This window comes from Bidens hawaiensis, unplaced genomic scaffold, assembly GCF_021521415.1.
Source record: "Bidens hawaiensis isolate Kalapana, Puna unplaced genomic scaffold, B.hawaiensis_p1.1 tig00021021_1, whole genome shotgun sequence".
Classification (NCBI taxonomy): domain Eukaryota; kingdom Viridiplantae; phylum Streptophyta; class Magnoliopsida; order Asterales; family Asteraceae; genus Bidens; species Bidens hawaiensis.
Genome location: NW_027493247.1, coordinates 81,864 through 153,952, shown reverse-complemented (window position 1 = coordinate 153,952; position 72,089 = coordinate 81,864).

Below are 72,089 nucleotides of genomic sequence, written 5' to 3'. Positions count from 1 at the left end.
CCCAGTTAAACTTTTAAAATAAATTCTCGTTAAACGTTTTCGGGTATATATATGTATATATATGTGTGTATATATATAAAATCATTCATGAATCTATATATTTTTACCATAAATAATAATAATAATAAGGAAAATTGGAAATAAATAATCCTATCTTTTGTGTATTGGTCGATAATAATCCCACCTTTAAAATTCACTATCAATGGTCCCACCTTTCAACTATTTTTGTCACAATGGTCCTTCGTTAAAAAATACTTAACGTCGTTAAGTTTTTTTCCTAGTTTCAAATCAATGTTTTAGGGCTTTTAATTGGAAGAAGGATACGAGTTGACCGATATAAAACTTATCTCGAAATGGTGATCCAAACGACGAAACAATGTTTTAATTCGGGTGCTTAAATTTCCTAAAATCAAGTCATTTGAATCACCATTTCGAGATAAGTTTTACATCAGTCGACTCATATCATTCTTCCGATCAAAAGCCCTAAAACATCAGTTTGAAACTAGGGAAAAAACATAACGGTGTTAAGTATTTTTTAACGGAGGACCAGTGAGACAAAAATAGTTAAAAGGTGGGACCGTTGATAGTGATTTTTAAAGGTGGTATTATCATCGGCCAATACACAAAAGGTGGGATTATTTATTTCCAATTTTCCTAATAATAATAACGACTTTTAAGAATACTAATTAATTTTTTTATAAATCTTGTGAGAACACTTTAATGATCTCAATATCTATTATAAACCCATTTTGCTTTCGTGTTTAGTTCGTTTATTTTTGTTTTAGATATTTATTTTGTTTATACTTTAACAATTAGGACAAATTGTTGGGACTTCTCATGGAACCGTTTAGTTCGCTTAAACCATCACCACCATCTCATTACCGTATTCCTCATTCCAAGTGAGTTTTCATAACCCTATTTTAAACCTTTATTTTTTGGGTGTAGCATATTTCCAGCTTTTATCGATTGTTATGTCCTCAAGTTTCAAACCGATTCATACTTATGTCTAACATGTTAATATTATCTATCTGATTCGTTTATGATTATCATACGTGAAATTATGTGCAATGTGTTTATCGTTTATGGTTGGTAAATCAAAAATCAAAAATCAAACATCAAACATCAAATTGGAAGGGTCCGACAGGACGTACCCGCGCCGCCTATAGGATGTCTTGGTTGAACGAAATGGTGGTTATCATTCCCCCGGTTCCGCAGCTTTGGTCGGGAGAGTGGGGCATTATTTACATACTTGCTGCACGTATGGTTTGTAGTATTGCATGAGACATATGAATCGAGAAATTTCATATTACATATATACTTTAAACTTATAAATTCTCACCAACTTAAATGTTGGCAAAATATATTATTTTCAACGTGCTACAATTTGAGTCGATGGCGTGCTAAGGACGAACATCATTAGTATACCTTAGGTTATTTAAATAAAGAACTTATTTTATTCGATGAATTGTTTATTGTTCCGTTTTACATTTATGAACAATTTGTGTATTTGTTATGCTATGAAATGAAATAAAATAGCGTTACAAGATTATGAGTGATCTGTACGTTACACCCGGGCGTATTTCGCTTAAATCCAAGGTGTTACATATTGGTATCAGAGCCATAACTATAAGATAGGTTGTTAGACGTATCAGCCTTGTATAGTTATAGTTTATTTAGGGTCCAAATTGCATGTATACCCTATGTGCTATGTGCCCAGACTTTTACGATTTTTCAATATATCGATTTTTCAACCCCCTTAAAGATGGTATGTAGTTGGAAGAGGGACCACTTGTTTTTCGAACCCTTAACACCAAGGTTTTTAAACCTAAGGATAAGCAATGTGTATAAATCCCAATCAGACGTGGGACCCAATTGTGTACCTGGAGGGTTCGAAAAAGGTGTTGGAACTTATTAGGCCAAAGAATAACACACCACACGTCATATGAACCACAACTTTAAGTTGTCATACGTGACCATTTTCCTTTGTGAATACAAAATAGTTGCACTCCTACTCTTATATTGCATACAAGTCAGGTGGTTCATATAATGTATGATTCCTATGTCTCGATTGTTTATATGTGGTTTTAATTGCAAATTTTTCAACAAGTCATGGTGATACATGAACACTTGAATTTTTTAATTTGATTTTTTATTAATATTAAGTTGTATTAGAAAAATTATGGTGATACAAGAATATTCTAATTTCAATTTACTATAGTTTTCATGTGATTTTAGTATTATGGAAAAAAATTTTATTTTATTTTATTCAAATGGTTTAAGTATTTTACTCATGGAAATCCTCACTCGATAACTCATACTCGTATTAGTCTTATGTCTTTTCAGCATGTCTACTCGTTTCCCTCGTTACCCTGCAAGAAACTCCAGCTGCAAGATGACAAATGACAACCCAGATCACTAAGTAACTGGCTGCAGTGCTCCCGGGAATGGTGGCTCAAATGCACCAAACCCTTGCTTCCTATTCGAACTTAGCTACTTTGGGTTCGAGCTCCAACTCTTATCACTATAAGACCTTCACCGATGCGAAACCTCCTAGGTTCGATTGCTTTGAAGGTGCCACCGCCCTACTGCAATGGTACCAAAGTATGGAGAGTACTTTTGTAAATGCCCTAAAATTTTCGTTATTTGGCTTAAGCGTCTACAAAGGTTTATGTAAATTGCCGAAATTTAATCTTGCATGTTAAGGGGTCTCAGGGTAATTTTTGAAAGTTATTTAAATTAGCTTTGGGAATAAGTTAGAACTTTAGTTAGTAGAGGGACTGCTATTGTAAATTTCCCAAACATGATAACCCTTAGGCTGCCCCCTTTGTGACTTGCGATTGGCCCTAAAGCAGCCACCCCACCTATTTTTTTCATTATTCCATCCTCAATCAAACCATATTCGTCTAATTCCAGGTGAGTTCTAAGCCATGGAACATCTTTTTCGTCATTAACCTGCTCCTTATACTCGTTTATTGATCCATTCTTTCGGTTTAGGTTAAACCGGAGGCTGCCCAATTAAGCTATTTCCGGTGCTGTTTTGACCAAGTTTTTTGTTCTAATAGCTTCCTAGTTATGTCACATACTTCATACTAAAATATCTTGGCCAATGGAGTTAATTTGATGGGTCAATCGTTTATAGTTCGGAAACAAGGTTTTCGGTCGTTTAAATTGTTAATTATTGCGTTCCCCGTGTTGTTTGAGGGGATTAACAACCAATTAAGATTCTGTATTGTTAATATGATCAACGGTCTGTTGAAACATTAATTTTTATTAAAATGGGGCTGAATTGGTTGGTGATTGCTCAAACGATTTGGTAGGGCGCGAATTCATGCTTAAATGGTAATTCGTGCGTTGTACAAGGGAATTTCTGACCCATTCAGCTCGTGTAGTGTCGTGTGGACTTATTTGCTGTAATAATGTTATTTTTTTTATCTATACAAGGCTGAGTTGGTTAGTAATTGCTCAAACGGTTTGGTAGAACACGAAATTCTCGCTTAATCGATAATTCGTGCGCTGTACAAGGGAATTGCCAACCTATTCATCCTGTGTAGTGTCGTGTGGACTTATAGGCTATACAAATATTAAATTTTATCTAAACAGGCCTGATTTGGTTGGCAATTACTTAAATGGCTTGATAACGAGCGAATTCGATACAATTAATGAAAACCAGTTGTGGTTCGGGAACCTTTTTGCCCCCAGTTTTAACCAAGGATGGTTTTGGTAAATTAAAGGTCTTGGGGGCTGTTGAAATAAGAATTAATATGGGTTAGACTTTGGGTCAATGAAATCATGTTAGAGCGTCCCGTAGAATAAACGAGCTGGTTCGGGTTAGTTAGCAATTGTTGTGTGCAAGGCTTTTGATTTGTGGAATTGCTTAGAGGTTCTCTAGCCCATTGGTACTTGCGTGACTCATGTCAGGTGAGTTTCATGATGCCCTTTTTAATCTTTTTACGTTTTGGGCTAGCATACACACCTTATTACGATTTTACTCGTTTAAACTTTCTCGACGATATTGCATAGTCTTACTTGTATTTGTACATTTCTGAAAGTATGTATAAGTTATATTCTATGCCTTAGGATATTTCTAGGCTCGCTTATGATCATATATTCCTGAAAGTCAGATATTACTTATAGCCTATGCTTGAGGACATTATTAGACCTTGTATTAATTCTTAACTATATATCAATTAATAATTATAGTTTACACGTGAAAACTATAGTTACCATTTGAGCATCAAAATGACTCCACTGAAGCACTCTACGACCGCAAATGTGGTTCTCCTATTAGTTGGAGCGATATCGGTGAATCCCAGCTCTCCAGACCCGAATGGTACAAGATACTAGCGACAAAATTTCTCAAATCCATATTAATCTGCTCGCTGCTAGAATTCGCCAAAAGTCTTACGTCGATAAACGACTATGATCCTTGGAATTCGAAGTCGGCTACCTTTTCCTCCTCAAGGTTTCATCTTGGAAAGGAGTAGCCCGTTTCGGCATGAAGGGTAAACTAGCGTCCCGCTTTGTTAGCCCGTTTAAGATCCTTGAACGAATCAAGATGTGGCCTATAGACTTGCACTTCCGCAAGAGCTTCAGGGCATTTATCCCATGCTTCATGTTTCGTACCTTCGAAAGTGTCAGCCGATGAGAACCTTCATATCCCTCTTAACGAAGTGCATATCAATAAAACAATGCACTTTGTTGAGGGACTGGTGGAAATAATGGATCGAATGGATAAGGAAACAAAGTGTAGCCGAATCCCTCTAGTCAGGGTTCATTGGGAATCTAAACGCGGTGTGAAATTCACTTGGGAGTGTGCAGACCAAATGAAGACTAAGTATCTGCATCTTTTTGCTACTGATGTTAATTCCTAATTTCGGGACGAAATTTCCTAAAAGTTGGGAATGCTGTGACATTTGTGAAATTTGGATTTAATGTTTTTATCGTTTTCATTACCAATTTGTAATTGAATCCGTGTATTTAATAAAACATGCTGAATTTTTATTAATTATATTATGTTTGTTTGCATTTAAAGTATCTATCATGTGCGCCTTCAGCCCCTATACTATAGTTTTGCAACTTTTGACCACCAAACCTAAGTCAAGGGACCTATTAGCAAACTTTTAAAATATTATATTTTTTCTTCTTTTGCTTCCTTCCCTCCCGTCAGCCTTTACGACTCTAAGGGTTTTGAACACTATATATACTAGTCCATAACGCAATTAGTCTGACCCACTCCATCCTCTCGTAATTCTGAATCTAAGCCTTAAGTTAATTGCAGCTAAGTATAAGTTCTTGACCTCGTTTGAATTCATCCTTTGCCGAAAACCCTAACTCATCGTTCTCTTGCATTTCGTAACCAATTCATGTAATTTCTACATGCATTCAGATCGGATTTCATAGAGGAACAAAAGCCCTCTGTCAATTTTGATTGAAAGAGGGCAAACGATAATTAATTAAGTTAGTTTGTGTAACGCCTGCCACTTTCGGTTTAATGATTTAAAACTCCCGAACCCCGGGAACCCCACAGTTGGTAATCATTAAAACACTCGTAAAACTTAATAAACTTAAAAACCGTTCTTCCATTAAAACAAACGTATCGAGTATAAATTTTGCGGAAAACATGAAAAATGAAATAAGTTCCTGAAACCCGGGAATTTTGCCCAAGAACCAAAAATAAGTATAACTTTTATAAGTTTCCTTGAAATAAAATATTCATAAACAATTCTTCCTTCCAGTATGCCCTTCACCATCCAAGTAGCTCCGTTCACGTCCGAGCGATAAGGCATCCTCTTCCAAATCCTGAAACTTACACTAACATGTACACAAAGTCAGCTTGAGCTGAGTGAGTTCAAGTTTTAAGTAAAAGATATCAGTAGTAAAAATTGTGATAGTCATACCAAAGGTTTTCTAAAAGTAAAAGGGTACATCCATCTAATCATCATTACCGAACGTAAACATCCTCATACATACATATACAAAATGTATATGTAAACATCCATTCAATAACATCCCTATATACATAACAGTATATATATATATATATATATATATATATAATCATCCACGTATAACATCAGGGTCGAGCAAACGTACAACCCAAACACGTAACATCAGTGCATGCAAACACGAAGTAGGCATACACAACATCAGTAGTCGAAACGACCATAACATCGCCAAATAGAGGCCAAGAAATAATGTATATACATATATATATATATATATATATATATATTTAACATCCCAAGGCTTACCATATACTAGCAAGCCTATATAAAATCATTTTAAAAACATTTCATCAAGTAAGAAAACATTTAGGTGTGCATGCTAGCCCAAAAGTAAAATGAGTAAAAGGGGCATCATGAACTCACCTGAGATCGATCGAATACTTGCAAAGAGCTAGAAAGTTCCTAAGGGCACAATCACAGGCAAGGGCCTGTAAATTATACATAACGCGTTACTAAACTAGACTGTAGGAACACTCTAGCCTAATGGGCCTTACAAGCCCAACACTTTGGCCCAGGGCCCAACAACTTGGCCCAAGGCCCAATACCTTGCCCAAGGCCCAACAACTTGGCCCAAGGCCCAACACTTGGCCCAAGGCCCAAAGATAGTCAAATCGGGTCGAATGCGCGTGCAATAAACCTTAAAACCATTTATTAACGAACCAGCCCCGAATGGACCAAATTCCATTTTAACTCTTTTAATTCATCATAATTATGTCACCCGAGTTGATAGGGTTGACGGTTCCTTTTTACAACACTTACTTTAACATTTAAACGTAATCGCGCACCGCCGACTCGATTGACGAAGCACTAACCACGACAGCCCCGAGCAACAAAAAATAATTTTTCCACAGCCCTTAAACCTTCCTAGGGCTGTACAAACTGAATCGGTCAGTCACCCGATCAACTAACGCATCAAACTCAACAATTTGCAATTCTACACCCGATAAACCCTAGTTTTTGAACTAAAATCGATTGACCGACCTAAACACCTCCAATGACCACGAAATTTTAATATGATGCAAATGCCATACTTGGGGATATTTCTACACCGGAAACTCTAATTTTTATTCACGGGAAGTGGGTCAATTGCACTCTAGCCGAAATCTGCCCAACGAAAAGTTTCGGCAAAATTGAGCATCAAAACGATTAGGGGTGAGCAAAAAAAGTGTAGGGGATTGTAGTACATACCTTGAACTACCTCTAGGAACTTGGAATCGATCAAAAAGTCGAAGCAATGAGGGGGTGGGGGGCTGCCTCTTGGCCGATCGCTGCAGGTGCAAGAAAGGGGGCTAGGGTTTTTTTATTAATGTTATAATATGAAATATTTTCATTCTAGCCCCTGGAATTTAATAATAATGCAACTTGGAAGAAAGGTTTAGCGATTAGGCGTACCGGGGTGACGTAAAGGCTTCTGAGAACCGTCGGATAAATCCCGAGAATTGTACCTACTCAACAATCTTTAATTCTTGAAGTCGGAATCAACGGGCGTTACATGTCAAGTATGTACAATTCTCGGGAGTTATCCGGAATTCCTCTATGACCTTCTCATCCTTCTGGTACGTCAAATTATTTAACTTTTCAACCAAGATGTTACTTCTTTAAAATTGGAGGGGCTAGAGTGTAAAATTTTTATATCATAAACAAACCCTAACCCCTCCCCTCTCTTGTGTCCGATCGGCAGCAAGCAAAGCCCCCCACCCCTCGTTTTTCTTTTGTGTAGCCAAGATTAGGGTGTAAAACTTCAATTGAAGGTTAGTCCCATGTCCCGTCAAGTCTTTTACACCTTAATTGGTCATATTAACTCGCTTATTGATCATTAAATCGCGTGTTGTAGGCTTACCGGGTGGCTCTCCATTCAAGCATTTCCGAGACTGTTTTGGTTAAGGTTTTTGCTCTATAATTTTCCTAGGTATGTCCAATGTAACATACTTTAATATCGTGTACATTGGTGTTCGTTTGATTGGTCAACTAGTTGTAGATTGAAAGTTGATATTCGGTTGTCTAGAATAACGAATTGTTGCGTTTAACGCGAGTATTGGAGTAATTAACGACCAATTCAGTTCGGGTGACCTCGGTTCGGGTTACGGGCTGTTGAAAAATTATTTTTATAAGTATTGGGGATGAATTGGTTGTCGGTTACTCAAACGAGTCGGTACAACGCGCATTCGTGTTTATTTAATAGTTGGTGCGTTGTGCTTGCGAGTTACCGACCCATTCGACTCGTGTGGCGTCGTGTGGACTTGTTGGCTGTGAATTTATCATATTGGGTCCACACAGGGCTGAGTTGGATGTTAATTGCCTAAACAACTCTTAAACGCACGTATTAGTCTCACCTAGTGCTTCCGAGGGTAAATTGGGAATTCTTTGTTCTCGGGAGTGGCTATGGGACCTTTTGGTAAATATAAGGCCCCAGGGGCTGTTTTAATCAAACGTAGTGAGGTCGAGGCTTTAGGTGACTTGAACCATGTTAGAACGCCTCGTAGGATAAATGAGTCCATTCGTGACGTTAGTACTGATTGTATGTAAACCGATAGGTGTTTGAGTTGTGGGGATACTTTAGGGTTCTCTAGCTCGTGGTGATTTCATGCCTTGTGTCAGGTGAGTTCATGATGCCCCTTTTCACTCTTTCAAGTTTTGGGCTAGCATACACACCTAAACGATTTTGCTTGATGAACCGTTTAAATTATTTTTGCATGGGCTTATTAGTATAGAATATGCCTTGGGATGATATTTATGTATGTTTGTACATATTATTATACATGTATTATTTTATGGCCAATAATTGGCGATGTTATTTAGTCGTTATCGACTAAGGATGTTTACGTATGCCTACTTTGTGTTTGCATACGTTGAATGGAATGTTACGTGTTTGGGTTGTACGTGTGCTCGACCCTGATGTTATTACTTGGATGTTATTCATATGGATGTGATTATATAGATATATATATATATAAGTATGATTACTTGTCGTTTATGATGGCCTAACCGATCATATCCCGTTTTATTTTAAACTATTGGAATGATTTATTTAGAGGTCAATTATTAAAAACTTGAACTCACTCAGCTAAAGCTGACTTTGTGTGTTTGTTAGAGTGAGTTTCAGGTTAGGAGGATGATGCATTACCGCTTGGACGTGCTCGAGGCTACTTGGATGGTGGAAGGCATACCTAGTCGGAAAGTTTTATTATTGAACATTGTTCTTTTCAAATTATTATTAAATACATTGAAATTTGGTTTTGGGCATAATTCCCGGGTTTTTGGGAACTTGTTTTAATAATTATGATTTTTCCGCTGATTTATACTCTGATTTGATTTTTGAAATGAAATGAACTGTCTTGAGTTTAAGAATTTTGTAAGTTTATTGTATGATCACCAACTGTAGGATTCCCGGGATTCGGGGTCTTACAAGTTGGTATCGGAGCCATGGTTCGAGGGATCCGAGCATCTCCGAATGCTTTGGACTCGAACCGTAAGGGAAAAGACTAGTATGCCAACTACGAGTAGCTGCACGCCAAGAGGTAACTTTCATTGTTTAGTCATTCCTTTGAATTTTAAAGTTTCCTGTATATGATTAATTGTTTAAGTGTAAATAGAATGCTAATGTGGTTAGGGGCAGGGGGTGATTAGGATGGGCAGGTAAAGTAAACGACTAATTACACATGATCAACGTCATTAGCAGTTTACCCTTTCCTTACATGTTCTAAGCGCTACTTGTACTTAACCATGCTAAAATTCTGTCTTTGTAGGGATAACTCATGGTTAATACTTGCGCGGCTAAGAGAGGTGGTCCTAGTGTTCGTGGTCATGGTCATAAGCCACGTGCCGAAGCCGAGAGCGAGATTCCTACTGCCCAGCTGGAAGAAACCCTGATTCATGAGGAGGGGGATAACCCCACCTTAGATCCTGCTATGCGCGCGGCAATCGCGGATGAGCTTTATCAGGTCCTCCATAGCGCCATTCCCGAGATCGTTGCTGAGGCTGTTAGGGCCATGGAGGAATCATTGGTTGGTGAGAGTTCGGATAAGGAAAAGAAGGGTAAGGAGACGCATGTGGAGGAGGAAGAGGTGTTTGTGCCGAGTGAGGATGAAGAGGATGTTCGTGCTATTAGTGTATCTACCCGGGGTTGTTTGTATGGAGACTTTAAGAAATGTGACCCTCCTTCTTCCGATGGTACTAAGGATGCATTGGCAGCACATCAATGGGTGAGGGAGATAGAGGCCGTTTTGAGGGTTAGTAAGTGTAAGGGGGAAGACATGGTGACTTATGCCACTGCCTCGTTCCGATCCGAGGCACTATGTTGGTGGGATAATCTGGCGCAGGCTATGGGTGATCGTTCTATTAGGAGGATGACCTGGGATGAGTTAAAGAAATTGGTTCTTGATTAGTTTTGTTCTCCACACGAATTGGATAAGATTGAATAGGATTTCTTGACCTTGGAGGCGGGCAGTATGACGCATCGGGAGTATACCACAAAGTTTAATAAGATGGCTCGTTTATGTCCCGACTTGGTTACTCCCGAAGCCAAGAGGATTAAAAAGTATGTGAAGGGTCTTCCGGTGGATATTCGTAGGGGTGTGGTGACCACCAACATGAGCTCGTTTCACTCGGTGGTTACCCTAGCGGGCACACTGTATGATCATGTCAGGACCATGAATCGGGTGAAACCTTAGAAAGGTCTTACACACCGACTCAATTACCCAAAAGGCCTGTTGAATATCCCGGTGGAATCAGGATATCCAATGAATGGGAACAAAGGTGTGTGAATAATAAACACAAAACAGTAATAAATGGTCAATCAAATCTCATTCAATAGACAAAGATTCACTGTAATAAATTCATCATTAATGGAACAGTGAACAGAATGTCTAGGGTTTTGTGTGACGGCGGCGACGATTGTACGAGAAAACAAAGAGAATATTCTTTGGAATGTTTTTCGTATTCAGTGCATGCCAGCCTGTATTCCGTCTGAAAATCCGTCTTTAAAAGGTATCCTAGGACCCCTATTTATAAACTCTGACATTCCTTCTAGAAGTTCCTAATCATTACATAATGAAATATAAAATAATACAAGTGTCGAGTCCTCGAGCAAGCTAACAATCTTGCTTGAGCAAGCTCACTATGCTAGGTATGCTCGATGACTGTGCTCGAGCATACTTTACTTAGAATATCTTCAGTGAAGATATTCCCTTCCAGTAGACTTCATTCTTCTTGACTAGTCCATGCTTTGCTCGAACCAATCCATTGCGCAAGCTCATTCTTCTTGATGTCTTCAGCTTTTCTTATTCAGCAATCTTTATCATGCTCGGATGTAAATCTTGCTCGGGAACTGAACTGTGCTCGAAGTCCTTGCTTTGATCACTTGACATCTTCTTATTGCATCCATGCTTGTCCCCATGTGCTTGATCATCCTGTGCTCATAACACTTGGTTAAAACTTGTATGATTAAGCTATTTGCTCGATTGGCAATCCATGCTCGATAGAAGAATACTCTTGCTTGTTGAAGTGTAGCTTGCTCGAAGCCTTAACACTTAGAAGAATCAACCATTTAAGGTTCTGAGGACCTTCCTCGAAGTAGTAAAACCATGCTCGATCATCTAGGCTTGCTCAAAGTCCATACTTAGCCGTTTTCTGTGGAGGTTGAGAAGATTCCAATCTTCCTTATCATAAAACTGACCAAACAATCTCCCCCTAGATTGGAACAAGCTCAGATGCACCAAAACATACCTGCATAGAGTTACACATGTATCAGACATAGAATATATCATTCAAGAACATGTCATTTCATTACATAATCAGGAATTCTGCCTCATGGGCATTACAAATTAAAGTTTTTACAAATTAAACAAAATACAAAGATAAACAGAAATAAAATCCATCATCCATTAGCTCCATTCTGTCATCTTCTTCCTCTGCTCCTTGCATCAGATCTTTCCTTTAATCTCTTGACATAGGCAGCTCTTTGTTTGATCATATCCAGTTCCACAGCATCTGAGGAGTCATTTGGAAACTTTGCATCAATTAAATCTTGAAGATCTTGAGGATGCATGAATTTGAGATCCTCATCATGTCGTATCACTGCAATGGGAATTCCAGACTCGTTTCTCAAAGTGATTGAATCATTGTGCTGATTGTACGTTATGTATGTGATCTCCCAAATTGTTGTACCGTCGAGTTTGGTTCCTTCATTACTTCCCTCATCGCCAAGCACTCTTTCAAAGTCTTCCTTTTATAATGTGAGCTGCTTGCTTGAGTCTTTTGTTTCTTGGCATCAAAGAGGGAGAGCTCTGAGGTGTGCACTTCATTTATCCGTTTGTTTCTTTTCTCCCTCTCGGCCTGGCTTCGTATCTCCCTTTACTTCTGTTGCAAAAATGGGAACCCCTTTTCTGCCTGTTCTTTAAAAATCTTCAGAGATCATTTCTTTGCTGACCAGATGGCTGACTTCTGATTTGATTGTCATATAAGGTCAATTCAGCCATCCTGGTTAGTTGTTCTCTCATGAAATTTCTCAAATCATCCCTAAAGATGATGAGATGTTCTTCCTTATCCTCAGTAATGACTCTCATGCTCTTTGATCGTCTATCGAAGAAGAGATGTGTGGGCAAATTTACATCACGTGGTGGTTCAAGTCTCACAACCTCTGACCTTTGAGTCCAGCTTGTGCTTCCTTGCTGAGTTTTCTTTTGTGCACCAAGCCCTTCTTCTCATACCATCTCTTGATAGTCTCATCATTTTGATTTATCAGTCTACCCATACCGACACCTTTCTTGTGTAAAGCAGCCATCATCTCTGCTCTTACCAAATCATCCATTTTCTTTCTTTCTTCCTGCATTTTTCTTTCTATTTCCATATACATTCTTTGCTCCCTTTTGTATATTTCTAGTAGTTGAGCATGGGGCATTCTATTGAACTCATCTTCGGACATTCCCTTGTTCATTACTAGCTCTTTTAAAGTTTGGACTCTCCTAGGGTCTTGAAACCATTCTTTTGCCTCATTTTCTTTCATTTCAGATTCAATTCTCTCTTTCTCTTTCTGCTCATTTTCTCTTTTCTCTCTTTCAAGATTTGCAGCTGTCTGTTTTCTTGCATGAGAGTCTTTAACATTTTGAACTTTCTTCTTCAGCCCCTCCATGGTGAGTTTGATCAATGACTCATATTTAAATCCATGAATTTGCAGGAATTGAATATCTTTATGTTTCTTTTTAACTGATTCATATTCCCTGTCATCATTAGTTCTTCTTCTTTTATTCTCATCTTTAATCACCTTTGCCATGTCATCTACCAGAGCCTTTTTATACAGTTTATCAATGGAGTCAAAGGATTGTAGATTTAAGAATGCAAGCTTATGCCCAGCCTTTATCAGAAATTTTCTTCTATTCTCTCTCTCCCTCTCCATCCTTCAGCTTCAGAGGCTATGACTTCATTGGATAATCTTTGAAGATGTTTCAAGTCATAGCCCAAGCTCATCAAATAGTTTCTATCTTCATTTTCCATTTCAGTCTCCTTAGACTCCTCATTGTCTTCATTCTCAACTTCCAAATCAATCACATCTTCAAGATTATGAAGAGCCTCAATCATTGGTTCTTCTACATTTGCAGATTGAGCTCTCCTTCTTTCTTCTAACTTTTCCGATCTCAATTTGTACACCATTTTCTTTACAGATTCCTGTCTTTTAGTTTTTGGTGTCTCAACTTCAGATGCAGCTTTTCTTTTCAAAGATGATTGAGTTGGAGTGGATGTGTCAGGTTGCTCTACTTCAGTTTCTGGTTCTTCAATTATGATTTCCTCATTCACTGACTCTGATTCTTCAATAACAGGTTCATCTATATGAGTCTCTTCAGGTTCTTCAGTAACTTCTTGAATAATGGGCTCAGTTGGTTCAACTTGCTCTTCAACCCTTGGTTCTCCTTCTTTACTCAAATTAATGAAGTCTTGTTTAGCCTTTCTTGCTGCCGTCACTATCTCTGGATGATGTCTCTCTGGGTTATTAAGCATGAGTGTAATATCCTTCATTATGACCAATTTAACCATAGTACTTGCTGAGACTTCAATGGTTTCATCTTCTTCATGGATAATTGGTCCCAAGCCAAGTTGTTGTTCATTGGTTATTGGTTCTTCAGGCTCGGTGATAACTGGCTCTTCAATCTGTGTAGGTTCTTGTTCAACTTCATTTTCTATTTCAACCTCTACAGATTCAGATTCAGGTATTTCGGGTTCACTTGTTGCAGGCTCTTCCTGTTTGGCTGACACAGGTTTTTCAGTTTTGTCCTATTCTTGTTCTTGATTATCAATATTCATATTATCTCTCAAGGCATCAAGTGTAGCCTTGATTGCCTCATCAGCCTCTTTCAGTTTCCTTTCATCTGCGTCTTCTTTCTCTTTCATATTAATAAGTGCTCCAATCACTTCCTGAGGGATTTCCTCTTCCTCTTCTTGTTCCAAAGACTCTAACTCTTCATTTATTAATCTCATAGCAGTCTTCACATATTCAACTTCTGCTATGTCTGGATCAATTATATCTTCTCTGTGTAATATGTCATCAGATTGAACTGTATGTTGGGGCAGGGGGTGTAGATCATCATCGGTAAGTGAAACCCCCTTTCCCTTTGCCTTTCTTTTCAAGAGTTCTTCTTCGGTTTCTTCTTCTTCTTTATTCTCCCCCTCATCCTCTGATTCTCCATCATCATAAGCTTGATTTATCAGGTTTAAGGCATTTGATGATTTAACCTCTACCATTTATTCTTCAGAACTCCCATATAGTTCACCAATGACTTTTAATCCTTCTGCAACATCAGGTTTCTCCCCCTGTTTTGGTGCATCTTAGGTCTTCTCAACCTCAAGATGTCCTTCTAGGGTTCGAATCTTCAATAATGCTTCATTCAGTGCAGCTTCCAATGACGAGTTCCTCTTAGCCAAAATGGCATTTTGCTCCTTTAACATTATGTTCTCAAACTCAAGCCTTGCATTCTCACAAACTACATCATATAGGTTAGGTCTTGATGGTGAGGTTTCTTGAATTGGCTCTGGAGCGGGTTCAAAGGATGGGATTGGTTGAGTTTGTGGGGTAGATTCAGAAGCAGGTTGATCGTGACTGGGTTGGGTTGATTGAGGTGGGGAGTAATGGAATGACTCTTGCAGTGGAGATGTAGGTGGTGTGGGCACAGAAATGTTAACAGTTGGTTCAACATCAGATGGGGCAGGTTTAGTTGTGAATGGCGAAGATGGAATATCATCAGTAGCATCATCTGATTCCACAGAGTCTGTGTCATCGTGGTAGTCTCAGGTGGTGGAGAGTTGGGTGGAGTTATCTTCTCAATGGTTGCAGCAACGTTCGAGATAACATTTGCTATAAGGACATCTTCATCCATTGGTTCTGGAGATTGAGGGACAGTACCCGCAACTGGTTTATCAATGTCTGCACGTATCTCCATCTCTGCATTACCTTCTTCATTGTCAGCCTACTCAACCAAAGGCACATTTACCGCAAATGCCTCCTATGCAGCATCATCATTACTAATCATCATGTCATTTCCACCTTCCGCACCATCATCACCATCATTACTATTTCCATCATCATTTGCACCATCACTATCTTCATCATCACTATTCCCTGGAGTCCTTGGTACATCAATAGCTTCTAATGCTGGTACGAGCAACCATGGTAGTAAATCCCATTCATCATTATCAACAAACTTACTTTTAGCATCTTTTAATCCCTTGCAAATGTTTGGATTTTGCAATCCCAACACTTCACCAGTCCGTTGAAGATCAGGCAGAACCCTGTCGATCAAAATTTGTAGAAACCTCGGATACATGAGGAATCTTTGTCCTTCTGCCTTCTCTGCATTGGAAACCAACCCTTGAAAGATAAGTCTTGAAACATTAAAGGGTTGCCTATAGAGTATTGAAACTGTGAGAGTCCCATGCTCTCTGCTTAATAAAGTCCAAGTCCCTCTCCTAGGAGATAAGGACTGGATCACATGGTGAATTAATAACCGGTAGATCAACGGAAAACTCCCCTTTTGAAACTGTCCCTCCTTCACTCCTCCCTGGTAGCCCATCGTCTCTTGAAAGACTCGCAATAGCCTCGGGACAGAGTAAGACAGCTGAGCCCCAAAGTTGTCATTTAGGTCTAGAGCAGCTCTGCTTGAGGCTCTGTTATCTCAATGTCATGATTAAGAACCGATGCCTCAATTCTTTCTCCATTGACATCGTTGACATAAGTTGTAGAAACCCAAAAATCCGAAATATGATTCCTGTAGATTGTGGGATTTTCAGTCAACGCCATCCGCTGATTAGGGTTGCTTAAAAAATTTATCATCGGCTCCAACTCGCGGTTTTCATCATCTATCTCCAATTGAGCGCACATATTATGCCGTTTTTTGAATTTAAACGCCATCAGTTCTGCAAAAATAAAAGAATGTCAGTACACAAAGTTGCAAAACTAATATACGAAGATTGATAGATGATTAATGGCGTCTTCAATTAACCTGTTCCGTAGTAATATGCGTACCTGTCAGAATAAGTAAACAGTTAGTCAAAAGTTCAATTAGAAATCATGTTTTCGAAATCGGTGTGACGATTATCAAATAATGATGTCATATCGAAGTCGAAACAGAGCTATTGGCTGTAATCGAAGTAAAATTAATCAGGTATTGAAGCAGCGAGCAAGAGGGTTTTTGCGATTAGGTTTAAACGAGGAAGAGAGATGTGAAAAAGTTTCTAAGTCCCCCTTTTATACCTAACGTTTGGGTGGTACAGTGCCTTGGTTTGTCGTCTAGCACACGACAGTTGTCATTTAATTTCAAATTTAATTGTACCTCCCTTGCTCGAGCATACAACCAAAGTAAAAGCTAGCCCCCTCTGTACACGAGTACATGGTACAACCCTTGCTCGATGTACTTGGAATATTCTTTCCTTGCTCGAGTACATGGTACAACCAGTATACGAGACAGAGCAGTATTCCTCTAGACTTGTGCTCAATTGCCTTCCCAAAAGTTTCAACTTACTAGAGTATCGAGTCATACTCGAGGTGTGGTGTGTTCGAGTGTACTTGTTAATTTATTTAATATCGTCTTGAGTCATACAAGTAATCTGACCTTACTCGACTATGCATCATGCTCGAGATACTTAGAAATATATCACCACTACTCTATGCTCGAGATGTATTCCAGTGTTAGAAACTTTTCTCTAGACTTCTATAGCTCTATGTGCTCGACGTACTCCTATGCTCGAAAGCCTTAGCAGATTAAATCTTTCCTATTCCTGTACTCGAACTCACAGCCTAAGTGTCTAGTTCACAAGTTTGCTCGAACTACTTAAGAAAATGTTCCATTAAGTTCCTTAGCTCGAATTCTTATACCTAAGTATTTCACACAATGATGCTCGAAACACATAAATGTCTCCTAACATTCAGTTCTTTGTGCTCGAAAACTTAGATCTTAAATACTTACCATGCAGTCATACTCGAAACATATAACATCAATTTTCATAGCATAGTAGGTGCTTGAAGATAAGATTCATGCTCAAAACACTTAACAAAATTTTCAGTATGCTTGAGAGTAAAAGTCATGCTCAAAACACTTAACAACAAAATTTTCATGTCATGCTCAAAACATATGTCAATTCACACGTCACATAGTATGCTCGAAGCAGTGATACTTAAGCAAGCACAGTCTCTATGCTCGAAACACTTAACTGAATATGCAAGTCAGGTTGAGAATCACAACTGCTAAGCCACTAACCCAAGACATGATTGATCATGTCTTGTGCTAAAAATTTCAATTTTCTCAAGGAATAATCATTTGTAGAACAGTAAGTTAAATTGAGCAATTTGTTTAAGGTGACTTAAGAGATCAAAATCCAGTTCAACATAAAATTCATTTTAAATCATTTGGAAAGATCTCAACATGGGATCAGACCATCTAAAACAACGATCACACCACTTCATGGTCAGTGTTATTATGACTAAAATCAGGTTGACTTAGCATAATGGTCATTGCATTTTCTGTGATACATTTAGGATTCAATTAGAGCATAAGATAGGAATGGTTATCACTATAGCTTCAGATTGCCTCTAATCTCTTCTCAAAGCGTATTTAGCTTTCTCCAAATCACCCCGAATTGACTCCGACCCCCTGATGCCCTGGTCAAAATTGATTTTTGTATACTAGAGCAGTTATTTATTTATATTTTGTCTTTGATAACAGACTGTAAGGTTGAATGTTGGACTTACATGCCATCCGGACTTACATGCCTTACATTCAGGGTGTTTAGGACTTACTTGTATGCCCCACCCCTGTAGTTCTCTTAGTGCCCCTTAAGTCATGAAATCAGATAACTTATTTATATATATATTATACTTTTAATCTTTTTATACTTTTCAAACTCTTTTTCTTTCTTCATAAATCAATAATTTATTTCTGCTCAAATACTTAATAGTTATTTTATAGACCAGAAACACCAACGGGCTCGTTTATGATTGGATAATGACCTTTCTACCTATCATTTGGAGAGATATGCTAGAGAATATACCTTATTTTCCAATGTTTCACCACATCATACTTAGCAAATTTAAGTGTATATCACATACTGCAACTACAGACTATGGAAAGCTACCACACTTTGCCAATGACTGTACTCAAAGCCTTCTGAACTTCTAATCCATGGGTTAGTTATCTTAAACAGTTTTCTATCATTTCCCATTTTAGGTTGGATTCAATTTCCCAGAAAATATTTTCTTGCTTCCTTGAAGCTGGGAACTTGGATAATATTATCATTTCTCTTATTCAATATCACCGAAAACAGTGTTGCTTAGTCAAAAACTTTTACCAATTTTAAAAACCATTTCCTTTTGAGAATTCAATTGAAGAACAGTGATTTTTAAAGATGTGTTGTCATTTAAGCGTTTGTAACAAGCACACACTTTCACAGGATCAAAACACAAACATTCAAATAGCATAGAAACAACAAATTATCACTTAAGTCTGTCGAGCATGCTCATACCTACATCGAGCATGCTTGAAAGTCTATCGAGCAACCATAAGAGTATATCATTTCAATGATTGTGCTCGAAAAACTTAACTTTGTGCTCGAGCAGTAATATGCAAAGAATAAGCATGGTATCCTGAACACATGTACATGCTCGACCACCTGTAACAACACTCATGCTCGAGGTACTTGAGAAAAACTACAAGTGTGGATTGTTTTGTGCTCGAAGAGCATTAAACACCCATCTACCACAGAAGCATACTCAAAACACTTGCAAAAGTATTCAAGACAGCATTCTATGCTCGAACTGTTGAGCAATGACATCTATGCTCGAATAACTTAGAATAGTCTTATAGGAGCCTATGCTTGTGCTCGAATAGCAATAAGCACAGATTCATGCTCGAAGTACTTAGAATCATAAAATTCATCATGCAGGCACAGATCAAAGCACTAAAAGCTGTAATTGACACAGTTAACAGAAATTCCACACAAGAACAGTCACAAACATGATTCATGCAGTTTGAGTAATCATTTAAGCATAGCAATTTTATCATGAAAACATTCAAAGTGAGTAACATAGATCATCAGTAAGCACCTCACTTGAGCACACATCCTAAATTAAACCTCATTAGCATTTATCATTCCTAGGCATTTTAACAGAAAATGAAACCTGGTTTTATCTAAAGGTTTGGTGAACAAATCAGCCAAATTATCATATGTGTCTACCCTTTTCATTTCTATTAGCCTTTTTTCCTGACAATCCCTAATGAAATGATGTCTAATTTCAATGTGCTTAGTCTTAGAATGTTGGACTGGATTCTTAACAATAAACATAGCAGCAGTATTATCAATTAAGATATGAGTAAGTAAGAAATTCAGACCATAGTCCAGCAGTTGATTTTGAATCCACAAAACCTGTGCACAGCAAGCAGAGGCAGCAATATACTCAACTACAGCAGTGGAGGATTGACACTGTAGTTTGCTTCTTGCATTGCCAAGACACCAGCCTGTTCCCTAGAAACTGGCAACCACTAGAGGTTGATTTTCTACTCATGTTGCAACCATCATAGTCATTGTCTGTGTAGGCCATCAAGTCAAAGGAAGGGTTCTTTGGATACCAAATCCCCAAATCTAGTTTTCCCTTTAAATATCTGAAAATCCTCTTAACTGCTAGCATATGTGAAACCTTGGGGTCAGCTTGAAATCTTGCACAAACACACACAGCAAACATAATATCTAGCCTAGATGCTGTGAGATACATCAATGATCCTATCTTGGCCCTGTATTCATGCTAGTCCACTGGCTCCCCCTTTTCATCAGGTACCATTTTCTCATGTGTATCCATTGGTGTGGACACTGTCTTGAAGTGTTGGCACTTGAATTTGTTAAGAATCTCTTGTAAATATTTGGATTGATTTATGAAGATGCCATCAGCTTTCTGTTGCACTTGTAGTCCAAGGAAGAAATTCATTTCTCGCATTGCGCTCATCTTGTACTTGGATTTCATTACTTGCTCAAACTCTTTGCACATCTGTTCATTTGTAGAGCCAAAGATAATGTCATCCACATACACTTGCAGCAGCAGCAGATCTTTGTTCCTTCTTTTGTACAAAAGAGTCTTGTCAATTGCCCCTCTGCAGAAACCATTTTCCAACAAATGATTTGACAGCTCATCATACCAAACTCTTGGTGCTTGATGTAATCCATACAGTGCCTTGCTGAGCTTGTAAACCTTGTTGGGATGCTTTGGATCTTCAAATCCAGAAGGTTGAGTGACATAGACTTCTTCATCAATTTTTCCACTCAAAAATGCAGACTTTACATCCAATTGATAGACCTTTATATTCATGGATGCTGCATATGCCAGAAAGATTCTGATTGTTTCTAGTCTTGCAACTGGAGCAAAACTTCTTCAAAGTCCACTCCTTCTTCTTGTAAGCATCATAGAGCTACCAGTCTTGCTTTGTTCTTAATAACAATTCCTCTTTCATCCTTTTTGTTTCTGAAAACCCATTTTGTGCCAATAGCATACTTGCCTCTGGGCTTGTCAACCAAGTCCCATACATGTAAGTCTCTGAATTGGGCTAATTCCTCCTGCATATCTTCTACCCAGCTGTTGGCTTTCAAAGCTTGATTAATGTTCTTTGGTTCAACTTGGGATAAGAAGCAGGCATACAGGCAGATGTTTGCCTTTTCAGAAGAACTTCTTGTCATTCTTTCATGCAAGTCTCCTATTATGTTTTCTGTAGGATGGTTTCTTTCAACAGAGGTGGTCTGCGCAACTTATTGTGCAGAAACTTCTGTCTCTAGATTTGTCATGTTTAACTCAGCAGATTGATCTTCAATTCTCACTTGGGATTCTTCATTTGCTTGACTTGATTTATCTCTGATGAAGATGCTACATTTGACCCAAATTGTAGAGAGTCAAACAAAGACTGAAACCTATCTTCAAATTGATTTATCCTTTCAGTCTGAACAGGTTGCTGACTTTGAACTGGTTCACTCTCTACTTCACTTGGTCCTTCATTAGAGACTTCCACTGCAACATCTTGTCCATTTGTATCAACTTCAGCAGCTAGATGGTTGTTCCTTTCAAAGTTAAATCCATTGGAATCAGGAGCAACAGATGTCCATAGCTTGTCCAGATCAACTTGCCTTTGTTTTTCTTTATCTTCAAAGCTGGTTCTGTACATGCTGTCATCCATATCTTCACTGTAGATTTTGAAGGACTTGATCATCTTTTCCAAGTCAAACAGCCAATTGGGTCCGTCAACATTATTGAAATGGTTTTCATTGAAAATTATATCAGAGAACTCAATAATCACCATGTGTTCTTTCACATAGACTCTATAAGCTTTTGAATAAGATGAATAGCCCATAAAGAAACATTCTAGTGTTTTGGACTGGAACTTGTTCAAATAGTCCTTTGTATTCAGGAGTGAGCATCTGCATCCAAAAGGTTTTAAGAACTTCACATAAGGCTTTCTTTTAAAGATAACCTCATATGGAGTCTTATTTTGAGCCTTGTTCAATAGAACCCTGTTCTGCACATAACATGCAGTGTTGATTGCTTCTGCCCAGAAAGTGACTGGCAGGTTTGCATCAGCAATCATGGTCCTTGCAGCTTCAATTAATGTTCTGTTTCTTCTTTCTGCAACACCATTTTGTTTAGGAGTCTTGAGAGCACCGTATTGTTGAAAGATACCCTTAGAAGTGCAGAATTCATCCATACTCTGTCCCATTGCCACTTCTAATGACCTTCACCTTCCTCTCAAGCTGATTTTCCATTTTTAGCACATACGTTCTGATCAACTCTGCAGTTTCATCTCTGCTACCCATAAAGTATACCCAAGTAAACCTTGAATAGTCATCAGTAATCACCAGGCAGTATCTTTTCTTCCCAATACTTGGAACACTTACAAGACCAAATAGATCCATGTGTAACAGTTCCAATACCTCATCAATAGTGTTTATCATTTTACTTTTATGTGAGGATTCGTGTTGTTTCCCTTTCAGGCAAGATGTGCATTTTTCTTCTAATTTGAACTCTCTTGTGGAAAGCCCAACAACATGTTCACCTCTTATAAGTTTGTTCATGTTCTTTAAGTTCACATGACACATCTTCCTATGCCATAGCTTAGTTTCATTTTCAGTTGCTTTTGACACAAAGCATGAACCACCTCTTGAAGTTGCATTGTTCATTCTTAGTTCATAGAGGTTGCCATTTCTTGGAGCCATCATCATAATCATATTAGTTGGAATCACAAATTCAGGCTTCAATATCAGGCAGTATTCATCATTGAAAGCCACCTTGTATCCTTTGTCACAGACTTGAGAAATGCTAAGCAAATTGTATTGTAGTCCTTCAACATGCAGTACATTCTCAAAGGATACTTTGCCATTTGTCAGTGTTCCTCTACCAACAATCTTACCTCCATTTTCATCACTCCCAAAGGCAACTGGCCCTTCATATTTCTTTTCATAATTGATTAACACACTCTTGTCACAGGTCATGTGCCTGGAACATCCACTGTCCATATACCATGAGTCATTTTTGTTCAGGGACTGTTCCTGCACATACACATAAAACAGAATTAGTTTGAAGCTGATTCACAAACTGCATCAGTTTGTAATTCAGTGTCAGTGGAAGATTCATCAGGAGTTGGAAGTGGAACTAGAGGTGGGTCTTCATAGACAATTTCACAATCTTCTTCTGTGTCAGAATCTGACCCATTCTTCACTGCTTGTGTTTTGATTATTTCTTCTGTCTGCTCAATCACATAGTTCTTCTTTTCACTCAACTCCTTCTTAGTCTTCCATTGGAACCCTCTTGGTTCGTATCCCTGCTTCATCAGAAATTTCTCATCTCCATTGAGAACACCAGGTCTAATCTGCTCTTTTCTTTTGTCACTAGACCTTTTGTTCTTTGCAGGTTCGCTAGATACACTTGGTTCATCTTTGATCTTTAGTATTTGTTTCAGTATCTTTTCAAGCACTGAACTTTTCTTTTCATCATCTAAACTCCCTTTTTCTTTATTTAAATATCTTTGATACATTTTCTTGTATCCTTTCATATCAAACCCACAAACCACATCAGGGACCTCAAATTCTTCCTCTTCAAACCAACAAGAGTTAGTGTGGTGACCATATGCATCACACTTCTTGCACCAAGACCTTTGCATAACTCCCCATATCTTCAAGCAATTGCTTGTCTTTAATTTTGTCACTTGGTTTGGGGAAATCAAAGCCTAGGGAGGTTTTAGGACATAGTGAATTGCTGAAGTCCATCTTGATTGGTTTATTTAGATCAGGCTCCATATGATATTTTTCTTTAACAAATACAACAAGCTTGAGCTTGGAATGGGTTCTTGAACTGCTTCCCTTTTCATCTTTAACAGATCTTTTCCTTGGAGCATACTCCACTTCTCCAATGTCAAAAAGTTCATGGTTTGAGAAGACTGGATAGATTGGAGGATGTGACTGATCATAAGAAGATTTCACAGTTTCTTCTGTTCTTTTCTTGATCTCAGTTTGTGGTCTACCACAGATGTCAAATACCACATGTTCTCTTCTCATTTTTTCATAATGCCTTTTCATCTTTGGAGTCATCTTTGGAAGAAGAGGAATCTTTTCACTCTTCTTTTTGCTTGATCCTTTCTTCTTTTTGCCCTTGGATGACTTAGAGCTTCCACAACTGCAATTACTGTCTTCACTAGAGTACTCACTCCACTTCTTGTTTTCACCTACCAATTTGTCATTCTTCTCATTTTCTGGCTCCTCACCCTTCTTCACTGCAAATTCTCCATTCTTGTCCACATATACATCAGCATACTGCTTCACAAACTCATTCTTTTCATCAAAAACATTTTTGAATTGCTCAAGGTATTCACTTCTACTCTCCTTGTCTACTTTTAGTGGGTAGCTGTCACAAAAAGGTGGTGGCACCTTTTTATACTTCTCTTCATCAGTCATTTTATCAACATAACCCACTATATTGCCAATAGAAACAAGGTTCTTCAAGAAATCCATTTGAATTAGCAATTCAGCATTCTTCATTTTCTCTTCTGCATACATCTTCTTTAACCCTTCAATTTCAAGTGTCATTCTTGATTGGGTCTGGTATGCCATCATACAGTCATCTTCAAGTCCTTTGATTTGACATTCATATGTTGCTTCACTTGTTTCATAAACATTCAAGAAAGCTTCCTTCCTCCCATACTTAGTTTTCCATTTTCCAATATCCTGATTAAGTTGATCAATTGTAATAAGAAGATCAAAAATTGAGACATCAGATTGTATCTGAGTATTTGAAGATTCAGCCTGGTCATGCACTTTTGCCATAAAGGCAACATTTGCCCTCTCCATTTCAGAAGCATGATTGCTCCAATCAAATTCCCCATCTTGTGGCACCCTGGTAACAGCAACATTTCCTTGGTCTCTCTGCTGGTTCACATTGTTCTGATTTGTTCTGTTCTGGTTTGTGTGATCTTGCATTTGGTTGTTTCTTTGAGGTAGAAATGTTTGCTGTTGGGGTCTGTTTGGATTTTGGTAGGGGTTCTGGTTGGTAATCTGATTTCTTTGCTGCTGGAAATTTTGATTCTGGTTCTGGTAGAATTGATTTTGATTCAATTGATTTCCAGCTTGCCTTGGCATGTTACATTCTCTGGCAAAGTGTCCAAGTTGTTGACAGTTATAACAGATGGCCTTTGATTTGTCAAATCCAATTCTTTCAGTTGGACCACTGAAGCTTGTTCTACCTATCCTGTTACACAATCTCTTGCTCCTCACTGCTAGCATAGCTGCTTGCCATTTAATGTCCATATCTTCTAAATCATCAGCATCTATTTGTTCTAGATCTTCTTGCACAATGCTTGTATTTATTAGATTCTTGGCAACAAAGGCATGGTATGACTCAGTGAATATGAAGAACAAAGCCTGGTAGTCTTTTACTTGAGTTGGGTTGTGCTGCATGAATGTAGTCTGCCCATTTGCTGTAGATGGTGTGTCATCTTCAATCAGCTGAACATTGAATCTTGATTGGCTACTGCAAGATGAGCTTGTTTCTGATGGTTCCTCAACAATAGGCTGTTGATTCTTGATTGAGAGATTTCCCATTGGTGCTACAAGCGCATTGTTCATCTGAAAGCTTGGCTTGTCCTCTCGAATCATATGATTCTCAATCATCTCATGTTTTGCAGCCTTAAGAAAGGCAATCACATAATCCAATTAAGTTTGGAAAACTGGCCTTTTCTTTGATGAACTTGCTGGCAGTGTACCACTCACCAGACAGAGATGATAAAAATTTCTTGTTCAGATCAAAATCAGATATCTGAAGGTCTGTTGTTCTAATTTCATTCACAATCATCATGAACCTTTGCAGAACTGACTTTAGTCTTTCTACTTTGTTAAACTTGAATCTGTCAAGCTGCTATTTCAATCTGTCTTTCTTGATGTCTCTTAATTCAGTATTCCTTTCAAACATTTCAATAACTACATCATACATACCCTTTGCGGTCTTATGATGATTCAAAGTTGTCAGGATTTCCCAAGAAAGCCCTAATTTTAGCATAGACAGAGCTTTATCATCTCTCTTCTTCATCTTCAGTTCAACGGTTGCATTGTTGTTTGGAGCTGTTGAAGGAACGTAGTTTCCTTCAGTGATGGAAGTCCAGAGCTCTGGGTCATTGTAGTTCACAGCTGCTTCAAAGAGCACCTTCCATTTTTTGAAGTTCTCTTGTCCAAGCAACCTTGGAATCTTGTTTGTGGATATTTCTTGGTCTTCCATTTCAGTAGATCTGGGGTTTGCAGTAGTGAAAGCGGAGTAAAGCTTCAAGATTTTTCACAACCTTTATCCCGTGGCCTTCAGCAAGCTTACCTAAGTTCTGATACCACTTGTCAGGACCGTGAATCGGGTGAAACCTTAGAAAGGTTGACAAGAACACACCGACTCGATTACCCAAAAGGCCTGTTGAATATCCCGGCGGAATCAGGATATCCAACGAATGGGAACGAAGGGGTGTGAATAATAAACACAAAACAGTAATAAATGGTCGATCAAAGCTCATTCAATAGACAAAGATTCACTGTAATAAATACATCATTAATGGAAAAGTGAACGGAATGTCTAGGGTTTTGTGTGACGGCGGCGGCGATTGTACGAGAAAACAAAGAGAATATTCTTTGGAATGTTTTTCGTATTCAGTTCATGCCAGCCTGTATTCCGTCTGGAAATCCGTCTTTAAAAGGTATCCTAGGACCCCTATTTATAAACCCTGACATTCCTTCTATAAGTACCTAATCCTTACATAATGAAATATAAAATAATACAAGTGTCGAGTCCTCGAGCAACGTAACAATCTTGCTCAAGCAAGCTCACTAGCTAGGTATGCTCGATGACTGTCCTCGAGCATACTTTACTTAGAATATCTTCAGTGAAGATATTCCCTTCTAGTAGACTTCATTCTTCTTGACTAGTCCATGCTTTGCTCGAACCAATCAATCGAGCAAGCTCATTCTTCTTGATATCTTCAGCTTTTCTTATTCAGCAATCGTTATCATGTTCGGATGTAAATCTTGCTCGGGAACTGAACTGTGCTCGAAGACCTTGCTTTGATCACTTGACATCTTCTTATTGCATCCATGCTTGTCCCCATGTGCTCGATCATCCTGTGCTTGTAACACTTGGTTAAAACTTGTATGATCAAGCTGTTTACTCGAATGGCAATCCATGCTCAATAGAAGAATACTCTTGCTTGTTGAAGTGTAGCTTGCTCGAAGCCTTAACACTTAGAAGAATTAACCATTTAAGGTTCTGAGGACCTTGCTCGAAGTAGTAAAACCATGCTCGATCGTCTAGGCTTGCTCGAAGTCCATACTTAGCCGTTTTCTGAGGAGGTTGAGAAGATTTCAATCTTCCTTATCATAAAACCCACCCAACAGATCAGAGAGAGAAGTTACCACCGACTGGGACTAGGAAGACGTGGAATTCAAATGCTTATGGTAAACGGCCCGGGGAAACAACTTTAATTCGGCTGAAAAGAGGGTTAAGACTGAGACTTTGGATTTTAAAAGGGATGCGGCGTTTGGGAAATGCAAGAAGTGCTGGAAACCGCACAAGGGGGAATGTAAGCTTGGGTCGGGTTCCTTTTTTTGATGTGATAAGGTTGGACAACCCCATTTCGAGTGTCCGACGTTGACTTTTTTCCGCTGTAAGGGGGCCGGCCACTTGGCATCAAATTGTCCTACTAGCAAGGCGAGGGGTCCGATCAGGGGACTTTCTCGAGGGGGAAAGTGGAAGAGAACCGAAGGTCAAGGCGAGGGCCTTCAACATCTCCAAGAGAGAGGCGAATGATGATGCGGATGTCGTTTCAGGTACTTTTCCTTAATCATCTTTATAATATCTTCTCATTCTTTTGGTAGCGTATGTGTGATCGTGTAGCTAAGTAGTAGTGTAATATTATTCTAGGTTCCTTTCTACTTGATGAATTACAGGCATCGGTCTTGTTTGATTCGAGTGCCAGTAGAAGTTTTGTGTCTACCGCTTTCTGTTCCTCGTTGAATAAATCACCCGAGCGCGTAGTCGATGTATTTGAAGTTGAGGTCGCCGTAGGAAAGTCCGTTTCCGTGTCTAGGACTATTCAGGGTTGTTCCATCGAGTTGTCTGGGTATAGATTTCCGGTGCGGCTGTACTTAATGCCGCTTGGCTGTACTTGATGCCGCTTGGCTGTTTCGATGTGGTGCTTGGGATGGACTGGCTCGCGAGTATTGATGCTCAGATCATTTGTGGTCAGAAATTTGTACGTCTGAGGGCCCCGTATGGGACCCAAATTACGGTCTTCGGTGACCGGCTGCGTTCATGGATCTTATGAACCGGGTGTGTAGGCCGATGCTTGATCATTCTGTTATTGTGTTCATCGACGACATTCTTGTGTATTCCAAAAGCGAATCCGATCATGCCAGTCATCTCACAAAAGTTTTGGAAGCTCTGCAAAAGAACAAGTTGTACGTGAAGTTTTCTAATTGTTCTTTTTGGTTACGCGAGGTTCAGTTCTTGGGTCATGTTATTAACCCGAGTGGTATTTTGGCTGACCCTGCAAAGGTGGAAGCTGTGAACGAATGGGAATCTCCTAAGTCTCCGTCCGAAATTCGTAGTTTTCTGGGCTTGACGGGGTATTACCACCGCTTCATTCCCTACTTTTCAAAAATCAATTCATCGTTTACCAAGTTGACTAAGAAGAGCATTAAGTTTGTGTGGGGTTCTAAGCAGGAGGAGGCTTTCCTCGAATTAAAGAACAGGTTGACGCATGATCCGATTTTAGCTTTACCCGATGGCACTGACGATCTGGTTGTTTATTCTGATGCCTCTTATCAGGGGCTTGGGTGTGTTCTGATGCAGCAAGGCCGAGTCATAGCTTATGCTTCATGGCAGTTAAAGCCTCATGAGGCGAATTATCCTACTCACGATTTGGAGCTGGCGGTGGTTGTGATTGCGGTTAAGTTGTGGAAGCATTATTTGTAAGGTGTCCCTTGTGTTATCTATACCGATCATAAGAGCTTAAAGTATTTCTTTAAACAAAAGGAACTGAATATGCGTCAGTGTCGATGGCTGGAATTGATTAAGGATTATGATTCGGAGATTATGTACCATCCTGGTAAGGCTAACGTGGTAGCCGAGCGTTGAGCCGGAAGGAGAGACCGAAACCTATTCGTGTGAAATCTTACCAGCTTATTCTCAAACCCGATATCTTGAAACAAATAGCCAATGTTCAGAATGAAGCTTTACAGGTGGAATGGATTATGTCAGAACGTATTTGGGGTCAGGAAAAGTTTTTGGAAGACGTCGGTAACGGGGTGAAGTATAAGGACGGTCGTTTATGGGTACCTCGGTATGGGGGATTTAGGTGTAAGATATTTGATGAAGCACACAAGTCGCGCTATTCAATTCATCCAGGCGCGCCCAAGATGTACCAAGACCTGAAGAAGAATTATTTGTGGCCTGCGATGAAGTATGAGGTGGCTCAATATGTGAGTAAGTGTTTGACGTGTCTACAAGTTAAGGCTGAGCACCAGAAGCCTTTCAGGAAACTTCAACCCCTGGAAATACCTGAGTTGAAGTGGGAGCATCTTACGATGGATTATGTGACTAAGTTGCCTCGTACTCCTAGGGGTAGCTATGACACCATTTGGGTAATCGTAGATAGATTGACTAAGAGCGCTCACTTTTTTCCGATTCGAGAGACTTATAATTCCGATCAATTGGCCGATGTATTTATTCGTGAGATCGTTTCTAGGCATGGGGTGCCGGTATCTATTGTTTCGGAAAGGGATACGCGTTTTACCTCTAGGTTTTGGAAGAAGTTTCATGAGGAAATAGGTATCAAACTCCTTATCAGTACCGCTTATCACCCGCAGACGGATGGTCAATCTGAGAGGACCATTCAGACTCTCGAGGATATGTTTCGGGCTTGTGTTATTTATTTTGGTGGTAGTTGGGATCGTCATTTACCGTTGGTCGAATTTTCTAATAATAACAGTTACCACGCCACTATTGGGATGTCGTCGTTCGAGATGTTATATGGGCGTAGGTGTAAGACTCCAGTCTGTTGGGGCTCCATTGGTCAGAAATAATTGGGTAGTTTGGAGGTGGTTGAGGCTACGACTGAGAAGCTCGATAAGATTAAGGCTTTTATGAAGGCCGCTCAGGATCGTCAAAAGTCCTATGCGGACAAAAGGCGGAGGCCTATTGTGTTCGAGGCTGGTGATCGAGTTATGTTAAAAGTTTCTCCTTGGAAGGGCATCATTCGTTTTCGTAAGAGGGAGAAGCTTAGTCCGAGGTTCATTGGTCCGTTCCATATATTGTCCCGTGTCGGTGAGGTAGCATATAAATTGGATTTACCCGATGAGCTCGAGGGGATTCATCCTAATTTCAACGTGTCTCATTTGTGGAAATGTTTGGCAAACGAGGAGGCCCATGTGCCTCTGGGTGATGTTGAACTCGATAGTAAACTGAACTAAGTTGAAGAATCTATTGCTATACTTGACCGTCAGGAAAGGCGTTTGAGGAATAAGGTGGTTAGGCAGGTGAAGGTGCAGTGGAGGCAACGTAGGGGTTCCGAGGCTACTTGGGAGTCCGAATACGAGATGATGAAACTCTACCCGCAGTTTTTCTTATCGCATTGGGATTCGGGGGCGAATCCCATTATAAAGGGGGTGGACTTGTAACGCCCGCCACTTTCGGTTTAATGATTTAAAACTTGTAAAGTATGTACAATTCTTGGGAGTTATCCGGCATTCCTTGATGACCTTCTCATCCTTCTGGTATGTCAAATTATTTAACTTTTCAACCAAGGTGTTACTTCTTTAAAATTGGAGGGGCTAGAGTGTAAAATTTTTATATCATAAACAAACCCTAACCCCTCCCCACTCTTGTGTTCGATCGGCAGCAAGCAAAGCCCCCCACCCCTCGTTTTTCTTTTGTGCAGCCAAGATTAGGGTGTAAAACTTCAATTGAAGGTTAGTCCCATGTCCCCTCAAGTCTTTTACATCTTAATTGGTCATATTAACTCGCTTATTGATCGTTAAATCGCGTGTTGTAGGCTTACCGGGTAGCTCTCCATTCAAGCATTTCCAGGACTGTTTTGGTTAAGGTTTTTGCTCTATAATCTTCCTAGGTATGTCCAATGTAACATACTTTAATATCATGTACATTGGTGTTCGTTTGATTGGTCAACTAGTTGTAGATTGAAAGTTGATATTCGGTTGTCTAGATAACGAATTGTTGCGTTTAACGCGAGTATTGGAGTAATTAACGACCAATTCAGTTCGGGTGACCTCGGTTCGGGTTACGGGAGGTTGAAAAATTATTTTTATAAGTATTGGGGCTGAATTGGTTGTCGATTACTCAAACGGGTCGGTACAACGCGCATTCGTGTTTATTGAATAGTTGGTGCATTGTGCTTACGAGTTACCGACCCATTCGATTCGTGTAGCGTCGTGTGGACTTGTTGGCTGTGAATTTATCATATTGGGTCCACACGGGGCTGAGTTGGATGTTAATTGCCTAAACAACTCTTAAATGCGCGTATTAGTCTCAACTCTCACCTAGTGCTTCCGAGGGTAAATTGAGAATTCTTTGTTCTCGGGAGTGGCTATGGGACGTTTTGGTAAATATAAGGCCCTGGGGGCTGTTTAATCAAACGTGGTGAGGTCGAGGCTTTAGGTGACTTGAACCATGTTAGAACGCCTCGTAGGATAAATGAGTCCATTCGGTGTCGTTAGTAGTGATTATATGTAAACCGACAGGCGTTTGAGTTGTGGAGATACTTAGGGGTTCTCTAGCTCGTGGTGATTTCGTGCCTTGTGTCAGGTGAGTTCATGATGCCCCTTTTCACTCTTTCAAGTTTTGGGCTAGCATACACACCTAAATGATTTTGCTTGATGAACCGTTTAAATTATTTTTGGATGGGCTTCTTTGTATAGAATATGCCTTGGGATGATATTTATGTATCTTTGTACGTATGATTATGCATGTATTATTTTACGGCCAATAATTGGCGATGTTATTTAGTCGTTATCGACTAAGTATGTTTACGTATGCCTACTTTGTGTTTGCATACGTTGGATGGAATGTTACGTGTTTGGGTTGTACGTGTACTCGACCCAGATGTTATTACTTGGATGTTATTCATATGGATGTGATATATATATATATATATATATATATATATAAGTATGATTACTTGTCGTTTATGATGGCCTAACTGATCATATCCCGTTTTATTTTAAACTATTGGAATGATTTATTTAGAGGTCAATTATTAAAAACTTGAACTCACTCAGCTCAAGCTGACTTTTTGTGTATGTTAGTGTGAGTTTCAGGTTAGGAGGAGGATGCATTACCGCTTGGACATGCTCGAGGCTACTTGGACGGTGGAAGGCATACCTAGTCGGAAAGTTTTATTAATGAACATTGTTCATTTCAAATTATTACTAAATACATTGAAATTTGGTTTTGGGCATAATTCCCGGGTTTTTGGGAACTTGTTTTAATAATTATGATTTTTCCGCTGATTTATACTCTGAATTGATTTTTTAAATGAAATGAACTGTCTTGAGTTTAAGAATTTTGTAAGTTTATTGTATGATCACCAACTGTAGGATTCCCGGGATTCGGGGTCTTACAGTTTGAATCCTCGGGTTTTTAAGGTTTATAGTTTGATATGGAATTAAAGTATTTTGCGTTTCATAGTTTAAACGAGGTAGCCACTGGCCTAGTTGGTGCACTTCATGTTAAAGCGTTGACCCGGCGAGGGGCGCGGGTTCGAACCCCCGGGTCCGGTTTTATGTTTATTTTTATTATTTTATTTTTCTATTATTGTTTTAATAAAGTTTATCATTTTAATTAAACTCTAATTAAAACTAATATTATTTATAGTTGTTTAACGAACCAAACCCCGTTAAACTTTTAAAATAAATTCTCGTTAATCGTTTTCGGGTATATATATGTATATATATAATCATTTATGAATCTATATATTTTTACCATAAATAATAATAATAATAATAATAATAATAATAACAATAATAGTAATAATAATAATAATAATGACTTTCAAGTACACTAATTAATTTTTTTTATAAATCTTGTGAGAACACTTTAACGATCCCAACATCTATTATAAACTCGTTTTACTTTCGTGTTTAGTTCGTTTATTTTTGTTTTAGATACTTATTTTGTTTATACTTTAATAACTGGGATAAATTGTTGGACTTCTCACGGAACCGTTTAGTTCGCTTAAACCATCACCGTCATCTCATTACCGTATTCCTCATTCCTAGTGATTTTTCATAACTCCATTTTAAACCTTTATTTTTGGGGTGTAGCATGCTTTTAGCTTTTATAGATTGTTATGTCCTTAAGTTTCAAACCAATTGATGCTTGTGTCTAAACGTATTAATATTATCATAAGTGAAATTATGTGCAATGTGTTTATCATTTATGGTTGGTACATCAAACATCAAAGTGGGAGGGTCCGGAAGGACGTACCCATGCCGCCTATAGGATGTGTCGGTTGGACTAAATGGTGATAGTCATTCCCCCGGTTCCGCGGCTTTGGTCGAGAGAGCGGGGCGTTATTGCATGATACATATGAATCGAGAAATTTCATACTTGCAACGCGCATGGTTGGTATTATTGCATGATACATATGAATCGAGAAATTTCATATTACATATATACTTTAAACTTTTGAATTCTCACCAACTTAAATGTTGACAAAATATATTATTTTCAACGTGCTACAGGTTGAATCGATGGCTTACTATGGATGACGATGATTAGTATACCTCAGGTTATTTAAATAAAGAACTTATTTGTTATTTGATGAATTGTTTATTGTTTCTTTTTACATTTATGAACAAATTGTGTACTTGCTATGCTATGCAATGAAATAAATATAATTATTGTCGCTTTAGTAGTGTTACGAGCTTATGAGCGATCTGTACGTTACACCCGGACGCATTACGCTTAAAATCGGGGGTGCTACACTTGCCAAATAGAAAACGAAGGCAATCACCATTAAAAACCCTGGAAAATAGGTTTGCAAGTTGCATTGATGAGGCAATTGGTCGTATTTTGTGGCTTATACTTGTAATATTGGATTTAGATTTGGGTTTATGTTTGTAAACCGAGATCAGTTGATCTCGGTGGGCTTTTAGACTGTTTTGGGCGTAGTTGGTAGGATATATATTCATGTATGTTAACGAAGTTAGGGTTGTTCGTTCATTGTTATTATTTTACCCATGCATGTTGACAAAAGGGCTTAAGCACCCAACGTATAATATACGTGTGTTTTGAAGCTTCTTTATCATGTTTGGTGTGTTCTTGGTTGTTTTATAGAATCAAATTAGTGGTTAGTTTCCGCCTAACCGTTGAGTATATTGATATCACATTGAAAGATCCGTCACGGGACTTACAATTGGTATCAGAGCCTATAGACCTATTCTAGACTCGGTCATTGGTGATATCAAGGATTCTACAGGTGATTTACGGGTGTTCTTCTTTGTTGAAGATTTCTGAAGCTTGAAGAAGATTGTTCATCATGTTCTTCTGCTGGTGAAAGTTAAGTTTGGAATAGATTTTGGTATATCTCATATTTAATTTGAATCCCATCATTTTTGGGATTTAGTTAAATATTCAAGATTACCATATATTGTTTCATTCCAGGTTCTCGGTAAATCTGCTTCAGTTCTCGGGTTGTGTTCCAAGCTCTCGGGAAGATCTCAGGTCCACGGCTAACATTCAAACTTCTCGGGTAGAATTCGTCGTTCTCGGGTTGAATTCTTCGTTCTCGGGCAACCTGGTGTGTGTTATCGGACATTGTTGACGGTTCTCGATCAACTTTCTGAGTTCTCGGAAGAATGTTGCTATTTTCGGTCATTTTATCAAGTTCTCGGTTAGGGATATTATGGATCAATCAAATGGTAGTCCGTCTTCCAATGCCACCCTTCATCAAGAACTTGACTCTATTACGGGAACCGCCACTCGTGTACCACGACTATTGAAATCAGAAGGGTTTGCTGAGTGGAAATTCAGATTTGAGAAATAGGTAAAAGGATGCAAAACTGTGGAGAAGCATAGTTAGAGGTCCTCAGGTTGGTACCTATCAGAGAGAGGGTTCCCAAGAAGTGGAGACAAAGCCAGATGAGTCGTATACAGATGCTGATTTTGACATTGTTGAGCAAGTTGAGAAGGCTCTGGCTACCTTAACCATGGCACTTTCGCCTGAAATTGCCTTGGGATTTAGAGAGTTAAATTATGCTAAAGCACTCTAGGAGGCTCTCAAGTGTTTGAAGGAAATGAGGACATGAGGAGAAGTAGGCAAGATCTCATAAGACAACAATTCAACATGTTCAACCATGTCTTGGGAGAGTCTCTTGAGTAACAGCTTCACCGGTTCATCTCGTTGATCATGGAGATCAGGTCTGCAAATATAAACCTCACATCTGCTGAGATCAACAACAAACTAGTCAAATCTTTGCCACAAAGCTGGGATCTAAATGTGGCTGTTATTAAGAAGACAAAAGATCTAGCTAGACTGACTCTCTCCGAGGTGATGGCGATTATCAAAGCTTGTGACATGGACGACAAGCAGCGTGCTATCAATCATGCAAGTACTTACAATACTGCTGGTTATGGCATTCTTGCTAACAATGCTTTAGTTTCACAAGAAAATTTCTCAATGTTCAAGAGTCAGCCAGCTCAATCGCAGCATCCTCAGCAGACTTTCTCCATGTTCAGGTCATCACAAAGTCAAGCCATTCCTCAATCTACACCAGCTACTCTTGTTTTCTTTCCACAGCCGACTCCTGCACTAAAATCACAAGCCTCCATGGCCACCTCCAGCCAGTCTCTCATTCAAACTCCTATTATTTCCAAAGAGACTCAAGAAAACATAAGCTTAATGGCAGGTTTTATGAACTGCTACAATGTCTTTCTTGCTGGAGACCTGGTGCAACCCGTTGTGGCTGCTGAGCTGGATCAGATACACCCTGATGATGTGGAGGAGATGGATATTTCATGGCAAATTGCCATGGCTATTTTTAGAGCCAAGAAGTTCACCAAGAAGATAGGCAGGAACAACTAGAATGTGCCTGCTAATCAGAAAGTGGGATTCAACAAAAGTTCTCTAAGGTGCTACAATTGTCAGGAACCGGATCATTTCGGTGGTAAGTGTACCAATCTAGCTAAGGAAGGAAATAGAGAAAGGGCAATGGTTCCAGTTAATGGTGGAAGAGAAGAGAATGTGGCTAGTTCGAGTACGGGTGAACGAGGTTTGGTGGTTCAGAACTTCTCTTGGGAGGATCAAATGGCAGCTCTGAATTTGAGCAATGAGGTTGCAAATTTTGCTGAGATGGATGTTGATGAAGAGGAGAACGAAGTTGAGGAGCAGGTCAGGGATCTTTAGCATGCTTTCATGGCCTTCACTTCCACCAAACAAATTGAGGTAAGTACTGTACTTTGCTTTCAATAGTGCATCGATAAAGTAGGCTTGTATAAAATACATAACAGTAACTTAATAAAGGGAATTGGAAAGTGTAAAATATGAAAACTCAACACTTAAGAAACTTGAAAAAGCTCTAAATGACAAAATAGAGGTACAAAAACAAGATTTTTCAAAACTTCAATCGGATTTTAGCATAAAGTTCTGTCACCATCTAGATGCTAAATAGAAAATAGTTGAACTAACTGCTGAGTTAGAAGCATCGAGATTGGAGATAGTCAACCTAACAAATAAATTCGAAAATGCTGAATTCAACTTCAAAAAATTTGATGTGGAATCAATGATAGAGAAGTAGTTAAAATGGAAAGAGAATAAAGGTCTAGGTCTAGGTTACAACATGGTTCCCCTCCCTATAATAATAACTATACTAGTCTTCCTCTTACCAAGGAAGAGGAAGATAAGGAAAAATGTATGCAGTATGGTAAGTAAACTGCAAGTGGCAAGGGTAAGGTTGATACAGACTCGGCAACTGAATCAACCTCAAGGGTGAACGATTCTAATGTGTCTAGCTCGTGTGCAGATGAAGTAATAATTGAGGACTGGACTGAGGAAGATGATGAATCACCTGTTGACTCTACTGTTTCATTAAATTTGCCTGTTTTGTCTATTTTAAATAACAATGCTACTGATGTGTGTGTGAGCTCTATTTTTAAGAGCAAAGACAATCATTTGGTTACCTTTTCTAGACCTTCAAGAGGCAGTGATCTGTCCTTTAATAAAACTAATGAACTTAAAAATCAAGATAAACACTTGTCACCTAAGTTTGTGAAAGAAAAGGGTTCCTGTAATGTTAACTGTGAAGTTTTTAATGATAAATCCAGAGATGGAAAAACAAGCTCACACAACAGAGCAAGACCGGGAATCGGCCACAATGATTTTTACATTAAAAGGCAAACCTGTTTCAACTGTGGCATTCCCGGTCACATTGCAAGAAATTGCTCTAGACTTCCTTATGTTCCATACTACATACGCCATCAAAGGACTATGCCTCAGAATACCTCCACAAACTTTAATTCAAATAACATGAGGTATTACAAGACAAAGCCCTCTGATGGTGACTGGAAGAAAAAGAAGGCGGACAGGTCAAGTTGTTATCAGACCAAGTCTAAGCCCATTATGACCCAAAAGCGGAAATGAAACACAGTCTCGGTTCCAAGACCAAAGTGGGCCTCTGAACCGAGAACGCTTACCAGGGTAAAGTCAAGCGTGTCTCCTGTCCGCAAACCAGAGATTGAGTCAACCACTTGTGTAAATCACAAAGTTTTAAAACTAAACTACAAATGGTTGTCCAAGTCTCCGGTAACAAAGTCCTCAACGTCTTCGAATTCGATTTTTGATAATAATGAGGATATGTCATGGCAATCCGTGACACGGTTAACCAAGTCAGGATTACCCAGGACTACAATGGACTGGGTACCCAAAACTAACTAATCTCGCACACTATGCAGGAACAGCTATGGAGGAATATTATCAGACCATGGTTTGTTGATAGTGGCTGTTCCAGGCACATGACAGGGGACATATCTCAGCTGAGTGACATTCAAATATTTAACGGCGGATATGTTTCCTTTGTGGGAGGAGAGAAGGGAAAGATTACTCAGAAGGGTACCGTGAGTAATGGAGTTTTGAAGTTTGAAAATGTTAACTATGTTCCAGAACTAAAGCACAGCCTACTCAGCGTGTCACAGATCTATGATAAGGGTTTTTCTACACACTTCACTAACAAAGAATGCTTGATTCTGAAACCTGGTGTTGTCATACCAGAGGAGTGGTTTCTGGTTAGATCTCAGAGAAAAGATAATGCTTATCTAATTGACATGAACAAGAATGTTCCTGACGAAATTACATGCTTGTTCTCGAAAGTGTCAGAACATAATGCCATGTTGTGGTATCGTCGTCTTGGTCATACCAATATCAAAAACCTGAATCGTCTTGCAAAGAACAACAATGTAAGAGGCTTGCCAGTTAAAGATTTTTTGACGATTGAGAAGTGTGTGGCTTATGCGTTGGGCAAGCATCATCGAAACCATTTCAAATGTCTTTCAACTTCTTCATATGGACCTGTTCGGTCCAGTTCACGTCTTGAGTCTATCTCGAAGTATTCACTGCCTGGTCATCACCGACGATTGGGTATTTTTCTTATCAAATAAGAGTGAGACAGCTAAATTGATCAAGAAGTTCGTGGTGCTCATGGAAAATCAGTTGAACTTGAAGCTCAAAGGGATTCGTTGTGACAATGGCACGGAGTTCAAAAATTCTACACTAAATCACTTTTGTGGCCGAAAAGGAAGTTTTTCGTCAGTATAGCTCAGCTCGTACCCCGCAGCAGAATGGTGTTGCTGAAAGAAAAAACCGTACTTTGATTGAAGCTGCAAGAACGATGTTATGTGATTCAAAGTTACCATTATTCTTCTGGGCTGAAGCGATCAACACCGCCTATTATGTTCAAATCGGGTGTTAATAAACAAATCTTAGACGAAGACTCCCTACGAAATTGTTTATGGTCACAAGCCCACAGTCGCACACTTTCGAGCCTTCGGGTGTCCATGCACCTTATTGAATCTTGAGTCGACTCCTAAGTTCAAAGCCAAGGCAGATGATTGTTATTTCGTCGGTTATGCTGGTCGAACTGCCTACAGAGTCTACAACAAGGCATCGAAACAGATTGTAAAGTCTTATTGTCACACCCCAAAAACTTAGCTTAGATTAATTTAGCTTAGCTTAGCAGCGGAAGTCTTAATTAAGACGTTTCGGGCGGTGACAGACATCGATTAGCCACACAATATTTAAACACACACATATCCATAAATATACAAGTTGTACATTCATTAATTTAAACCCCAGTTTAAGTCATCAGAGTACATGTTATTCAACATTTTATGTCCAACCGTCGGGATGTGGAAACATCCCTATTTTTCCCCGAGCCTCCTTCATGAAGCTCCCTGTTTTCCTTTACCTAAAAACACGTTTAAAATATACGTCAACACAATGGTTGGTGAGTTCTCAATTTAATAAAAACTTTATCCATTTATTATTTATTGGCTTATGCCACTTGGTCCACACATGACCAATATGTTTAATTCATTTCCTTGTCTTTAATTGGCCAAGATCCACTTTCATTTTACAAACGAAAGTTATTCAAATTTTCACATCGGTCCTCGCTTTACCACGAGAGACCATATGGCCCCCCTTTCGCTATGAAAGCGAAAGTGCATAAAATTCAACATTTTATTTAACAAGTGTGATAGTTATAGACTAGCTAGGAATATAACAAATGTATGACTCCCTTAAATCTATAATCAAAGCGTACAACAATCGAAATATTTATCATTTACCCCACCTGCGCGACCGATGATGATAGGGCGTCACCCCGATAGATCTATCAATATTTCTATGCCTGTTTAACAGTTAATGATTATAAGGCTATGGAAAATGTTCTCGATTTATGCCCTCGGCAGCCCGACCATATCGGTCAAATTTAAAGTCATTCCAATACCACAGTTGTTAAAATAAAACGCGTTTTGACCCAAACGTGTTTTCCCCCAAAACATTTATAAAATCATTTAAATGTGTTAAAACAGTGGGGATTTATGAGAAACTCATCTCGACTGTTACTTGTCAGTTTTGTTCCCTTCTCGTGTCCTATTCATTTAGTACACATTTTTAATAATTTATTTCTCACAAAGTTCTTAAGTTGTTCTTCCAACTTAATTGTTCACACTAGGTCTTTTGATTTCAACAAGTTTTATTTATTTATAATTTTTAGTTCATTCACTCAAGCACACATCACAAGTTTTTATAAATGTTCACATATATATGCAAGCACATTTATATGTATATATATGAAAATATATATACATATGTCTCTATATTATCACATACACTTAAATATACTTAGCATTAAATTTTACATGTAAGATATTTAAGCAAAATTTTCTTAAATTGTTCATCAAATGTTAATATAATATTTTAGGTTTGAATATGGTGGAATCACCTTTTTATTTTACTTGATTAATTAAGTCCTTTCAAACTTACAATTCCTTAGGCTTTATAAGATATTTTACCGATTTTGTCGGTTTCTCGTTAAACGTCAATTCGGTCAATGTTTTTATTATATTTCAATATTTTTAAGAAAACTTTAGTTTTTATGGTTAAAGTACATATATATTACAAGTTTGTTTGTAAAAATGTATTTTTGTCGGTTGTGTTCAATTATTTACAAAACGAGCGTTTTTAACTTTTTTCGCGTCGTCTTTCGCGACGCGAATCGCTTATTGCCAAGTCTCACCATCTTGGCCTTATAACACTTAATATATTGTGTAATATATATGAGATTTTGGGTTTTAGGAGCTTTAGTTTGTTTGTAAAAATGTATTTTCGTCGGTTAAAGTACATATATATTACAAGTTTAGTTTTTATGAGAAAACTTTAGTTTTTATGGTTAAAGTACATATATATTACAAGTTTAGTTTTTATATATGAGAAAACTTTAGTTTTTGTCGGTTAAAGTACATATATATGAGAAAACTTTAGTTTTTATGGTTAAAGTACATATATATTACAAGTTTGTTTGTAAAAATGTATTTTTGTCGGTTGTGTTCAATTATTTACAAAACGAGCGTTTTTAACTTTTTTCGCGTCGTCTTTCGCGACGCGAATCGCTTATTGCCAAGTCTCACCATCTTGGCCTTATAACACTTAATATATTGTGTAATATATATGAGATTTTGGGTTTTAGGAGCTTTTTTGTTTCAGCTCTTAAAATCCTTGTCGGTTTACGTTAAAAAGCCGATTTTTCGACTAGTTAAAGCAACCGATACTCATTTTGATCCAAATAAAGCATGTAGATCATGTTTTATACTAAATATAATTTTTATAACATATAAATATCTAAAAAAATTTCAGATTTATATTTATTATTTATATTTGTATTTTCATTAATTATAAACATATATTAAATCTTTCTTAACATTCCTTTTGTCATGCATTTAAATCTATATTTAAAATATCATTTTCCAATGATTTAAAATATTTATTATTCTTGATTTTTTTTTATTTTTCAAAAACTCTTTAATATGCATTATATGTATAATGCATGCTAGTAAACTATGATGTTGTGTCACATGAGTATATTAGTTGTTTCGATGTAATTTTGTATAAATCTAATTGACTCTTTTATTAATGTATTGGTGACATTAATCCAATTTTAAGATCCATGTTTATGTTGTAGTTTCTTATGCATACAAACAATACTAATCATCATGATACATACATGCATGCAATGCATATACACATTCATAAACATACATAAATACGTACTCTCCCTCTCTCTACCCCACGGCTCTCTCTCTATATCTCAACCCTATTCCATTTTTAATTCCATTTTCAAATCCTTTAAGCCATTAAATCACTAAACTGAGTTTAACCAAGATGAAAATGGATTGGTATGCATGTGTGTTTGCATGTGCATGTGGTTTTCGGGTTTCACATACAAATATAAACACTCATGGTTTCATGTACACCCACATACTCTAGGGTTTCAATCTTCCATTTTCACCTAAGTTTAGGGTTTAGTAGCTTGTCCCTTTCAAAGTGCAAGAACAAAGTTTTGGATCCAAATCTTGAAAAACAAGGTTAGAGTTTAGATTTTTACCTTAGGTTTTAGGAGAGAGATGAAAGAGAGTAATCTTGGTGGCTTCTAAATGGTTGTTTATGCTTCAATCCTACCTACTTTGCTCCTAATCCATCTTCTTGGATTCAAACTTAGGGTTTTTGATGTGATATGAATGGTGTAGTGTAAGAGAGAAAGTAAGAAGTGTGTGTGTGTGTGTGTGTGTGTGGGTTTGGCCGAGAGGGAGAGGGAGAGGGAGGAAGAGTGGGGTAGTGGTTTGTGTTGGAGAATGGTAATCATGATTAACATTTAAAATAGAGGTTATTGGAACAAGTGTGTGTATGGGATGTTGTCACCTTTGCATGCACTTAGGGTATGTTACTAAGCAAGCCTAGGGAAATGGAGGAAAAGGGAAGTGGTGGGCGGCTAGGGGGTGTTATTTATGTGTTTGTGTGTGTGTGTGTGTGTGTGTGTGTATATATACATATATATATTATGAAGTCATATAATTTGTATTTTAACCATACTTTGTTATAATTTATAATTTATAGCTAGTTAGGTTCATTTTTATGAAAAACCGATTACGTATTTGAATTCCTCATAAAATTAGCTTTGAAACCATTTAAGGATGTAAATTTTTGGAGTTGGTTAGTTTCGGGTCCTTACAGTGTTCGGTACCGACTTTTGTTCGCTTATTGTTCCGTCTTTGTGAACCAAACATTCTAGAATTATGTTTATGTCCTAACATTAATATTTTCTCTTTACTTATATTATTTTAAGTCATTCCCGACCTTTGGGAATTTAGTTGGATTGTTAGCCTAACCCGGGTTGCTGCGGGTGCCTCACTTACACAGTATTTGCTATACACCAAAAAGGAACTTTTTGAACATAATAAAATATAGTACACATATTTTTGGAGTTCTTGGACTAAATATTGATGTTATTATTATTCATGATATTGTATTACATGGTAAGCCTGGATTACATTAGTGCTTAATTAGGCTTAGAAAGACCGGTTATCACACTTATGATGTGTGCTGGTTGGAAGAAATGAGACAGATGCTCGTGTGGGGCCTAACTGGTTATTTGACTACAACAAATTGTTCAAGCCATTCAATCAGTTTCCTGTAATTGATTCAAATAATTCAGGGGGGGGGGGACTTCTTCTATTGACGTTGATGAAGAAGATGCTTCTGCTAATACTCAAGAACTTCCTATGCTGAGTGTGGACCCGTCTGTACCTACAGACATCACTCAGCCATCATCAGAGGATCTGGAAGAGAATACCACTTACACTGTACCCCCACAAGAACATTCCCCAGCAGAGATGCCATCAGTTAAGGGGGAGAGCAGTATTCGTCAGATATTCAATAGCACTCTATTCCTTGATGCCATTCCAAATGAATATGTTGCAAGTACCTCATACTCGCACAGTACTGCAGTATCGGGATGGAGGAACCCTCTCACTGAAGCACTCAAAGATCCAACCAATTTACCAGCAAATTGTTCTGTTCCAGGTCACTCCATTCCATCAAGAATTCAACGGGATCACCCCATTGACAATATTATTGGTCCCCTTGAAGCTAGCGTCTCAACAAGAAGTCAGACTTGAACAATCAACAACTGCTTGTATTCTTGCTTCATTTCACAAATTGATACCAAGACGGTTGACATGGCTCTGGAAGAACCAAGCCGGGTTGATGCCATGCATGAGGAACTCAATCAGTTTAAAAAATTTAAGGTCTGGAGGTTGGTTGAACTACCCGCAGGGAAGAAGTCACTAGATACAAGATGGGTTTTTTGTAATAAGCAGGATGACTCGGGGTTATTGTTAGAAACAAGGCAAGGCTTGTGGTTCGTGGTTTTCGTCAAGTTGAGGGTTTGGACTATACTGAGGTATACGCTCCAGTGGCTCGTCTTGAGGCCATTCAGATCTTCTTAGCATATGCATCATACATGGGTTTCACGGTCGATCAGATGGATGTCAAGACAGCGTTCTTATATGGTGAGGTACGAGGTACTGCAGTCCTTGAGCATGGTATGCGACGTTGACTGCTCATATTTTGGAGCACGGGTATAAGCGTGGAACCATTGATCAGACACTGTTCATAAAGACTGTTGGAAAGGATTAGATTTTGGTTCAGATTTATGTGGATGACATCATCTTCGGCTCTACTAGCACTACTTTCTATTCTGAGTTTGAAGAGGTGATGAAGAAAAGGTTTGAAATGAGCTCATTGGGGGAGATGACCATGTTTCTGGGTTTGCAAGTTCGTCAAAGCTCGACAGACATTATGCTACATCAAGGGAAATACGTCGAGGATATGTTGGCAAAATTTGAGTCTCAGGACTCCAAAGTGCGGCGACTCCTATGGCTGAAAGACCTCTTCTTTCTTCAGATCCTGATGGGAAACCCGTAGATCAAACGTACTATCGGTCGATGATTGGGTCTGTAATGTATCTTACTGCCAGTCGCCCTGACATCATGTTCGCGGTCTGTCAATGTGCTCGTTTCCAGGCTAATCCTAAACTCTCTCATTTAACTGCTGTTAAACGAATTTTTAGATATCTGAAAAGGCAACGGAAGCTTGGTCTTTGGTACCCCAAGAATTCAGAATTTGATTTGTATGCTTTTGCTGACAGCAATTATGGAGGTGATGATATTAACCGGAAATCAACATCTGCTGGGTGTCAATTTTTGGGAGATCGACTCATTTCGTGGCAATGCAAGAAACAACAAACGGTGTCCACAAGCACTGCTGAGGCTGAATATGTTGCTGCTTCTGCCTGCTGCTCTCAAGTCATATGGATGCAACATCAATTGCTGGACTAAGGTTTAGAATTTCTTAACACTCCTATTTTCTGTGATAATGATGCTGCAATTGCCATTGTTAAAAACCCAATCCAACATTCTAAAACCAAGCACAATGATATTAAAATTCATTTTAATCGTGACTGTTACGACCGGAAGCTAATTCATCTTAAACAGGTCCACACTGATAATAATGTGGTCGACCTATTTACGAAACCGGTCGGAACAGCCAGATTCAATGTGTTTGTAGCGTTTCTTAAGATGCTACGATTTTAAGATTAAGTACTTTTGAGGTTAAATTTTGTACATAAATGTTTTCGTATTTCATTAATTAATGTACAAATTTAGGGGGAGAAAAGAAAAGGACAAAAAGAGTGTGTGTGTGTGTGTGTGTATGTTTTGTTCTGTTTCTTAAATTACGTCGGTTACTCAAGTTCAACGGACACATCTCATATGTTGGTCCCATTATCAACTCCTGATTCATGGGATAGCCCTTAACCTTATAACTGAGTGACTGGGGCGACTAAACATAAAACTTTATTTTGATTCTTTCACTGAAAATTATGTCGATCACCTAGGTTTGAGGGACATATACTCGTATTTTTTTGGTCCTATAGTCTACCTGTAGACACATGGGATAGCCATTCACCTGAATACTGAAGGTGACTAGGGTGACTGAATTTTAAAATTGTTTTCGAAATTATCATCTGGGAAGTGATATTATTATTTAGCCAAAGCTTAATAGAAGCTTAAAATATTTTTAAATGAAAATTGATCCAACCCTTGAGAAATGATAGATAAATTGGTTATGTGTGCCTAACGTGTGAAGTTATTAAGCTAAAAAGGCTTTTGATTAGTCATTGATGTGTATGGTAGCTTTCCATAATAAATAAAAGTTTGAAGTGATATAAACTAAATCTGGTAAACTTATTGTGGAGATTCATTTTAAAGATGTTTGCATGTCCCTAGATACATTTCTCCGAATGATAGGCAGAAAAGTAATTACCCAGTTATGCACGACCCCGTTAGTGTCTTGATCGCCAAAATTTAACAATAAAAAAGCTTAAAGGAGCACCAGGGAACTACAGGGGTGGGGCATACAAGTAAGTCCTAAACACCCTGAATGTAAGGCCGGATGGCATGTAAGTCCAACGTTCAACCTTAAAGCTTAAAATTGTTTTTGTATAAAGAATTCTTTTGATCAAGCATTAGGGGGTTGGAGTCAAACTGGGGTGATCTAGGGAAAGCCAAATAAGCTTTGAGAAGAGATAGGGGGCATCATAGGTTCATAAGTGATGTCCATATAAGCTTTATGCCTAATTGAACCTAAGCATATCACTAGCGCAATAAAAGTCATGCTAAGTTTTTAATTACATGCCTTCAACCGTCTCACTATGTTATAATAATGCTGAAAATGAATCATTGTGAAAGTGTCTTAATCAATATGATCTCATGTTCGGATCTTTTCATAAAAAGGCTGATTGTTCTTAAACTGCTGAAATTTGATCCCAATATTTGTAAATCTGCTAGACATGTAAATTATTTTTGTTTTTTTTATTCTATTTTTAATTTTATTTTTTTCTAGTGTTACCTCATGTGTACTCGTGTCGAAACAGATGTCCTTAAGAAATCAATTTTTCATGACTCGGGATTTTTTTTAAACATAAAATTTTGCAACTGCTGGACTGGATTAGTGGGTCAGTTCTTTGGCACAACGAGTGTCTTGGTTCTCGGCCTGATCAAGTTGGCCCAGAAAACTTTCCTGGTAAGAGTTCTCGGCTCTAGATGATTGTTCTCGGTCCATACGCATTCTCGGTCCATATGTGTTTTCGGCCTAGACGGTTGTGTCTTGGAAGTTTAAAAGCCACTCATTGCACTTTATTAATTACTCTTGAAATTTGCATCTTCCAATATCTTCCATGATCTTCCGAAATTATAACCATCAAATCTCTCACCTACTTGTCGCCATCAATCATTTCTTGTCTCCTTATGTTTTCAATTAGATTTCTTTAAAAGGTAAAGAAACCTATCCAAGGTGTTTCCATAATCAGTATGGTTGAAGGATTTACGATGATGATCGATTGGATTTTTTTATACAACTGATTTACAAGTTTGGTAAGTTTATTTCTCTTGAAGTTACTAAACTTTGTTTTAGTCATTGTTTGCAGTTACAGATTTGGTCATCAATGGTGATTGGTAATGTGATGATGACGATGGATGGTGTTCTCAGGTTTTCAGTATGGACTGACCAGATTCTCCGGATCAACCAGACAGATCTTCGGCTTGAGGACATTTTGAAGCATTCTCGATCAAAACGTGACTGAGGATTCGCTGGTTCTACCAAAGATACATCGTGTTTGACACTTCTAAGTCAATCAAGCCTAATATATGTTGCTATTTTCATTAACAAAAGTCATGATCATCTACTTCTGTTGGGAAGTAGCATGACTTGTGCCGGATTACTAGCCGGGGTTACTATTACCGGAATAAAGGCACTAAATAAGACACTCAACTTCCAAGTGTTTATTTAGAAGCCACAGTATATACGTTGGAAGGCAGAAAATGAAGGTATAGGAGCATGTAACACGTCTTCAGTTAACAATTTTGATGATGGTTGAAATCAAGCTATAAACCAAGGGGGAGAATGCTGGGTCGTATTTTATGGTTTATACTTGTAATATCGGTGGGCTTTTAGACAGTTTTGGGCCTAGTTGGTAGGATATATATTCATGTATGTTAACGAAGTTAGGGTTGTTCGTTCATTGTTATTATTTCACCCGTGTAAGTTGACAAAAGGGCTTAAGCACCTGACGTATAATATACGTGTGTTTTGAAGCTTCTTTATCGTGTTTGGTGTGTTCTTGGTTGTTTTATAGAATCATCTTAGTGGTTAGTTTCCGCCTAACCATTGAGTATATTGGTATCACATTAAAAGATCTGTCACGAGACTTACAACGTCACCGAATGATTCCGAGCCTCCAAAGTCTTCAAAATTCTTCTCTTGAGCTCCAAAATTTTTGTCCAAGTCGGCTCCGGTTTATAGGGTATGATTAAGGTTAAGTTAGGGTGTTTATATAGACTTTTAAGGCCCAAAACCGTAAAATTCGTAGAAGATTCTGGAAGTTGAGCCCATAGCGCCGCGCGATGACCACCTGCCTCCTTGGTCGTGCAGCGTGGCGTGCTAGGGGGTGGTTGGTTGGCTGATCCGGTTTGGTTCAATCATTCGGTTCTCCCATTTGGCTTGTTTTAGCTCGTTTTTCGCTCTTTTCAACCACGCACAAGTACCGGGACCTATATTATACAAATATGTTAGTAATATACAAATTCTAATAAAAACCAAACAAAAACTAATAAAATATTATATAAACTATACAAGAAATTCTATATATTTAGCATTATATCAAATATCCCCACACTTATCTTTTTTCGTCACTAAAAATGTTTAATTTCAATGGAATCAAAATCGGAAAATACGATCTTAAACATATAGGTTATTTTAAAGTTCAGATAAATACAAAAACCGCGATTGCAAATATTGTTGTCCACTTAAACCCGGCCACCAGCCTATCAAGCCCACAAGCACGTTAAGCAATTGAATTTAAGTGATAACAAAAACCTATGGGTCTAACACCTTTAGAGTTAAGATACACCTACCCCATCTCAAGCATATTAAAGACAATTAATAAAAAAACGAGTTCAAGCAAACTGGTTCAACATATCACCATAAGTTAAGAACCCCTTAACGGTAAGAAGAAAATACACTTAGATGGAATTATGGATGATAGGTCAAGTGAGGTCGTATGAGCATGCCCTAAATATTATTGGACTTTGCCCTATATATTCCCTAAGAAAATATTTATTAACTAAAAACCTTGAGCCCCAATAGTGTATCCTCAGAGTCGCCATCCCCTTGGTAACACGTAAACTCTCAGTCCCGTCTTATATGTGCACTCTGAACTCTTTTTCTATTTTTGAGAATGCTTCTTTGGCATTTTTCATTACATAACTTTCTCTTTTCTTTTACTTTTTGGACCAATTCTTTGGAATACTTTTATTTATTTATTATTTTTTCTTTTCTCTTTATTTTCTTTTTTCTATTTCATTGTGCACTTAGACATCTTTAACCTATAAATATATAACTAATGACTAAAGCTCATATAAAAATGGACATGGCGGGGCGCCACCACTCTTTATTTATTTTCATAAAACAGAGTGGCGTGCTAATTTAAACTGCATTCAATTATCACCACCATAGGGTAGTCAGCTTATGGTAATACTCTCTATACGTTATCGAATTTCAGCTTCACTATCCCCTTTATGATGAGAACCAACAAAATCTAAGATTAATTAGTTTTATTAAGAATATACAGTGGGAAACCTTTCAAGACTAGTTGGGCCTACCGAGACATACCAAGATTAGTACGCTTTCTTTTTATATTATCTCATATATATATTAGTAGTTTAAAAGGCCAATCTCCGATAATACTGTCATTTACCATTTTAAAGAAAAAACCATATTTCAAGGGATATTTTTCAAAACTTTTTAATTTTTAAAAATTTTTAATTTTTTTTTAATAAAGTTTAACTACGACTCAAATATCCTATCCCTATACTTAAATTTTGTATTTTCCTCAAGGCAAGGAGAAGGACGAAAAATAAAAAATAAAGTCGAAATATAAAAACTAAAAATAAAACTAAAAACAGAAAAATAAACAAGCTAGATAATGGAAAAGACATAGTTGGTCGTATGCGCATGAAACTTAATGCCAAAGTCTTCATTCCATAGATGCCCTCCAACTCCGAACGTGGATATCCAAAATACCTCCAAACCACAAACGGACGGAAGGGGCAAAAATACATCAAACAATATCTAAAAATTTATCTTACCAATTTGATCGATATTAAGAAATTAAAGTCATACACCACACACCAACCAACCCAACCAATATATAATAGGAATAACAGCAGCAAATAAATAAACATAAAAGTATACTGCTCCGCTGCTCCATCCCCACACTTGTCTTTTTCATTATACTCTTCCTGGGGGATCCTCCTTTCACTAAACCTGCAAAACTTAAAAATACAAAAACAAAGATAAACTACAAAAACCTACGTTAGTGACTCAGTTAATTATAACTCTGCGAAACCTCCCAACACTTAAACTTAATCTGAAGGTTTTTCTTTGATCTGGACCCTATCTAACCCGTTCAGTTCCACCAGGTGCTTGTTAAACATTGTTATAATACAATTAGTCTATTAATTAGCATGTAATATTGAAGTTTAAAGTCGTTAGGCTAATTTAACAGGTCAAAAAACGATGATTGAGGGTTTGTGAGTTTTCCGGCACCGGAAATCCGGCCACCGAAAACACGCGAGGTTAGGGATGGTTGGGGGAGGGCATGGGTGAATAAAATATGATATTTTAATTTCATATTTTTCAGTTTAGTCCCTGAAGTTTGAATGTATATTAAAATCTTTATTAAACTATATTTACAAAATAACCCTTGGTCTTTTTAAATTGTTATAAACTTGTTATAAGTATATATAATTTGAATTATTTTCATATTACACCCAATAGTTTGCGAATCGATTCAATTTAATAGATTTTTAATCCCGGTGATTCAGCAATTGATCAAAAGACAAAACGACGAACAATGAACTTTAAATATCGGGGAATGCTTCATTAATGATAAGTAATAAATAACAATACATTGAAACGACTCAATGGGTCGAGTTACGAGTTCAAATACAAATACGAATATAAATACAAATCGACGAATGTCACATCACATGCTTGTGCCGTTTAAGAACCGTGAGCATGTTATCTTTCTCCTCAATCGACAAACTCGAAGAAATGATAATAGGTAAGCGGGTCTCACCCTCTAAAAAGGCATACTTTAAATGAGAGGGGATTTCCTTAAGATCAATGGACGGTGGGTCCTCACAGAAGGTTTTGCCTTAGGCTTGACAATGCGATGAACATCCTCAATTTTCTCCAAACACTTAGGAGGCTCGTGATCTACGCCATAGACCAACTCCTCAAGTAGAGGCTCAATGACAAAGTCAGAAAACACTCCACCAATCAAGTGAGTATCCAAAGAATCCTCCTCACATGTTTCCTGAAGGTGCTCACACACACAAGAATCAACGGTATCATGTAGAGCACATCATCATGATCCTATGGGTGTCACATGGATATCCCGATATCAAAGGTCACCTCCTCCTCTCCAACTCTAAGAGTGTGTCTGCGGGTGCAGACATCAATGAGAGCTAGCTGTGGCTAGGAAGGGACGACCTTGGATAAGTGGTACATTTTTATCCTCGTCTATGTCTAAGATCACAAAATCGGCAGGAAACATGAATTTATAGATTTTCACAAGCATATTCTAAATATGTTTCTAGGGTATTTTCACTGAACAGTCGGCAAGTTGGATGCTCATGCGAGTAGGATTAGGCTCACCTAGGTCTAGTTGGTAAAAGCATAATAAGGCATCAAGTTTATGCTAGCACCTAGGTCAGCTAAAGCATTACTAACCTAACAAACTACTGATCAAACAAGGAATGGCGAAATTTCCTGAATTGGTCATATTTTTGGGCAGTTCATTCTGAAGGACCACCGAACACTCCTCATTCAAAGTAGCACAAGAAAGCTCCTCCAACTTCTTCTTATTCCTGAGGACCTCTTTCAAGAACTTGGTATACTTAGGCATATCTTTCAACGCATCAAGGAACAGAAGATTAATGGGCAATTGCTTAAAAAGCTCTAAGATTTCCGTACTGCTCTTCCATCTTATGTTTCTTCAAATGGCTTACGTATGGAACGGGAGGAACATAAGTCCTGACTAGCTTACTGGTTTATGCAGTACTTGTTGGGGCTAGCCTCGAGTGCACCTCACCAAGAGTCTCCGTCTCGATCTCATCATCAATTGGTTGTGGCATGGAAACTGATGCATCAATAGGAATGGTAGTCCAACCACTCCTCAGGGTAGTAGCCTTAGCCTCAACATTTGGATTCCTCTCGGTGTTACTAGAAAGACTAACCTGCTTTCTCTTAGATGGGAGTTGAGCAATCTATCCAACTTAATTCTCGATAGTCTGAGTGGACGCTTTCTAATTTCTCAACACAAGATCATGCCTCTAGAGAGTCTCATCAATCTTCAGGTTCCTATGTTCAGCCAATTCGTTTGAGGTGTCGATCTTAGCCAAAAGCTGATATAAAAGGCTTTCAACACTAGGCCCCCCACCTGACTGATTACTACTGCCAGAACTGTGAAATTGAGGCTTTTTCTGGTAAGATTGATTAGGTTTGACTTTGATAATTTGTATTTCTATCAAAACTCGGTGGCATTTGATTTTGATTGCTACCATCATCTCTTCAGCTGAAATTGGGTGGGCTTTCAATCTTGGATTGTAGGTGTTGCTATAGGCATTGTTTTGTCAGCCTACAAATTTAACATCCTATATCACCATTGCCTGCTGCCAGTCACTGGTGGAGTGTTATCCGTCATACACCCCACAACGAGAGCTAGATTTGTCAAGATTAGTTTATATTTGGTCAAATCATTTGGTGAGAGCTTCTATCTGGGCGAAAACAAGGGTATTTGAATCAACATGATGAACACCCTTAGAGGAGGAATACTACGAAGTGGATTATACGCAAACCTCTTCTTAGCAACTTTTTCTAAGATCTGAAGCGCCTCATTTGGGTGCACCTACCAAAATCTCCTCCCACAACCTGATCTACTGCCTGCTTTTGTGCTTTGAATAAAGCGTCAAAGAATGTACGGCACTAAAGCCGTGACTCAAACCGTGATTAAGGCATTTTCTCAACAAGCCCTTAAACCTCTCCCATACGGCATGAAGGGACTCGTCATCATAGACACGAAAACTAGTGATATTTGCAAGGTATTTTGCAATTTTATCGGGTGGAAAGTAATGAATAAGAAACCACTCAACCAATCGATTCTTGGTGGTGATGGAACCGGAAGGAAGTTCTTCTAACCACTCTGGAGCAGACCCGCGAAGTGAGAATGGAAACAGTCTAAGCCTCACGGCATCATCAGAACAAGTATTAATTTTGAATGTCGCACATAATCGAAGGAAATGTGCAACGTGAGCATGAGGGTCCTCATTCTGGAGACCATGAAATGAAACAAAATTTTCAACCATATGAATCGTGCTCGACTTAATCTCGAAACCCACATCAATCGTGGGCTGCGTGACGGTGCTGCCATAATGTCAATGGATGGTGTGGCTAAGTCATCCATGTGACCTTGATCGTTCGGGTCCGCCATCTCTTCTTCTACCTTGGGGGTGTCGGGCTCCTCCACTTCTTCCTCTTCATGACCTCGGCAACCTCATCTGCTCTCCTCAAACCTTTCCGAAGATGTCTTTCAGGCTCAGAAAGGGGTGAAACAAGCTCAGGACTAGGCGTGGTGGACATCCATCACCTAGAAGAGCGCGGAACGAAGAACGAACAAAGACACGGAAACTAAATACAACTAAAAAGAATAAGATGAATAAAAATGAAATGAAATAAAATAGCATAGATAGAAAATATCAACAAGGCTAATCAAAGACATGGATCGTGTAACGCCCGTCAACTTCCGGTTGAATGATTTAGCGCGTATAAAGTATGTATAACTCTCGGGACTTAACCGACGTTTCCCGGAAACGTGTTCGTCATCCCGCTACGTTAAAACACTTAACCTTCCTTACAAGTTTCCAAATCTTACAAATTCAAGGGACTTGGATGAAACATATTTGTATTATATCAATAAACAAAAAAATTAAACCCTAACCCTAGCTGCTGTCCGATCGGCGCAAGACCAGCCCCTCCCCCCTTCATTGCTTCAACTTTTTGATCAATTCCAAGCTCCTAGAAGTAGTTCAACGTATGTACTACAATCCCTAACACTCTTTTTGTTCACCCCTAATCGTTTTGATGCTCAATTTTGCCGATACTTTTCGTTGGACAGATTTCGGCCAAGGTGTAATTGACCCACTTCCCGTGGATAAAAATTAGAGTTTCTGGTGTAGAAAGATTCCCAGGTATGGCATTTACATCATATTAAAATTTCATGGCCATTGGAGGTGTTTAGGTCGATCAATCGATTTTAGTTCGAAAACTAGGGTTTATCGGGTGTAGAATTGTCAATTGTTGAGTTTGACGCGTTAATCGATTGAATGACCAACCAAATCAGTTTGCATGGCCCTAGGGGAGTCTAAGGGCTGTGGGAAAATTATTTTTTTGATACTCGGGGCTGTTTTGGTTGGTGATTGGTCAATCGAGTCGGCGGTGCGCGAATTTTCGTTTAAATGTTAAATTGAGAGTTGTAAAAAGGAACCGTCAACCCTATCAACTCGGGTGACATAATTATGATGTATGAAAAGATTAAAATGGAAGTTGGTCCATTTGGGGCTGATTTGTTTGGCAATTGGTTTTAAGATTTATTACGCGCGTATTCGACTCGATTTGATTACCGGCTGGTGAGTTGTGCATCATGGTTAGCCCCGACCATAATCGTAGGGTGGATTTGGTTAATTGAAAGGTTTTATGGGCTGAGGTAAAGTAATTGGGTATGGGTTGGGCCTCGGGCCAAGTTGTTGGGCCTCGGGCCAAAGTGTTAGGCTTGAACGGCCCATTAGGCAAGTGTGTTCTTACGGTCCAGTTTAGTGAGGCGTTGCGTGTAATTTACAGGCCCTTGCTTGTGAGTGAGTACTTAGGGAGTCCTTAGCTCGTTGCCGGTGTTTGGTTGATCTCAGGTGAGTTCTTGATGCCCCGTTTAACTCTTTTTAAGTTTTGGGCTAGCATGCACACCTAAGCGATTTTGCTTGATGAAATGTTTTAAACGATTTTACATAGGCTTGCTAGTATTGGTAGGCCTTGGAAAGTTAAAGAATGTGTGTATGTATATATATATTATAGAATGGCCAATATTTGGCGAATTTTGTAGTCGTCTCGACTACTGAATGTTGCGTATGCCTACTTTGTGTTTACATGCGCTGAATGATACGTGTTTGGGTTGTACGTTTGCTCGACCCTGAATGTATATATATATATATATATATATATATATATATATAGGAATGTACGTATAGAGATGTTCATACGTAAGGATGATTATTTATTAAATGTGATGACCTAACTGATGTAATTCCGTTTACAATTTTAAAACCGTTGGAATAATTATTAAGACTTTTGTTACTTATTTAAAACTTGAACTCACTCAGCTTAAGCTGACTTTGTGTGCATGTTAGTGTGAGTTTCAGGTTAGGAAGAGGATGCCTTATCGTTTGGACGTGCATGAAGCTACTTAGACGGTGAAGGGCATACAGGATTTGAAGATTTTATTATTAAACATTTATTTTTAAAAATTTTTATTAAAGATAATTATGTTGGTTTTGGGCAAAATTCCCGGGTTTTGGAAACTTATTATATTATTTACGTTTTCCGCCGAATTATACTCTGTGATGCTTATTTTAATGAAAAGAATTGTTTTTAAGTTTAATTATTTCTACGAGTGTTTTGAATGATTACCAACTGTGGGGTTCCCGGGGTTCGGGGCCTTACAGATCATTTTCTAAAAATTACCGTCTCCCCGGCAACGGCGCCAAAAACTTGACGTGTGTGAATATATATAAAAATTTGAATAAAAGTTCCACACAAATCAAGTTTTAAAAATAGGTTTTCACCTACGACTAAACCACACATGAAAGGCAAGTGTACCTATCGTTTGTAATAAAGTGTCGGTAAGAACCGAGTATCAATCCATGGACAAGACAACTTTCTCGTACTAAATCTTTGTAAATGACCAACCGGACAAGTAAATATCAATGTGAATTTTGATTAACTAAACTAGCATGAAATGAGCACAAGGCAAGTAAAAATGCAAGAAAACAATCAACCCAACAAACTACCTAGACATGAATCCACTCTACTAACATGATAAAATAGAAATATTATGGCAAAATATCTTGAATCTAAATATAAATACTATAATCAAGCAACCTAATACTAGAAAATAATCATCATGATGGGTTTTAAATCAAGAAATAAACAAACTAACTTGTTTGTCAAAACAAAAAAGTCTCATAATCAAAGGAAAGCTAGCATGAACAAACATTCTAACCACCTAAAGTTACAATAACAACACTCATTAATTTTCCAATATCAAGTGTTAGGTTCCATGTGTTGGAATTTCATATGCCCGAGACACATATTTATATTAATGTGGCTAACTGTGTTTGATCCAAGTCGGGTCATACCCAATAACAAGCTAGACAACACCAAATGTATTCTTTTAGTGATTTGATCACTTAGACGAATACCGAACACTGCGCAATTAGAAAATTGGTTTCCTAAATAATTACACTTGATGATTTAAATAAATTATCTGGATAATTTATTTATATGAATTAATTATTTAATTGGTTAAATAATTAAGATAGCATGTATGTTTTATAAAATTAGTTTTATAAAGTATGAGATGGAGATGTTTTAATTGTTAAAACAAAACAAAAAAAAAAATAAATAAATAAATTCAAAACCGGCCACCCATGTGGGGTGGTGGTTTTACCCAATCAAAACCAAGATGCTCTTTTTTTTTGTCTTGGGTTCCCCTTTTGATCCTCCATACACAACACATGCAAACCACTTCTTTCTTTCAAGAAATCTCAAGTGTGAAAACAAGCTAGAACTCTCTCTCTCTCTCTCAAAACCCACGGCCACTTTGGCCAAAGAAAGGGGGTGTTTTGTGAGCTTGATTCAAGTGTTCTAATCCTAGCAACAAGTTGGTGTTGTTGTTTAAAAGCTTGGGGTATCAAAAGCTTGAGGGTTTCTCCTTTGCAACCTTGCCATTTGAAGACATTATCTTCTTCATCCACCTACATCTTCTCATAAGGTATAAGAAGGTACAATTTACTTTTGTGAGCATTTTGTTCTTGTAATATTGATCCTTGTTCTCCGGGTTTTAGTTTTAACATAATGGTATGTTCATAACAAGTTTTAAAATCTAAGCTTCCGTTGCGTTTTCTAGTTAAATATGGTTAACTTGAACTTTGATAATCTTGTATAAAACCCAACAATGGCATCAAGAGCCGGTTACAAGGACTTATGCTTCTTTTGTATTCATATATTTCGGGTTTTTTCATGGGTGAAAAAGGGGTCCGAAAATTTGGTGGATTTTACCCCTCATGGTTTTGTAAGATCTTGACATGCATGGAAAGATCTTAGGAAACCATTTAACATTTGGATGTTGAAATATCAAAATTGTAAATTTTGGGGGGGGGGGGGGTGGCAGTAGCCTCTTGGGGGGGGGGCACCTTTTGTCTTTGTGATATTTTGGGCATTGGTTGCTTAGGTTGCATGCTTAGAACATTTGGTATGTTTGGATGTGTCATAACCGAAACCTAGACCTTGGATGTGTTGATTGTTGTTTGTGTATGTTGATTATGTTTATTATTCAATATGGTTGTAATAATTCATAATCTTAGGCTTGTGTAATTTATTTATTCATAAATTGGTATGTAATAAATAGATTAGTTGCATTTTCTTTTTTTTTAGAAAAATATGTATTAGGATACATTTTGTAAAAATTGAAGATGCAAGAATTGGTGGATTTGGGCCTTGGACCGAAATTTTGGGCTTGTTGGGCCTCACCGGCCCATCATGGGATTCAAGCCCATTAGGCCCATAAATTTCACTCTTGGGCCCAAGAAGACTTTTGGAAGTTTGGAGCCCATTAACAAGCCCAACAAGAACACAACAACTTGGAAAGGATACTTGAAGCATTTGGATGCAAGATCAAGTGGGAGTCAACATTCCATCCTTGTGTCATGTTTTGTCCCTTAGGTGTGACTTATGACCTATACTTGTTTCGGCTAACAAGTATGGTCAAATTTAGCGGTTTTCGGTTATGACTATATTTTGCATGTGTATGCTTGGTTGTTTGTTTTACTTAATGTAATGTGTGGTTGATAGATATTAGGATATCCAAACCGTCACATAGGAACGACAACAAGCATAAAACGGGTTCTAATATATATTTGGTAATATCGCGTCAATTAGTTTAATTAAATGGGTTTATTAAAACTAAGCGATCACTCACCTATAATAAAATTGGTTTTATTATAACTAGAACCTTGAAAATTGGTTTTCAAAATCGCCATATTTCTAAATGCATGTTATGATATGGCATAATGTTTTTCAACTAGAATATTTGAAAAATTTAAAATCCCTTTTTTCATAATTACCAAAGAAACAAGTCTAACACCATCCTTTTGTATGACACTTAACGTATTAGGGAACTTTTAATGGGATAAAGGTCACCTAACCATTTTGAGCAAACTAATATACTTAGGGTAATATTAACATATTTGTGGGATAAAGGTCACCTAACCACTTGTATGTTAATCTTACATGTTTATACAAGTAGGACGACTTGAATTGGAAACCATGTGATAAAGGTCACCTAAGCATGGGATCCAATGGTGTTGATGGGATAAACATGCCAACACGAAATAAGGATTTCGAATGGTCCCATACCTCTAGAAGTTGCAAAGGGTTGCAATTGTCAAGATTGACTACCTTGTTAAATCAAATAACGGGATAAAGGTCACCTAACCGAAATTTGATTTATCATTGGATTCTAGAATTTAATTATTATTTTAAAATTTGGAATAAAAGGGTATTAATAATTAAATTGTTTATAATACTAAAATAAAACTTTGTTAAATTTTGTAGATGGCCGCTAACAATGCAAACACCTCTACCCATAACACCCGTAACCTATCCTTAAGAACCATCCTTGAAAAGGATCGTCTAAACCATAATAACTTTATGGATTGGTATCGCAACTTGAGAATAGTTCTCAAACAAGAAGAGATATCATATGTCTTAGACGATCCCATTCCCGACGAGCCTAACGTGGAAGATGAGGAGGCGTATAACAATTGGGTCAAGTACACCAAAGATTCGGTGCAAGCCTCTTGCCTCATGTTAGGGACTATGATTCCCGAAATCCAAAAGGATTTCGAGCATCATGGGGCATACGACATGATAACTCAATTGAAGGAAATGTTCCTTCAACAAGCTAGAGCGGAACGTTTCGAAACGGTTCGAGCGTTTCATGCATGTCGTATGGAGGAAACCCAAAGCGTCTCATCTTATGTCCTAAAGATGAAAAGCTACATCGAAAAGCTTCGTAGGTTGAATTGTCCCGTGTCTAATGAGTTGGCTACGGATTTGATCCTCAACTCTTTGACCAAAAGGTTTGAAACCTTTGTCATGAATTATAACATGAATGGGTGGGACAAAAGCATTGGTGAGCTTCACGCAATGCTAAGAACGGCCGAAGCGGGAATGGGTAAAAGGGTTTTACCCGTTCTAACAATCAATGAAGGAAAAAGGGGACATAACTCCAACCCCAAAGCAAGTGTTGCTAAGGGCAAGGGCCACGTCCAAGGAAAGGGAAAGAGGAAAGCCATCACGCCCATCAAACCGAAGGAAAAGAAGCAAAAGGTTGCGGCGCAAGATCCATGCTTTGAGTGTGGAGAGATAGGTCATTGGAAAAGGAATTGTCCGACCTATCTCAATGCGTTAAAAGATAAGAGGGATGCGGGGCATACCTCAGGTATTATCTTTACTATACATATTGAACTAAATGTTATTTCTTCAAATACATGGGTACTTGATACCGGATGTGGAACTCACATTTGCAATTTGTTGCAGGGGTTCAAAAGAAGTAAACAACTCAACAAAGGGGACATTAGTCTCTTTATGGGCAATGGAGCAAGAGTTGAAGTCCAAGCCCAAGGTGACTACTTGTTAAAGCTTCCAAGTGGTTTGGAAGTAATTTTGAAGAATGTTTTGTATGCTCCTAAGTTAAGGAGAAACATTATTTCCGTGTCTCTTTTAAAACAATGTGGCTTTGATCTTAAGTTTATTGATTATGATATTCATGTTTTGATGAATGGCATATTTTATTTTAAAGCTATACCCATAAATGGTATATATGAAATAGATCAAATTGATGCGTCACATAGTAGTTCAATGTACAATGTCAACACCAAGAAACTCAAGAAGGACTTGGGTGATTCCTATCTTTGGCATTGTCGCCTTGGACATATAAACAAGAATCGCATGCAAACTCTTCGCAAGAGTGGTATTCTAGAAACAAATGAGTATGACTCATTTGATGTATGTGAATCTTGTTTACAAGGCAAAATGACAAAGCAACCCTTTAATAAAACTTTTGAAAGGTCAAAAGAATTATTGGGTATCATACATTTGGATGTATGTGGTCCTTTTAGACCAATGACTAGGAATGGTGAAAGATACTTCATTACCTTTATTGACGATTATAGTCGATATGGTTATGTGTACTTAATGAAACACAAAGATGAAGCTTTTGAAATGTTCAAAGACTTCAAAACTGAAGTAGAAAGACAACTCAAGACCACAATCAAAGTACTTCGTAGTGATAGAGGAGGTGAATACCTAAGTGGTGTTTTTCAAGATCATCTTAAGAGTTGTGGAATTATTTCACAACTTACTCCACCTGGAACACCACAACATAATGGTGTGTCTGAAAGGAGAAATCGTACCCTATTAGATATGGTTCGATCGATGATGGCTAGAAGCACTTTACCTCTATCATTTTGGGGCTATGCTTTACTTTCCGCTGTTCGCATATTGAATATGGCTCCAACCAAGAAAGTGGAGAAGACACCTTTTGAAATATGGCATGGAAAGGCTCCATCGCTATCATTCTTAAGAGTTTGGGGTTGTGTAGCTTATGTAAAGCAATACACCCCAAACAAATTAGAAGTCCGATCCACTAAGTGTATCTTTATAGGTTATCCTAAAGATGATTTAGGATATTACTTTTACGACCCTAGTGAGCAAAATGTTATTATTGCTCGAAAGGGTAAGTTCTTGGAAACTAAGTTCCTTGAGGAAGGAACTAATAGTAGAACAGTGAAATTTGATGAGGATCAAGAATCACAAGATGATACACAATTGGTTGATACTAGCACTCAACAAGAGGTTGTTGAAAGTGATCAAGTGGTTGATCAAAACACACAAAACGTTCGCAGATCTGGTAGAGTTAGCAATCCACCTGAAAGATATGGATTTTTTGTAGAAGGTTGCTACGTGGTAGATTCGGATGAACCAACCACATACCGTGATGCAATGTCCAAGAATGATTGTGACAAATGGCTTGAAGCCATGAACGTTGAGATGCAATCCATGTATGACAACCAAGTTTGGGAATTGGTTGAACCACCACTCAATTCCAAAGCTGTTGGAAGTAAGTGGGTTTTCAAAAGAAAAACTGATATGCATAGAAACTTGGATACTTATAAAGCAAGACTTGTAGCTAAGGGTTTCACTCAAACTCAAGGGGTTGATTATGATGAAACTTTTTCGCCTGTGGCAATGCTAAAGTCTATTAGGATATTATTTGCCATAGCTGCACATTATGATTATGAAATTTGGCAAATGGATGTCAAGACCGCTTTCCTAAATGGATATCTTGAGGAAGATGTCTATATGGTTCAGCCTGAAGGTTTTGTCGATCCGAAACATCCTAATAAAGTATGCAAGTTAAAGAAATCAATCTATGGATTGAAACAAGCATCTAGAACTTGGAATCATCGTTTTGATGAAGAAATCAAAAATTTTGGATTCATCAAGAATGCTGATGAGGCTTGTGTGTATAAGAAAGCTAGTGGGAGTATAATTACCTTCTTAGTATTGTATGTCGATGACATTCTACTATTTGGAAATGACATTCCAACCATGGAAAGCGTTAAGGCTTGGCTTGGAAGTAGATTTTCCATCAAGGATCTTGGTGAAGCTGCCTATATTTTGGGAATAAAGATCTATAGGGATAGGTCAAGGCGCTTGATAGGTTTGAACCAAAGTACATACATTGATAAGATCTTGAAAAGGTTCAAGATGGAAAACTCCAAGAAAGGTTTTGTACCTATTCAAAAAGGGACCATATTGAGTTCAGCTCAATGTCCAAGCTCAAAGGGTGAGCAAGAGATGATGAAACAAATCCCATATGCTTCTGCTATAGGATCCATCATGTATGCGATGATATGTACTAGACCGGATGTGTCATGCGCTTTGAGCATGACAAGCAGATACCAACAGAATCCAGGAAACAGTCATTGGATGGCTGTTAAGAACATATTGAAATACCTTAGGAGAACTAAGGATATGTTTCTGATATATGGATCTGGTGAGGAGGAACTCGCTATAAAAGGTTACACGGATGCGAGCTTCCAAACTGATCGAGATGATTCTCGATCACAATCTGGGTATGTGTTCACTCTTAATGGAGGAGCTGTCTCTTGGAAGAGCTCAAAACAGGAAGTGGTAGCATTGTCCACTACAGAATCAGAATACATCGCCGCTTCATTGGCAGCTCAGGAAGCTGCATGGTTGAAGAAATTCATTACTGATCTGGGGGTGGTCTCTACCATTCAAGACCCCCTAGAAATCTTTTGTGACAACGAGGGTGCGATTGCACAAATCAAGGAACCTCGTTCGCACCAAAAGACAAGGCACATAGAGCGGAGATTCAACTACATAAGGGATGAAGTTGAAAAAGGAAAGATATGTATTCGCAAAGTTGGAACTGATCAAAATCTTGCGGATCCATTCACGAAGCTCCTAGAAAGACCGAAACATGAGCGTCATGCGAGTGGCTTAGGACTTCGATATTCTAGTAATTGGATTTGATCTATTTTGTATTTACGTTTAAAAGACTTTTGTAATTTAACTCTTTTATATGATTATGGAATCTTGAGTTAAATTCTAATTTTGCATGTTTAATCCATGAATAAGTTATCTTATTCTAAAAGTCCGTAGTCGATCACATTTGTGGGAACAAATATGAAGCAAGACTATTATGAACTAGGATTGGTGGATATTCATAAGAAATGAATATGGAGCATAGGTTTGCTGCCAAGGTTCATAGATATTTGTGGGATACGAATATTGGACTGACCCACTCTCAATATTACTACATGGAGTCAATGGACCTGATCATTAGTAATTTTGAGTAAAGGAGAATTTCATATTATCCTTAGACCTGAGATGTATACTGGGTCTTGATTTTCACCAAGTATTACACTTTGACTCTCCCCTTCGCTATTCGTAAAAGATGGTACATAAGGATGAGCTCAGGTGGAGTATAAAGTGATAGTGAGAGGCGTATACAGTCAAGATGGAATTTGTTCCTCTTATGTGTTGAGAGTTTAGATGTCTAAGGCCTGATAAAGTTGAATTGTAAAGAGAATGATCGCCTATGTCTCTTAGATCCAACATGACATCTAGTAACAAAGGGATATAATGATAGATTCACCTAAATCATATCAAGTAAGGGACTTGAAGGGATGATGTTATTGAATGGCACTTCGTCAAACACATTAGGGGTGATGAACTGTTGTTAGGCGGTATTCACCACTTGCATTAATTTTCTATGTATCTCGTGCAAGTGGGAGATTGTTGGAATTTCATATGCCCGAGACACATATTTATATTAATGTGGCTAACTGTGTTTGATCCAAGTCGGGTCATACCCAATAACAAGCTAGACAACACCAAATGTATTCTTTTAGTGATTTGATCACTTAGACGAATACCGAACACTGCGCAATTAGAAAATTGGTTTCCTAAATAATTACACTTGATGATTTAAATAAATTATCTGGATAATTTATTTATATGAATTAATTATTTAATTGGTTAAATAATTAAGATAGCATGTATGTTTTATAAAATTAGTTTTATAAAGTATGAGATGGAGATGTTTTAATTGTTAAAACAAAACAAAAAAAAAAAAATAAAAAAAAAATAAATAAATAAATTCAAAACCGGCCACCCATGTGGGGTGGTGGTTTTACCCAATCAAAACCAAGATGCTCTTTTTTTTTGTCTTGGGTTCCCCTTTTGATCCTCCATACACAACACATGCAAACCACTTCTTTCTTTCAAGAAATCTCAAGTGTGAAAACAAGCTAGAACTCTCTCTCTCTCTCTCAAAACCCACGGCCACTTTGGCCAAAGAAAGGGGGTGTTTTGTGAGCTTGATTCAAGTGTTCTAATCCTAGCAACAAGTTGGTGTTGTTGTTTAAAAGCTTGGGGTATCAAAAGCTTGAGGGTTTCTCCTTTGCAACCTTGCCATTTGAAGACATTATCTTCTTCATCCACCTACATCTTCTCATAAGGTATAAGAAGGTACAATTTACTTTTGTGAGCATTTTGTTCTTGTAATATTGATCCTTGTTCTCCGGGTTTTAGTTTTAACATATTGGTATGTTCATAACAAGTTTTAAAATCTAAGCTTCCGTTGCGTTTTCTAGTTAAATATGGTTAACTTGAACTTTGATAATCTTGTATAAAACCCAACACCATGCTCATCAACAATGTCACAATCAAGTTAATATTTACTAGCCATTCCTAACATAGTGATTTAAATAAAAGAAAACATGAATATTCAAAGTTCACAAACAAACATCTAGAACATAGTTTTCCAACATCTAAACACTTGTAAAACTAACAAGGTTATGCAACTATAAAAAGCATGAACACCATCAATATAAACTCATAATTCAACCATATTCTTGAAAGAACACCAATTTATCAAATCATGCATAGATAATATATCACATTAGTATGAGTTTCAACATTATCCAGATAGCAAATGTAATTAGCCCATAAGGCTTAATACAACTACAATTAAACTATAAATAAGCTTACAACACATGTTCAAGAACGAAGGACTGCAAACTAACATCAAAAAATATTGGAGATTGGAATGCTGGATCTTAAGGATGGTGGAAGCCTTTACACTCTCTTGGAAACACACTAAAAATTCTGCAAATACTGGGAGAAAATCAACAAGGCTCCACACCCCACAAATAAAGAGAAACGAATGTTTATAAGCTGTCTAGACGAAGTTTACGGTCATGCCCGATCATATTGGCTCGGCACTGCCAATGCATGGTCCATTTGGCTCGGCATGGCCGTACACTTCTTTGGCATGGTGGTGCACATCTGGCAGTTTCTTGATTTTTGTCCTAAAAACGCCATCTTTTCGTTATTTCTTTGTTGGGCGGGCACCCGGGCCTGCAAATTCACAAATAACTCAAATAAGTACCAAATACAATGAATTTACATGGAGTTCTAAGTAAATACGAGGATAATTTGATGCTAATAGATGTACACATTGTGTCACATCAATTTTCTATCTAAAGAACAATCACCATGTCATTTGATTTGACAAAGAGGATGTGGATGAGTTGGAGAGGAGGGAGGATATGGAAGTAGAGGATGAGGTGGATGTGGGTGTTAATCAGAATATTCCAACTGAAAACACTTACTATGATAATGTAGAAGTGGAAAACATAAGGGCCGAGGAATACCCCGATCTATATACAAAGAATAATACTAATGAGGGGATTCTATTTTTCACTACTGAGCATTTTGAAAAGGTTAAAGAAAGGATTTTGAAAAAGAATGTTGGGAAAAGAAAAGGAGTCTGATATGCCAGAGCCAAGAGGATCGTCTGATATGTTCAACTACAACGCTAAAAAGCTTAGCAAATGGCTGGAAACGGTTAGACATGCTCATCAACAATACTATCTCCAGTCTAAGGCTAAGCTATCAGAGAATCAAATGAAGAATTTTGTAAGTGTGAAGACAGTAAAGGGTGATATTATCTCCTGGATGTACGAGCCTGAGTTAAAAGTCTTTATGTCAAGTGGGAGAATGGTATGCAGTATTTTGAAAGATTCACTAACATTCTCTCCATGTCTCGATGTGATATTCGTACGTTAGCCATCCGTCAATTTATAAACGTGGGAATGTTGAGCTACTTCAATCACAGGTGTAAGTTTTTCAAGCCATAAGTTCTAAAAAGACAAACAACAAATGAAACTGATCCAAGAACCGAGTGGAAAAAGCTAGTGTTGAAAGTGAAGTCGCCTCGTACTATGAAGAAGATACCTTTGAAAGTGATGCCAAAGAACTTTCATAAGGACTTTAACAGGTGGTATTATGATGATAAGACCGGTGGGGCCGTGATTGTGCTGGGGATAGGGGATGATGTGAAGTTTATTATAGTTTTTGATCCGATGTGGCATATGAACCTTTTTGATGCTGATATTCGCATGTTACTCAAGAACCAGATAAGGTGGGCATATAGTAAAGATAATGAGCTCGCGATGCAGTTTCAAAGGGTTATTAGAACTTGTTTTTCCCTTTGGGATCAACTGCAGAGCTGACTGGAAGACCAAGCAGTTTCTGAAGAGAAAAAGACAAAACAGGAGACAAGAGGGAGTTTGTTGATACATTATTTTCCATCTCGGTCTTTAGTTACTGTGTTTGGTCTATTTGAAATAGTGTAGGGGCTTATTATTGATAGCTCATTCACTGAGTATGTTTATAGAATAGGGTTTTGGGTGTATAGGTCCATACACTGGATAGTTAAGCGTATAAGTTATGTTTTGTAACAGGCCATTCGCTATTATGTTAGTGAATGGCGTAGCGAATGACAGTTCATTCGCTAGGCTTGTTAGCGAATGGACCCGCCACTGTATATATATCTTGTAAATTCTGTTATGAAAATGAATCTGATCATTACTTATTGAATTGTTGTCCAAACTCTATTCATTTGATCTCAGAAAACATACACAAACACACACAGCCCTAATTGATCCAAATCACTATTATCAACGACTAGATCCTAGATATATGAATGCATAATGATGATTCATGCATTCTATTGAGCCTAGCAAAGAATTGATGGCCAAAAAACCAAACAATTGATGACACAAACGTCAATTGTTCATCATTATGTTTTGGCCAACTGCTGCTCCAAAAATCTGAGCTTACAAACTGTTGATATGAAACAACTGAAGACTCAACGACTGATCAAGCAAACTATAGAAGATCCAAGCAACTGCAGACTAACAACTGATGACACAAACATCAGTTGTTCAACAAAGATTAGTAATTAGCATAAGATTCTTTTTATAGACAGTTGTTTGTTATTTTGTCATCAGTAGTTTGTAACTGATTTATTAGATGCCGCTTTCACCTTTAACTCATTAGTTGTTTTAAACATGTATATAATGAAGAATAGAGTCTCTTCTTCATTAACACTTTCACACATCACAACATTCACCTGATCAGTGTACTATGTAAAAGAAAATCAGTGAATAAATGATGAGCTAAGGTTGAGGGGGGAGCAACAGATTGTAATATTTTGATTATAGTTAATACAAAGTTTTTCTTACACATGAAATCTCAATTAGCTTTATGATTTCCGTTGCATATTTTCTTTGATAATACTAATTAGTTCATAGTTCAAATATGAATTCAATTAATGTGATACTAATCCATTCAAAGGTTTAGATCAACAGTTTACTATTTCATTAGTGTAATTGTGTTCATTAACTTAGATTGAGATCTAGAATCCTAACAATTGTTACAGATAAGGACACTTTGCTAGAGAATACATAATTCAGTTACAGCCTAGTCCCAATCAAATTCAGCCTTTAATAACCTATCCAAGTTCACCTCACCATCCTCATTCACAACAAAAAAAACTTCAATAACCATTCCACATATCAGTTTGCTCAAACCTCAACAATGCCTAATACTGGTTCTAATTATCAGTATCAGTATGTACCAATACCTCAACCCATGCAGCAGATGCAATTTGTGTAACCTCCCACCTATAAATACACAAGTTCAACCTTCTTTGGTTCCCATGTCCTTTTCTAGCCAAGAAAACACCAAACAAGCTTCTTCACTCAAGAAATCAACTGAAGAAAAGGAGATAGAAGAATGATTTCAACAATGAAATTATACAAGTGCTGATGACAAGTGATACAACAGCAACTACACAAATCGCTGATGAGAAAGCACTTAAAACTGCTACTGTTGAGGTAACACCTGAGATTTGTCAAAGATTGTGTTCAAATGATTGCATCATTGCATTTGCTAACTTAAAACTGATAAAACAATTTGTAGAACTTGAATCAGTAATTTCAAAATCTAAGGATGACATGAAGGTCAAATTAAATGAAAAAGAAAATTTTGTCAGATAAAAAACCTTATGCTGAAAATCTGTTGTGCAAGTACAATGAATGCAAGCAAAATTTAGAGAATACACGGGCTAACTGCAAAAAATGGATTGAATCCAGTAAGGGGTTTCAAATTTTGTTGAGTAAGCAATCTAACAGTAATGGTAAGTTTGGAATTGGATAAAATCATACCGAACCACCTCAAAATTATACTCCAATCACTCCTTACAGGTGTGCAGATGAACTTGAAGAAGAAACAATTTTTCAAAAAGAAAATCAATCAGTTGTTTCACCAAATACTGTTCCATTAAAACTTATCAGTCAAGATGAAATAGGGAACTTACATCAAACAACTGATTCTCCACAAGAAATCAAAGCAATTTATGTTAAGAAGATGACTGGTCAATGGTCAACTGCTGACCATACGTTATCAGTATTTTCAAAAAATGTTGAACATTTTTACAAAGCAACGGATGTGATCAAGCCAACAACTTTGACAAAAACAACTGAAGCTTCACAAACAACTGATGCATTAAGGCATCAGTAGTTTCAAAAAAATGAAGAATCTTCAAAGCTTAGAGCAATTGCTTCTGCATTCATTCTAAGATTAGTTGTTACACAAACTGAGTATGTTTAAACTAAAACTCCTCCAGCATCTGTCTCTGGATACAGATCACCAGGAATAATTGTTGTGGATAGATTCGGGTGATAAAGAAGAAAACATAAAGAAGTTGTCAAAAGAAACATTTGTTTCCAAATCCCTATGATGTTTGTCATAAAAACAATCATTTAACAAAAATTGTAGATTCTTGAAAGCTGTTGAACACAAGAAGATAGCTTTAACACCTGATGTGCTTATTGAAAATTAAAAGTCAACACCCAAAAAGAAAGTTCCGCTTGAATGTGTTGAAACACCTGTTACTTTGGTCTTAAAGAACATTCCAAGTTAAAGAACTGTTCAAGTAACAGATGTTCCACCCACTAAAATCTTACCATAGCAAACAGTTTTTTCAAACAATCAAACAACTATTTCACAAAGTGCTGAGATCAAAGTGTTGATGGAAAATAAAAAACAGTTGATAAATCTTGTGAAGAGTCTTCAACAGGAAATTGATTTATCTTCCTCAAATGAGAAACCCAAGACCAAAAGGGCTTGGGTTAATCCTTCTAACTAATTTCCTTTAAAAGTGCAGAGAGCTTTCACATGCCTTGAAAGCTTATGGTATGTTGATAGTGGAGGCTCTAGGAACATGACAAGGAACGAATGCTTCTCTCTGAATTCAAGAACCATGGAGGGCGAGCTATATCCTTTTGGGAATATTGAAAAGGGAAGTGTGCTAAGATCAAGTAGAGTGGAATGAGGTAAGTTAATATTTGATAATGTTTACGTGATTGACAAATTAAAATTCAATTCGTTAAGTGTGCCACAAATGTGTGATAAAGGTTATCTTGCTTTCTTTACTAAAAAAACATGCAAAATTCTCAACTCTGACTGTGTCAAACAGATTGAAAAACTGGTTGCAGAAAATACTTTGTTAACTACAAACAGGAGTGGCAATGTCTATACAACAGACATGTATAAGGATAATAAAATCCCTATTGCAACATGTTTCTTAGTGAAGCATCAATCAAAGAAACAGATCTATAGCACAGGAGATTGGGTAATGTTAGTTTGCAAATAATTAACAAACTAACCAAGAAACAACTAATTAGAGGTCTACCTGTCAAAGAATATATCTGTAATGAAAGTTGTGTTACATGTTTGAAAGGCAAAAAACATAATGTATCATATAAATCCATTGAAGAATCCACAACTACTGCTTGGTTTAGCCTCTTACACATGGACTAGTTAGAATACTGAGTCTTGGAAAGAAAAGATATTTTCTTGTGATTGTATATGATTGCTCAAGATTCACTTGGGCATTCTTCTTGCACTCAAATGAAAAGGCTGAAAAGATCAAGAACTTCATTGTACAAGTGGAGAAACAATTTGATATGTCTATAAAAATCTTATGAAGTGATAACGAAACTGAATTCAAGAATGAAGTTCTAGATACTTTTTTATATCTCAGAAGGCATTATCAGACAATTCAGCATTCAAAGGCAGCCTCAGCAGAATGGAGTTGTTGAAAAGAAGAACAAGACACTCATTGAAGCTGCTAGATTCATGCTTGTTGTTTCAGGATTACCTTTATATTTTTGGGTAGAAGCAATCAACGCTATCGGTTATTTCATAATAGGATTTAATAAATCAAAGACATGAGAAAATAGCCTATGAAATTCTTTACAAGAATACCCAACGTGTGATACACGAATACCCAACTTTCGGTTCGATTTGCTTACACATTTTTATTTTTTTTGGAACATACAAATTATGATGATTCATACAACGTGTGATTCCGAATGCTCAATCATTTATATTGTGGTTTTGACAAGTCATTGGGATATGTGAATACTGAGTTTCAATTCGTTTTTTGTGTTTATATTCATAGAAATTTTTAAAATTCATGCTAGTACATAAATTGTTGAATTTCAACACGCTTTTTTTAATAATATTATTATAATTTGAAAAATTCGAAAGGTCATGGTGATACATGAATAATCGAGTTTTAATTCGTTTTCTGAGTTTATATACTCATAGAAATTTCTAAAAGTTGTGCTATTACACAAATTGTAGAGTTTCAACCCGTTTCCTTTATTTTAATTCGTCATGGTGATACATGAATCATCGAGTTTCAATTCATTTCCTTTATTTATATATTCATTTACTATTTTGGGTTAAAATTCAAAATTCAAAAAGTCATGGTGATACATGAATAGTCGATTTTCAATACTCATTTTCTCGTGTGTTTTAAAATTGAAAATTCGAAAAGTCATGGTGATACATGAATAGTCTATTTTCAATACTCATTTTCTCGTGTGTTTTAAAATTGAGAATTCAAAAAGTCATGGTGATGCATGAATTGTCGATTTTCAATTCGTTTCTTTATATAATTCGCTTATTATTATGGTTTTAATTGAAAATTCGAAAAGTTATGGTGGTACATAAACACTCGATTTTCAATTCGATTTCATTACTCATATTAGGTTTGTATTAATTCTATGTTTTATTTCAAAACTTGATATATTTTTCATATGTTTATTCGAAAATTTACGAGATTAGTATTATTGAAATGCGAAAACTCATACTGACTCATGAGCCCTTCGATTTAGATTTCAAATTTTGTTTCATGCGATTGTACTTCTTATTTAGTTTCATATTTATAGATGGATTTCGATTTTAGGAATCTCTCATGTAACGTTTTTTTTTTATTTTGATATGAATTTCATATGTACGTCCAATGTCACGCGAATTGTTCACACGTCATGCCTTCTCGTTTTTCCTCAATGTTGTCCTCGAAACGAAACCCTCAAAACGACAACCCGAGTAATCAAGCAATTGACCATCGCAATCCCGACTATGACAAGCCAAGATTTATTACCGATCACAACAATATATTCAAACCTCAAAGCTATACCTAAGTAAATCCAAACCCAACCTAACTCTTGGATACTCAAACCCAACCCAACCAAGATATTTACACAAGAACCCACCCTTTGTATGACACGTACGATTCCCTCACTCCGCTACCGCAATGTCAAAGTGTCCCAAATAGTGTTAAATTTGGCCAACTCATCAAACTTTTGTCTATAAATACCTTTATTCCCACGACCTATTAACCAACCATTTATTCTCCACCTTCTGCCTTACCTCATGCTCGTACTCCAAACTCGCTACTATTGCAGTACCTCAAGCACACCCGTTATAACGCCTAACTTGTTTCCGCCATACAAAATCTTACCCCGCGTTCCTCGACCTCTCAAAGGTTTATCGACTTCAATACTTCGCCTCTTTTAAACCTATTATTATTTCTTGCACTCTTTTTTCACATTTAGTTCTTTTACAAACATTATTTTTCGTGAAAAATTCAAACCTTAATTATTTTAAATAAATCATTAATAAG